Source organism: Patella vulgata, chromosome 1 (genome assembly GCF_932274485.2).
Source record: "Patella vulgata chromosome 1, xgPatVulg1.2, whole genome shotgun sequence".
NCBI lineage: Eukaryota > Metazoa > Mollusca > Gastropoda > Patellidae > Patella > Patella vulgata.
The window spans coordinates 41,417,535-41,478,482 of record NC_065879.2 but is presented as its reverse complement, the minus strand read 5'-3'; the positions used below and the strand labels follow the sequence as shown (position 1 = coordinate 41,478,482).

The 60,948-nt window shown below is 37.1% G+C and overlaps 2 protein-coding genes across 7 annotated transcripts; both read right to left on the bottom strand.

Moving 5' to 3' along the window:
• Positions 1–298: 298 nt before the first annotated feature.
• LOC126821625 (myo-inositol 2-dehydrogenase) lies at positions 299–14,055 on the bottom strand. 4 transcript variants are annotated; one of them, XR_008789108.1, is made up of 9 exons: positions 13,848–14,048; positions 12,878–13,113; positions 11,473–11,543; positions 9,551–9,659; positions 7,915–8,042; positions 6,605–6,843; positions 3,068–3,233; positions 1,423–1,598; positions 299–647 (listed from the first exon to the last, which is right to left on the bottom strand). XR_008789108.1 is itself a non-coding variant. In XM_050550089.2 (8 exons), exons 1-8 carry the CDS (start codon positions 13,944–13,946, stop codon positions 1,495–1,497), a joined length of 1,152 nt encoding a protein of 383 aa, XP_050406046.1. In that variant the 5' UTR covers positions 13,947–14,048; the 3' UTR covers positions 768–1,494. The 4 variants fall into 4 exon arrangements, 3 of the variants coding, with proteins under 3 accessions (XP_050406046.1, XP_050406063.1, XP_050406056.1); XM_050550089.2 differs by lacking the exon at positions 299–647 and having other exon boundaries at positions 768–1,598; XM_050550099.2 differs by lacking the exons at positions 299–647; positions 1,423–1,598 and having other exon boundaries at positions 3,095–3,233; positions 6,534–6,843; positions 13,848–14,055.
• A 3,762-nt stretch (positions 14,056–17,817) lies between these two features.
• Positions 17,818–30,605, bottom strand: LOC126821594 (uncharacterized). 3 transcript variants are annotated; one of them, XM_050550059.2, is made up of 7 exons: positions 30,507–30,605; positions 25,421–26,100; positions 24,320–24,476; positions 22,654–22,739; positions 22,153–22,206; positions 21,552–21,773; positions 17,818–20,018 (listed from the first exon to the last, which is right to left on the bottom strand). In XM_050550059.2, the coding sequence occupies exons 2-7, from the start codon at positions 26,072–26,074 to the stop codon at positions 19,977–19,979; spliced, it is 1,215 nt and encodes a 404-aa protein (XP_050406016.1). In that variant the 5' UTR covers positions 26,075–26,100; positions 30,507–30,605; the 3' UTR covers positions 17,818–19,976. The 3 variants fall into 3 exon arrangements, with proteins under 3 accessions (XP_050406016.1, XP_050406025.1, XP_050406007.1); XM_050550068.2 differs by having other exon boundaries at positions 25,421–26,076; XM_050550050.2 differs by lacking the exon at positions 30,507–30,605 and adding an exon at positions 30,126–30,222.
• Positions 30,606–60,948: the final 30,343 nt, after the last annotated feature.

Genomic DNA, 60,948 nt, shown 5'->3' with positions numbered 1-60,948 from the left:
ATTAGGTTGGGTTTATTATTTGCTGAATTTGGGTGATAGAGACAGATAACTAGAATATCAGAACATACATTGTTGTAGAAATAATTACTTTCTCATAAATATGGACCTATTTTAATAATCTGCCATTTTATAAACAGGGCTATTTGCAGATTGTTATAATCAATTTTATTTTTTAATACGTCGGTCAGTCAATATATCAACTGCTTTAATGGCTTTCTGTGTTTTTTTCTTTTCATTGTTTTTGAGAAATTCAAGCTGTCTGTATGTCTGGTATTTATTTGTGACATAAGGAAAGCTGTTTTGTTAAAACATGGTTATTTATTACCAAAATGACATAAAATAATAGGATAAACATAAGACCACGGCCACATTGTCATCAAAAGCGAATGGTTATGACAAAACCTTCCAATGGAATTCTTGTTTACAAACGCCATCTGGGAGACGATCGCCGTCAAGATTGGTCGCATTATTTCTATTGTGCTTTGTTTTTCATTTTTTGAGTAAAGCCTGAATCATGATTTGATAGTTATTGGTTATTGCTTGCAATGTCTGTAGTTATTTGTCTTGTCTTGGCAGTTGGAATTCGAAATAAGGGAAGTGCCGCTGTTGTGGTAAAATTTCCTCATAGCACACTGTATGACGTATGTCTGCCTTTATTAGTCATTAGTCCAGTCAGAGCAGAACAGTAAGACGTTAAAGTCCATTGTATTTTATGTGTTTCCAATTAAGAATGCCTTACCTATATCTGTGAAACAAACAGCATACACTAAAAGTTTTAAGAATTTTTTAATTTCATATCCAGATGAACTTAGATTTAAATATCTGTTATAAAGAATGTAGATATACCTGGAAATTTCTATTTCAAACTTGTATACATATATATATTTTTCAAATATATGCTTTGGGTTTATTCCCATCAAACATGAATAACCCAAGGTCGACAACTCTGAACAAAAAACACACCTGTGCATTTTTGACACTTATTTCAACCTTCTTTACAAACATTTTAACTTGAAGGTTAAATTATTAATTGACCCTGTCTAGACCAGCGGAAAGCACCTTTTTAAAATTTAAGGCATAATTTTATGCAGTTGGCTACACATTTCAATCTGAACCGTGAAAATAAATAAGAAAATGCAATTCTCTAGAACTGACAAAGCGGATAATAAATCCAATGATTGAAAATTTGATACATGCTTCCATTTGTAGCATCTCCTACCTTTACAAAAGAAGTAAATTTCTATAATCACTTTAATTTTAAGTTGGGTAATATCAGCTGGGAAAAATTGACAATGCAATTCTCTAGAAATGACAAAGCGGATAATAAATCCAATGATTGAAAATTTGATACATGCTTCCATTTGTAGCATCTTCTACCTTTACAAAAGAAATAAAATTTCTATAATCATTTCAATTTTAAGTTGGGTAATATCAGCTGGGAACAATTGACAATTGATATTATTATAATGTGTATTCATAATTCGGGAAGACACGCTAAAAATATGCAACTGTTTTATTTCTCCATGACTCCAGTCCCTTTTCAATAATCCTTGCTGTCAGCACGCTCTCCTTTGCTGTTATCAATGGTTTTTCCGTCCCTGAAAAGAAATAATGACATTAATGGTTGAATTAATAAATAAATGTACCCACGAGAGTTACAAAAAATGCCATTGTTAAAGGTTGAAGTAAAATTATTGGTAAATGAAAATAGTTCCTGTGAAAACGTAAGTATTTTAAATAGATTGTTTGGAAATGTATTTTATATCGACGGCGCAGTTGAATCAAAAATGAATGTCTCGAATAAGATCTGGTATAGAACATAGTGGGTCAATGTTGTAATGTCTAATAGAACTTCGAGAGAGAGTATTTCGCCCGAATAGCAACATATGTGCCTGTTTTGCTTTCAATCCTAATAGTCAGTGTTTGTTTTGGTTTCGTCCTAATCATTATATATACATTTTTAAAACCCCGTACACACCCCTCAATCAATCAAAGCACCGAAGGATTTCCCCAAACTAACTGAAAAATTATACCAATATTTCATTTCGTTTTATTTTCCCGTTGTTTATCCCACATTATCTTGTGCCATAGACACATTCGCGAAATCGTTTGAAAGATTTTGATCTTTACAGACAACTAAGACCAAGAGTACTAGTATAGTTTCGCAATTATCCCAGAACACGCTTAACTTTTACATTTATCGAGCAAACAGATATCACGGTTTCACTATAGGCTAGGCCCAGAACACGCCGAACTTCGACATTTATTGGGCTATTAGTTTAAACAATATTTTATTCAATAAGCTGAATTGGATTGAACAACAGGCAAAGGCCTATATAAGTTCTCTCCAAACATATAAAATAGTTAAATCTTATGTTTACTATACAATGGTGTACATATGTACAGTTAGTGAGTTACAAACATATATACATTTCTTGGAGTGTAATTTTAAGTTATAAATGTAAAGATACATTCCCGGGTACAAACTGTGTGATGATATATTTGTACTAAAAACATATTCAAACTAATTAATTTATCATAATTTTGCTTCAAATCCTTCTCAAAACATTGCAACTGTCGGGGAATATCCTGGTTATAAAAAATCGATCAAAAGAGGTCTTGTTTGTGTCACGTGACTTACCTCTCGCTCAGTACCTAGCACCGCAACCGAAGTCGGAGGAGAATTCATTGCATTCACAAGACGATGTCTTTAATTGCTGACTATTTATTACAAATATCGAAGCCTAATTAAATTTTCGGAATATCCACTGCCCGCGTCTTTTTCCGTGTTTTTTTTATCTCAGAAAGTGTTTTACTTCTAATTCTTCATAAAGTTTATCAATAAAATGGTAGAATAAATGATTATTTAAGTTACTAGCTTTATTTATTAATTGGCAATGGATAATATTCTCTTTCCTATTTCCAATGAATGTGTATTACTTATTTGGGCTATTAATAGAGTGACCAAAGAAATAATCGAAGTGAAAACAACATTTCATTAGATTCTTACCCCCACCTCCATCACAAAACACACTCACAATCACACACTTCATAAAAGACATCATACCTTCTATACAGCGTATGAAATGCTCGATTTCATTACGATAGGCCTGGCTGAATCGTTGATTAAAACTGTACAATAATGATGACGTATTGCATTTTCCTGCTTGGTCCGTCCTTAGCGATACTTCTCTTTGTGGATCTCCTGACAACATCCCGCCACTGCCAAAGATCTAAAACAATAATATTTACAATTATAAAGTTGACTTAGATGATGAGGAATATCGTATTCATATCAATCAGGTAATGCTAAACAAGTATTACTACTAAAAAGACACAAAAACCGGTCTCTTCTCGACAGGTATTAGCATTCAAAAGACAAAGTTATAAAGCGGCATAACTCTGAAATAATCAGCTAAATTAGATAGTAATTCACTGCTTGTTTTTAAAGAACGCATATGATGAAAGATAATTAATATTTTAAGAGTGAGCTGATCAAAAATAAACTGAAATTTGATAGGACAGTATCTTTATTTCACTAATCTAAGCAATGCATGTGTTTACAAAAACATTAAATGGTGAATGACAACAAGGCCGTGTTCCCAAGGATTGGTTAACGACGAATGGAGAACGGGTGGTAAAGAGTGGCCATAATTCAATGTAGATATATGAAATACTAGATCTAACAACACCGATAGTAATCGTTGAGGAAAGGTCAGTCTGTAACTGGTCGAAAAATGTATAAATCAACAGTATGACGCGTATTCAAGTTGATTTTAGTAATATTACATGCCGAGGCAGTGGAGTACACTGGCATGGGAGGATATAACCATGTATGTGGCGGTTGTGTACAGGCCTGTAGCTAGCGGGGCGCCACAATGTCATTCGCCTATCATATCGTTATATATGAGGTGCCCGGCAAATGGTGAGGCACCTCATAATGAATCACACGATTAATTAACACCACAACGTGATTGATGGGGCGCCAAACACAGCGTGATCTGTGGGGCGCCTTATCCTGGAGGGGCGCCCATAATGACATGATTGGTGGGGCGCCTTATAATAATGACATAATGGCCGCACATAATGTAACATTGCGAGTTCAATGTATTTTATTTTTATTTTGGGTCAAGAAATTGTATAACTATTGGTACACTATATTCAAAGATCAGTTTAAGTAACTAAATTATACCAATCACGAGTTTTCAATTCCACATTATTGTTGAAATTATAAATACAGATCTGAAATCTATCAGTTCAGGTTCGGATTTGGAGAGACGTAGGAAACGTGATTTAAGGTAAGGGGTTTCTTGGTCTTTTAATTAACTTTATTCTAAAGTGTTGATCTGTGATCAATCGGTATACAGTTTCTACCCTAATTATTATTGACTCTATTTGAATATGAAATGAATTTTGTAGTTCATAAATAAACTTGGATTTAATATCTTTTAACACTTGTCGTTAATTCCTAGACGTAGATAACATCACTAGTGTTACAATAATGCATAGTGCCGAGTGAGATTGGCTGGGTGTCCACGACTTGATCAATGGGGCGTCAAAGACGGCATGATTGGTGAGGTGCCTCATCCTGGTGCCTCATGCCGAGATTGGTGGGCCGCCTACGACGAGATCATGGGCGCCCAATCAAGGAACCGACCGCATACCGAAGCCCGAAGAAATCTACCATAAGAAAGCCAATTGGAGATTGTAGCAAATTTTCAAGGTCAAATTCACGAAGGGGATGAGATTGATTCAAGCCCGCACCAGGCGTGATAATCTTCAAAATTCAAACAAGTCGCACTTTAACGCGATTTCGAACTTTTCGTTTTTACTCATAAATTATTATGAGTAAAGTCGTATTCCTTCCTTCAAATTTTCATAATGTTCATATCAAAATATAATGTTAAATGTTTATATCATATACGCCAATATCGCAAATTCAGCCCCAAAATTGAAATTTTCCGTCATTTACATAGTTCCTTTTCACAGGTGCAAACCCTATTTTCCAGGGAGGCGCTTCCACGGTACCGTTCGCCGTGGACCTTCAAATGTATGTACATCGGCGTCCCCAGAAGCCATTGCCCCCCTCCCCCTAACATTTTTGGGCTAGCTACGAGCCTGGTGTAAAGTCAAACTATCCTTTATCTCCGGTTACCACCTTCCGGCCTGCTGACCAACGTAATTTCGGCGTTAAGAGATGGTTCGATTATTCAATAGTGAGTGGATGTCTGATATTCGACTTATTTTTACTCAAACCAGATTTCTACCTAGATACATATGATCTGGATAAAAACAATAATATGATCTGGATAAAAACAATAATATGATCTGGATAAAAACAATAATATGATCTGGATAAAAACAATAATATGAAGATAGCGAATAATGATAAATCTATAGATTTTAAAATGTAGCAAGTGAACAAAAGATCAATAAAAAATAATAGACTATAATAGACTAAAATGTGTTATCAAGCCAATTAGCAGATTATTATGAAAAGAATGGTTAGATAATCTAATGACCTTGAAGTTCATTTATGACTTGGTAGGCTTGTATCGGATTAGTAAGCTCACGGTCAAAACAATATTTACAAGCATATAATGCAGTAAAAGGCGAATGCCTAATTTTCCGGTATAAAAATTTGTTAAAATCCCCCGCAACGGAGTAGGATAATCGGTTTCTAATAACTTACTTTGCCTGTTTAATTGAGAACGACGTACGAAACATGTTGGTTAGATAATCTACTGACCTCGATGATGGTTTAAAATTCTGTTAGGTCAAAATGATATTTACAAGCATTTGGAGTAGGAAAAAGCCAATGCCTGATTTTTCCCTATCTAAAGCTATTAATATTCACCTTTGCAATGTGCCCCTTACCAGGTCTACAAACATAGGGCTGACATACTATTTCACTTTTATAAATTTTTAAGAGTATTTGAAATGATACATTTGGAGTTCCGATTCGGTTTTCTTCTCTTTTCAATAAATATATAGTTTAAATCTAACAATAGTTTGCACAGGGTGTTGTTATGCCAAAAACGGGCCAGCACAAATGACATGCAAATCAAGTATTTTGAATCTTTAAAGCATGAGTTACAAATAAACTACCAGGGGATTAAGCTTGTTTTAATCCGGCCTGTAGTTTCATAGATACAATATCCACAAGTCAAATAAATAAATGTAGGATGAGTGAAAGGTGGCATTGTATTTACATACTACAAGTTTAACAAAAAGCATGCAGGAGGCATAAAAATGTTATGGATTTCTCATTTTTGTATGGTAAAAAGTACATTCATCCACCCCACTGTCAAGTATTATTAACAATATATGGAGACAAAATGATGCAGTCGCGCCATGCATTAATATCCTTACACCATATTTGGACAAATAGGCATTCGGGAATGTCATTTAGAATGTTGGCAAATTCTACACATTATTTCCATTTAGGATACTATAATAATAGGTTTTAAAACCAGACTTATTTTTCCCCACCCACCATGGATGTCCTTAGAAATGTAGACATTATGCCTTACCACTAAAGTGCTGGTAAATCTGTTAAAAGGAAAGTCTGTAATTATTTATTATAGTATTTTCTGAACCACACCTCTACTCTGATATCATATCCATAAACAGAATCTCTGACAACATCTATAGATGCAATCAGCCCGGACTTGTACTTCACCATCATCATTAGTGCGTCATCCACACCCATCTTATTCATTACTTCATCATGGGCATGTGTCTGAACAAATATACTTTCAGGTTGTTCAGCCTTCGTCAACCAAACCAACGTATCAATATCATGGATGCCTAGATCAGACAATATGTTGCAACCAGTTGTATCTGAAATAATACTAAAATTAAATCCTGCAAATCTGCAGGACCCCAAAAAAGAGAGAAAATGTCCAACAATAAAACAAATCCGTGTACGAAAAGGTAGGGACAGGGAGGCGCGGGGGTGGGGGGTGGGGCGAGTCCAGTGGAAGGAGTTCTCGAGTCCGCGAATAGCCCCCCCCCCCCAAGCGATAGAGGTACCTGTTTGACCTGGAAATGGCTCGATGCACGTAAGTCCATAGGCACTCGCCAAACCATCATTCATCGGTGTCATTATGCACAGGCCAACTAAATTAGACATTTGTTTTCTTTTCATTTTTGAACAGATTCTTGTGCAGCGCGTTAAATTTGCTGGCTGGGTATTCATCAGTATTGGCCATAATGCTAATGTCAAAATTAACCTATGTATATTGCTGTCAGAATTTACTTAGCTGCGGCAATGACTTTCTGTAGTGGGGAGTGTTCTTCTCCGCTCTTGCACGAATGAAGAATCGTCTGCGTTCACTTTGGGTCATAGAGTTATTGCTCTTGGTCGACACTGATCCCGAGGCAGTTATGAACATTTTTGTAAGCCAGAAAGCTTGAATGAAACTTATGTAAAATACTTATTATACGTTCATCGTTCCACGGTTTGTGATATGTTGTATTATCATAAGGAATAACAGTGTTAAGACACTGTTTTCTTGTGAGCCCTATGCTTACCGTTAGGTAAAATATCAGAGAAAGTGTCATATGTTGGACTAAATTAGTTTGAAATCAATTTACTTCCATTTGTAATATGTCAGAATATGATATTCATAAAATTACGCTTGGATTTTCTGAAACTCAATTCCACAAATATGAGCAAAGACAAAAAGAAAAGGGGAAACTGTTGGATAAAATAATTATTTTTTTGAGAAAAAAATGCAAAGCTATAGTTTTTCTGGAAAAGACATCCGGGGCATAGTTTACAATTATATAGCTAACGGTGTATAGATGTACTGTAAGTAAAAACCCATTGATAGATATCTTCAATAAAGACAAAAAAACAACAACCCCCCCCCCCCCCCAAAAAAAAAACAAAACAAAAACAAAACATACCACAATTCTTAAGGAAGTCTAAAGATGGTCTTGGGCAATCTCTTGACGTAAGTTTAATAAATACTGGATCACCAATATCACCAGCATGAAAGGATTTCTGAAGACTAGAGAAAGTTGGATCAAAGCGTCTACAAATATAAAAGGAAAGAATAGCAAAAAGATGGGTTGCCAGGCAACGAAACATACGCCCACGGCAGCTTAATAATCGCCCGACGGGTGACAAGGGTTGTTGCACATTTATTCTTTTGTAGATAATTGGAGGCATTTATTTACAAGCCAATTTCATACAGATCAGATTATAATTTTCTACAAGGTTCTATAAACTGAAACAAAGTCCTTAACTCTGGAAGTAATTTACAGAAATTGTTGAAATTCGACAGGCGTTTTGGTTTTACTATTTCAAATAGTGCATGTAAATTACATACAGATCGGATGATAACTTTTGTCATTTGAACGTTCACAAGTTCAACAAAGTAAAACAAGGGCCATACATTTAGAAGTAATTGACAGGAATTGCTGAAATTAAATAGGATTCTTCATTTCACTAATTTAAATAATACATATAAATTTCACAAAGATCGGATGATAAATTTTGGCGTTAGAGCGTTCACAAGGTTCAATAAAGTGAAATAAGGGCCATAACTCTTGACATATAAATTTCATACAGATCGGATGATAAGTTTCATTATTCGAGCGTTCACAAGGTTCAACAAAGTGAAACAAGGGCTATAACTCTACAAGTAATTACTTGAAATTGCTGAAATGCAATAGGATTCCCCGTTCCACTAATTTAAATGATGCATATAAATTTCGTACAGATCAGATGATAACTTTCGTTATTCGAATGTTCACAAGGTTAAACAAGGCCAGTAACTCTAGACGTAATTATTGGAAATTGCTGAAATTCAATAGGACCTTCGTGTCACTAATCTAAATGATCTGTATAAACTTCATACAGATGGGATAATAACTTTAGTGCATTCACAAGGTGCAACAAAGTGATATAAGGGATATAATAACTCCAGAAGAAATTAACGGAAATTCATGAAATTCCATAGGTTTCTTCGTTTCAGTAATTTAAATAATGCATATAAATTCCATACAGATCGGATAATAACTTTTGTTGTTAGAGCCGTTCACAAGGTTCAACAAAGTGAAATAAGCGCAATAACTCTAGACGTAAGGAAATTGCTGAAATTTCATAGGTTTCTTCGTTTCACTAATTTAAATGATGCATATACATTCCATACAGATCGGGTGATGATGTTTGTCGTTAGAGCGTTCACAAGGTTTAACAAGTAAAACAAGGGCCATTAACGGAAATTCAAAAGGCTTTTTCATCTCACTAATGTAAACAACATATATCAATTTCAAAACAATCAGATGATAAATGTAGTCTGTAGAGTGTTCACAAGAAAGTGTGGACGACGGACGGGCGTGTTTACGGACGTACAGATGGAGGCAACGGCAATATACGACCATATTTCTATGTTGGCGTATAAAAATGTGTGTATTTGTCCCTCTCGCAATTTTAAACTTTGACGACTTTGTAACAATTCTTTTATCATTCCATGACCTGAAAAAGGTGATACTACCTGTATACTACCAAGATAACACTGAGAATATATATTTATACCTATTATATCCAGTTAATAAAGGAGTGTTGTATTGTTGGGCTGTATTGTAACATAACTCTATATCTTCTACTGATTCACCAGCAGGTTTCTCGACAAATACAGCTTTACCTATAAAATAAAGTATCAGTATTAGATAAATGTTTTCAGTGTTAACATTCAGCAATACATGTTCTTTCTTACACTAGAAACATTTTTTTTACCAACACATTGGTAATATCGCAGTGCACGATATTTAATTTAAAAATTAGTTTATGTCTTTGCTCCAGTTACAGCAACATGATCTTTACATACAGAAAAATTAGTTTTAAATCGATATAACAAAACTTATGTCATAATTCACCGTTTTAAATCCTTTTTAGTGACACAAATACCAAATCAAACAATACACAAAAAATCAGATTCATTCCTATTTCTTCCATATTAGAAACCTACTAGACCTGTCAGCATTTCGTCATATTACCAGAACATGCCCCTAACGAAAGTTTCAAAACCCTAGGCAAACAAGATCTACGAATAATAGATGCCATTTTCGTCATAGCTAGAGCCGTTCAAAACATTACCTTATGAAACAGAGCTAAATTTAATATTCATGCATTTAGAAAAACTGTTCTCGTCCAAATACTGGCGCAATGTTATTTTTATGCATACAGAGCTTCTATGAGATGGCAAAATAGGTTGCCAGGCAACGAAACATACGCCCACAGCAGCTAAATCGTTCGGGCGGTCGACAAGGGTTGTCGCATATTTATTCTTTTACAAGACAATTTCATACAGATCAGATTATTATATTATTTAAAAACTGAAACAAGAGCCTTTATTCGTTTTACTACTTTAAATAATGCATAACAATTTCATACAGATTGGATGAATACTTTTGTCATTCTAACGTTCACAAGGTACACAAAGTAAAACAGGGGCTATAACTCTAGAAATAATTGACGGAAATTGCTGAAATTCAATAGACCTCTGTTTCACAAATTTAAATGATGCATATAAATTCCATACATATTTGATAACTTTCATCAATCGAGCAATAACAAGGTTGAATAAAGTGCAACCAGGGCCATAACGCTTGAAGTAATTATTGTGCATTGCTGAAATTCAATAGGCTTCGTGGTTTCACTAATCTAAATGATGCATATAAATTTCATACAGATCGGATATTAACTTTTGGCGTTAGTGCGTTCACAAGGTTCAACAAATTGAAACAAGGACCACAACTCTAGATGTAGTAAACGGAAATTGCTGAAATTCAATAGGCTTCTAATTTAAATTATGCATATAAATTTCACAACGATCGGATGATAACGTTTGGAGTTACAGCGTTCACGGGGTTCAACAAAGTGAAACAAGGGCCATAACTGTAGGGCCGACAGTTGCATGTAATATTTGGCAATAGCTGACATTCAATAGGCTTCCTCGTTTCACTAATGTAAATAATGCATATAAATTTCACAAAGATCGGATTATAACTTTTGGTGTTAGAGCTTTCACAAGGTTCAATAAAGTGAAACAAGGGCCATAACTCTAGAGGTAATAAACGGAAATGGCTGAAATTCAGTAGGCTTCTTCGTTTCACTAATTTAAATGATTCATATAAATTTCACAAAGATCGGATTTGGCGTTAGAGCGTTCACAAGATTCAACAAAGTTGAAGGGAGCATATAAATATAAAGATTGGATAATAACTTTAGGCGTGAAAGTGTTTACAAGAAATTGTGGAGGACGGACGGACGGACAGACCGACAGACGGAAGGAAGGGGCGACGGCAATATACGTTCACATTTCCATGCGGGCGTATAAAAATACAAATCCAGGTGTTCGGTTAAAAAATCAAATGGTTGTCCCCGGTACGGACTAATTCACTTTATATGCTATTTAAATTCTAATCCACTCAGTGTGAAGAGACGATAACTCTTACCCTTCTTCAAAGCTCGACATGTATAATCTGTATGCGTATTCGTTGAAGATAAAATAACAACTCCATTTAAGCTACAATCAAAAGAGGTGATACTATAACAGAAGACAAGGGATGCCCATTAACGCTTCTTTTCAATTTTTATGCACGAACCCTACTGAATTGTATTCTTTTGTACTGTTTAATCAATTTTAACAGTATAAATTTTTGCGAGTGTGCGATGGAAAGGTAAGGACTAGTAAAAATGTTGTGGTGACACTCTGCAACTTGGTTATAAAATACTGTTTGCATATGTCCGAGATCATCCATTAGACTTGCTTATTCTGAGTAGACTTCATAACCTGGGGGACTCTGGTGACAGCTAACCCACACAGACTATAGGTTATTTATACAATATACTTATTTAAAAAGTGTTACGGTCGTCACCGGATCACCATTAGTGGGTATGGTACGCACGTGTCAGCCATCTCCCCCAGATTTCCCTTTCCGAAATACTGATTTCCTTTTGCTAAGTCACGAAGCTTTTTGATTGTGTGTACTGTCGACCGATTAAGGTAGAGTGTCACAGTGTAAACTATGGGCATCATGCACAAAGCAGAATAAACATACTTTTCTCAGAACATCCGATATGATTTTGCCAAAAAGAGTGACCATGTTTCTAGTCAATTTCAAGGATGGGAAAATCCAAATTACATTTCCTGACTAAACAAGTATAAGAGAATGGAACCCGTAAGTAGTCTGCCAGTGGGGAAGATTGACACATTTTCTCACATGAGAGGGAATCTCGCCACAACAAAGTAACAGTGGTCATGGGAAGTGTCACATAGGTTTGACCAGGCAGCAGTTTAGTCTTTGCGTTAGTGTGACTGTGATCTCTGACGCTCACCAATATGATGGCAGCGGGTGTTGCAGAAGTACCTTAAACCTATGTTCCCATTCTCACTGTTTTAGTCGATTTGTTCTTTCCTATCCGTACCAGTCATGTGTCGTGCGCAAGCGTGCGCTAGATAATACATTTTTAAAACTATGAGTTATTGCAGATTAGTGCAGTTAACTGCAATACTAACATTATGCTCAAGGTAAACTGGATTGGACTGGTTTTATGTTGCAGGTATCTGAACTATATTATGACATTGTGATTGTTTATTTACATATAATGTGGGAGAATAACCCCTCTGATATTATTTATAGATAAATAAGGTATGTAGGTTGATGTCCTTTTAACATGAATCATATGCACCAAAACCTGTGATATATATCAATACTGACTGTAATATATAGCACCCGTGTCGAGATAATGAAGGCCTTGCTCCATGTATTTGGCATCCTGAAAAATATTACATAGATCTCGAAGTATATCCAGAACAGCTCAACGAAATTTGAATTGGTATTAGGTCTAATAACTTACGTGTTATCATCCAGAAGACTATCGAAATCAGAAGTGCCGTAAGATTGAACATCTTCTAGATAGAAATTCTCTTTTAGAGCGCTTATCTGGTCGGCGTTGTTATCTAGTATCCAGCTTATTTCCAAGCCAGGAATACTTAGAATGTTTGGTACATGTAAGAAGGCAATTCGTCCACAACCCAATACGCCCAATTTCATTTTCTCCCGTCTACCATTTTGGGAAACATCAGTTGATCTCTATGTAAAAAAGAATGAAGTAGATAGACCTTAGACGAAGTTATGAAAGTAAAAAGTAAACACTATGTTTTGGTTACAAAATATAATTAGATAGAGTTAAACGCCATATGTTCGGTTATAAACTATAATGAAATATAGTTTAACGTCATATGTTCGGTTATAAACTATAATGAAATAGAGTTTAACGTCCTATGTTCGGTTATAAACTATAACGAAATTGATTCTAACGTCCTATTTTCGGTTATAAACTATAACGAAATAGAGTTTAACGTCTTATTTTTCTGAACCAATTGTACTTATGAATGTAATGTGCTGGGTGAATTTTTACCCCGAGCGCAGCATTTCTGCCCACTCTTCACCAAATTTAAACTGTCAAGGATCATATTTATGGCACACCGTTGTATACCCGGGACATTGTTTTTTTTTTTTTTTGTCCCTTCCGAGCCATATACTTATGCTTATTATTATCATCACTATTATCATTATTATAATTTGGAACTATTATTGATATAGTGTACTTATGCATTCCACTGTCTGTGTATACTATTTATATTTGTGCTACAAATACGTGGAAGCTCTACACAGTTACCCTTTTCCTACTAATGTCATGGTCAGTTGTGGTGTTGTGAAAAGATAGCTAGATTAACGCCTGATTTAGAAAATCGGTCAAAATAGGTCGTTCACAGCTATCACAGTGTATGTGTATACACTAGAAAGCTAAATGGAATACGTACTTGAAATCGCTGTATATATACTGCAAGGCTTCTCCTTTTTGATCCCGTCTTTAACTTTTGTAGAAACGATGGCGACAGTCTCCTTAGAATAGAAGTCATTTTACTATATAACCGTTGTTGTTATACTCAGTTGCACTATTATTAGCCCGGTAGGTGAACTCAATTGCGGACCTGAACTAGAAACACAGTTTATGCACACAGCTTACCAATTATTCCTACGCCGAAGTATAGGCCAACGTTATTTTTAGTCTTTCTCTCCCTTTCCCCTTTTACACAGCGATATCAGTTGACATTTTAGTGTAGAATTGAAGAAGGAGGTCTGAATATACATTTTTATCTCCTGCTAGGTTTTGGTGAATATTCATGATTTTGAGGCGGAAGGATACAAGAGTTAAGCGGTTGGTTAGGTTGACCTGTAAAGCTGACAGTTGCATGTTTAGTTATATGCTACTTCCAGTTTGTGTACCCACGTTTTCTATAGTGATCCCTGTACCTGCTTTTGAGCAAGAGTTTGGCACATTATGTTGCGCTATCTGTGGTAGAAAGCGTTCAACCCTACGAAAATTTTGGGGAAATTTATAGCCGATCTTAGAGACGAGAATTAACATTAAAGTCAATGGGGAACTAATTGGTGTTCTGTCTCCTGTCTAACTAGACTCTAGTCTCGATCATTATAGTCCAGGAGCTAAAAAATAATATGGTCGTCAGTTAGAAAAGGTTTGACCCCCTAGATTTGTAGTGGGTGTCCATACGAGAAAAATCAACTGGTCAGATCGGGCACTGCTGAGGCATATAGCCACAGCAGAACCTTAAAGTACCCCTCAAGGAGCTAAACATTAGGTCATAAGTTACATGGCTGAAACTTTCTACAAGCAAAGGTAGCCTATCCATAGCTGGAGTAAATATTTCACAAGTCTAACCAAAATTTCCGGGGCTTTCCCTAAGTTAGACAACACCCAATAAAAAAAACCCTTAATTGTTTCTTGACGAACCAGCATAGGAATAATTGGTGACCTGTGCCCTGTATAGGGGTAAAACTTCAGGTATCAGCTAAAGGCCTTTTTAATTGCTTTACATGTATGTATTCTGGCAACATGCCGGTGAAAGTAAATCAAAATCAATGAATAACTGCAAAAATCATGGCCTGTATATCATACATTCTGCTTTATGTTCATCTCAGATCAATGGGCTTTTTGTGCTATAATTTAAAAATCTTTCTTATCAAAGGCAATATTTGAGTCCTGTGAAAAAATTGGACAAGTTACAACCAAACTGCATAGAAAAAAACCATAAAATACAATATTTGTCCACCTTTTAGATACCAGACTGGCAAGGAATGCATTTGTAGAAACTTTAGACAATATGCAATCAGAAAAATCACAAACCAGTTGCATTGATTGTAATATTAGAGATCTATACTGAAACATGTATCACTACCCCCTAAACATGTTACTGACTGAATCAATCTAATTTTTGGATGCAGAACTAACATTACCAAAGGAATTTGTTTTGCAATCCCTGGCTAAACATAGAAAGCAAATTACTTGCAATAAATATGAATATGGTTTAAAACAAGCCTTGATAAAAAAAAAAAATACCATATTTGGCCGTTTGCATACTGTTCAATGTTTCTAAAAATATATTCCTTGCCTGCCTGGCTCTCTTAAAAGTGAAAATTATTGTCATTATGAAAAATACTATACTTTGTACATTTTTCATGACAAAAATAATTATTCCTGCAAAAAGAAAATGCGGTTTTTTGCAATTTGTCAATTTTTTTCCCAAGAACTATAATATGGCCATTAAAAATCGAGATTTTTAAATTTTAGAACAAATTCCCGTGGAACTTAGATGCACCGCTGTACATTAGAGTCAATGGAGAAATTAATTGTGTACTGTGGCCAAATGAGTTCAGCATACATACTGCGCCATCTGTATTAGTCATAACAATCGATAAACGCCGCAAGTAAATCTACAGGTACTTATGTCACAAAGTGCACGGTGTTTAACTCGCAGTAATGCTTAACCAAATATCGCATGTCAAAATGGGGGATCACGTGGCTAAGTGGGTAAGACCCTGGCTCGCTAGCCTGGAGGTCGGGTATTCGATCCCTGCATTGGCCGAGAAAGTTCATCCAGATTTTCCGGCGTGGTTTCCCCATGTCAGTGATGCAGGACGGAGGGCCTGACAAGGACAGCTGTCTAGTCATTCGGATGAGACGAAAAACCGAGGTCCGGTGTATACATTGGAATGCACGTAAAAGATCCCTTGGCAGTTGGAATTCGATATAAGAGTAGGCGATAGTGCCGCTGCCCGGGCAAAATTTCCCTCATTGAAACACTGTATGGCGTATGCCCGTCTTCATTAGCCCAGGTTAGGAGCAGAACAGTAGGACGTTAAACCCCATTTCATTTCATTTCATTTTGCATGTCAAAATACCCCCCCCCCACCCTGGTCTAGTCTATGTATGTTGATTATTGAGTTAGTTTATGCTAGGTTCCCACTGTCGTGCGATGCGTTACAATAGGAATGTCCCTATTGAGTTCACGATCTTGTACGCGCAGATAGGTTTCGATACGACCAACACGATTGCTAAGACTGTCGACTGACCTCAGTATTATTATAAATATATGATAAGACCCGATAGGACCACCACGATTACTCCATGATTAACACCACGATTTCAATCGTAGCACGAATCGTGACAGTGGGAACCTAGCATTAGAATGAATAAAGGAAATGGGGTTTACTTATTCTCACCAACGGGGCTAATGAAGACGGGGGTGTATCTGCGTTGAGGGGAATATTGCCCGAACAGCAATTGAATACAAACTGTCATGCGTTATTTTAAGTGCACATCACCGTGTACTTGGGGCCTCAGTTTTCGTCCCAACCGAATGTCTAGACACTGTTCCTAGCCATCCCGCATCCCCTATCCTAGTGAGTTTACGGTCAATGTGAATGTTCATGCACTGAAATAACAACCAGGATTCGTTTTTATTGTCCTGAAGTTATCCCCTTTAATGTGTTTTCCAAGAACAATGCCTTTTAACATATTTTCGTATGCCTCTAATGGCAGTAAACACCGAAAAAGCAGGAATTGGCGTAGTTCTTAGAACGGACGATGTTCTCTGACCGCTCATGTCCGTTCCTTTTAACAAGTAATATTAAATTACCCTGTACCCCGCCGCCAGTCCCCTTTTCCACGGCTATTCTGGCGCCCTAGTATTAAAGGCATATACACATGATCATGTTTTTTTGTCCTATCCGATAAATTAGACGATGTTCCCCTCCATGTCTTCCACCCTGCGCTACTGTCAATGGGAAATGAGACTGTGCATGGAAACACTATCGGCCAATATCGGGATTCAACCCGGGACCCGCGGTTGAGCGCCTGTCTTCATTAGTCTGATTGGTGCACTTAAACCCCATTTCATTCCTGGTTAGTGGACCAGCGCACTTTCCACTGAGCCAGCGTGGCGCTATTAAGGGATAACTGTGCCGCTACGCGCACTGTAAGAACTGTTCACTTTATAAATCGGACATTTTACTCCAAAACTAATCTGAGTTATTTGTCATAGTCGGGATCTATATTATTTTCGTTGATAAACGAACAGACCAGACCTGGGCACCCCAATCATTCCCGATAAATAAATATTGTGTAGAAGCCGTATGAAATATTTCCTAAATCAGATTCGAAAATGGTTTGGTAAATATATGACGGTAATGGATTGCATCGACATGCCATTGATTGATAACGAAAGCGTATTACCCCAGGAATCGAAGTACGGGTATTTGGGGATCTGATTAGTTTCTGTAACAATTTTATCTTGGTGGCTAATTATTACTATGTGACCTTCCCAAACGAGACTATGAAAACATGACACCCACTTCCTAACACGCGAAAATTTATTTATTTTTGTCGCTTCACTTTTTTTACTCTTACGAAACATCCTGCTAGAACAACTGTTCCTTATTAGTAAAATCTTTAATTCGATGTTGCATTTCTTATTTATTTACATATATTTATGTTTACTTATTATTATAATCAGATCAGTTTACCAAATAAACCCATCAAAGCTACCTGTATATAAGGTCACTTTTTTTAAAGTAGCTAAGTCTCTAACTCATTTTCATCCAAAGTCTTCGACATTGAAAACACAAATTATTTGTCAATTTAAATCAACATTAATGTTGTGATCTTACCGGGAAAAGATGGGCTTCTGATATCCAATATTTAAGACAAATAAACATTTTACCATCGGTACACGAATCGTGTACCATAATGCGTTTCAGCGTCATGTGTAACAATGGACTCGAAGAACGAGGCTAGACATATTCCATGCCAAACGGTGACGGCGTGTTCTTATCTGGAAAGCATGCGCAATAAATACTATCGGTGTAGACTGGAATAACAAGACGCTAGAGATTGCCATTCGATTGAGACTTCTGGCGTATTTCGCTGAAAATAATTGATTAGAAATTAGAGTAAATGCAGAAACGAATAAGAATCTAAATGAGTTTATATATATTCATATTACATTATTATATATGTTGCGACCCATTTTTGTCAATTTGTAGATCCCAAATATTAGCGACTTGTGTGAGTTAGTTGTATTTTACGCCCGCTTCCACCGAGGTGATATCGCAGACAATCACGTGTTATATATATATATATATATATATTTTTTTTTTTTCCTTAGTCGAACGTACTATGGTTACTGACGATACTGTGAATATTCCAATCGAAGCTGGCGTCGTAAGGTGTTGAAGTTGAGGGATGGTAGCTGCACTCTTTTTCGATACTGTTTTCGTTTATCTTTATTGGAGGGGGTCTCGGTTTGGTGAACTTGAAGTCTGATGTTTCCGATGTTGATGATCTAGCTCCATCCTCTCTTCGTCTTTTTGGTGCTTTGGGTTCAACTGGCGGAGACTGGGTTACTGCTGTACTGTTCTCGACGGATTTCTTTACTGCTGGAACTGAAGGCTGTACTGTCTGTTTTATTTTCTTCTCTGGGCCTCGGAGAGGGCACTCCTTACGTGAGTGGCCAAACTTCTCACATCGGAAGCATGGAGAAGGTTGGCTTGGGGTTAGAATTCTTACGCTGGCGTCCCCGTAATGGGCTTTTAGTATAATTATTTGGGGTATGGCTTTTATTTTCTCAGTCTTGATTTCTAATTCTACTTCTCTATCTCTCTTATATACGTTCGTGCCTGGCAGTCGATGATCTTTAAATGTTCTGACATACCCGATATCATTCATGATAGTTTGAAAGTATTCGTCCGAGTAGGATACTGGAAAGTCATACACAGTGAGGGTCAGTACTTTCGAAAAGCGTTTATGGAATCTGTAGTTTATCCCCATGTGGGCGTGGCTTTCTTTCTCAAGTAATTTGGTTTTGACTTCTTTTGTTCTCACATGTATATGCCATTCTTCTTCTTTTTGATAGATGGTCAGGATGTCTTCCCACTTGCCGAGCAGGTCGACCAGGCACTTCAAGATTCCCCTGTCGGTCAATCTATCCGTGCTGCTGACCGCCACGTGGTAGGACACCCTGCTGGTCTCTTCTTCGGGAACTTCGTATGTTTTTACTAGAGGGTTCATGATGAATAGAATACTGGAATACTGGAGACTGGATAACTGGAAGACTGGATAACTGGAACACTGGATAACTGGAACACTGGATCACTGGAGCTGCAGGTGTTAACAGGGCGAACGCTGATTAGCGGCTTAGCTCCTTTAAACTTAAAACATAAATAAGGTACCAGGCAAACCCAGGTAGGTATTCACCCGCGATACGGATGTGAATCAGTTGTAAAATCCCGTAGTAGATAGCGTGTATAGTTAAGCACCACTTCCAACAACATTCATAAAGGCATAATCAAAAATCACAGACAAAGGATAGAAATCATAACCGCATTAATGATAAAATAACATTTATTCACAGTTTCAATAAGTTTGTTTCCTGTCAAATAGTATGGTTTTGGTTATTCGTTCGTTGAATTACAGACTCGATTCCTAACAATAGTTAATGCCATTCAGTTTAATTGATATAAAAACAAAATAAATTGTAGATAGGACAGCCACATAGTCCAAGTGCACATAAATTAAATTCATCTATGGGTTTTCATTTCAGACTTTCCCTACATACAGGACACTCAGCCTTTTTCTACAACAAAGTAAAAAATAAAAGATATAATGCACAATACAACATATTGCATAAATAGTCCAGCCAATTTATGATTTTAACCCCCCAAAATTGTAAGAAAACGTTCTTATGCATTTTTGTGTTTATTTAGGTATACTTTATAAAAGCAAAAAAAAATTAAAACAAAATGTGCACCTCAAAGCGGTAAAATCCAAGATGTCCGACATTTGCCTTATCAGTGTACAAGAGCATCCTAAACTGTTGGTCTAGGACCCTATAAATGTATTATGAACATATAAATTAATGCTTTTGGGACCATTCGTACATTTGAAGATATAGCCAGTACTGTTTACTGGTTCCTTAAAGCGATAAAATTAAGTAAAATCCAAAATGGACGACATTCGCCAAATCAACGTGCAAGAAAATCTTAAATCTTTGGTTTAAGACCCAAAAAGAGTAATATTAATATGTAAATTAATGTTTTTGTGGCCATTCTTTCATTTGAATATATATGTTGTTAGGCATAGTCCTTTAAAGCGGTAAAATCCAAGATGGTTGACATTTGCATAACCAATGTACACGAAAAATCTAAACGGTTGGGTTTTAAGACCCTATGAAAGATACTTTCCCAGAAAAGTATTTATCAAGTTATTGGGGGTAGGGACCCCAAAACATGTACATTATACCAAATATGCCAAAAAGTGACGAAGAAGTGCAGAGCTACGAATATACGTAAATTTGGGTTCGCGTCAATATGTCTTGGGGTATGGGGTTCCCCTAAAATGGTATAAGGAAACACTTAACACTACTGGGCATATATCTTTAAATGAAAGAATGGCGCCAAAAGCATTAATTTAGAGACCAAAATTGCCATTTTATGATAAATCATTGCAGTTATGCCCCTTTATAAATTTGGATTATGTGTAGCATGTTTCTGGGGTAATGATATCCCCGAAAATAGTTCAAGAGAGCACTGGACATCTAGGAAAACCACGCCATATAAAAGCTTTACCCTGACAACTTAATTGGGAGCTTTAGGGTACTCAAATTTTGGTAAACTTTTAGGACGTCATTCAGTACACCCAACCCTACTAAAAATCATCAATAAACCTTTTCTTGCAATTTTGGGGTTGACCCCCTTTTTTTTAGAAATTGATTGGACTAAAATGCTGTGAAACCTAACAACATCACAAGATGGGAAATAGACACAGAAAGGTCCACGTGATCGTTCTAGTAGGCTGTACGTAGAATTTGTTTTGTATGTGGTGCGGTCCTTCTGTACTTACTATTATGTTGACTCGAATTCATAGCCATGAAGCGAGATCATTTTTGTCCAGCCACATAATCTCAGTTACAATGAAATATTGTACGAAGGGTACGGAAACAAAAGGAAAACCCTCTGTCCTATGCATGACAATCTTTGTAAGTCGAAATTATAAGTGAATAATGTTCAGATGTGGAATCTGTACCATCATTATTTCAGTTATGTCATTTCAAGAGATGATTAAATATTATGACCAAGGAAACTTTATATCGGTATGACAAAGAACATACCTGTAACCATGGATCTATGCACTTCACATGATAAATGTGTTTACATTTCAATACTCGAACTGTTTCGTCTTTTAGGAGTAAGTCCATACATATAGTGCATGTTGAGTTATCTCCCTTCATTAATAAGGACGGGCTGAATTTATACTGCGATAGGTTTTGTATTTTACTTTTAGTCATTCCTATTTGAACCTCACCCATCTGTTCCTCCAACTCCAGCAATTCCTTCAATGATAGACATAATTATGAACCACATGCACAATAGGATTAAACATTTAATTGTATTCGTTTCGTTATACAATTTTATGTAAGTTATTATGCCCATGAAAGAATTAAATCTTTATATAACGTATATTTTTAAGTTTGCATTGAGAAATCGAATTCTTTTAATTATCTAATCACCATGTATCACATTGGGCGATCAAGAATGTTCATCAGGGCCTAATACGCGGTTTTATTATAAAAAAATAATTGAATATGGCCCATAACAGATATTGCTACTTTTGTTGAAAGGTTAATCCTACACTTTGTATAGTTTCTCAAAATACATCGTTATACCTTTGCTTAATGTAGACAAACCGTTATAGATAAACCTACGACATACCTCATGTGTCATGTGATCTGGATTCGCCGGTTGATTCAGTCTTCTAAATATATCCTAATATAATATATATCATACCAAAGATGAATAATTTAAAAATTATTGTAAATATTTATCACATTAAATGTAGTATAATTCAACGTTACCAGAAACAACTTTAAAATAAATTAAGGAATAGAACTGGGGTGTAATGTTTTGGGTTCATAAATACTTCGAAACTACTATGTTGAACCGTTATTTCCTAATTCGGGGGATGGGGGAGACGAAAATACCAGCATATCGAACCCACGACAAAGTCCTTATATGATATTTAGCACAGCGCACTGCTGAAATAATAACCCTAAATTATAGATGAATTTACATTAGAATACAAGTTCAACAGATTTTATGGTTATACAAGTCCTTGAAATATATCAGATGTCTTTTAAAAGCTTCCATGATTATATAAGCTCACTATGTCATTGTATTGATACTGTTAAAATAGTTACACTAGCTTTCACTTACGGGAATATTATTAAAAGCACCAAGATGAGTTATATCCCTTTGTTCTGGTACATATATTCGACTTACATTCGGTCGACGGGGCGAATCTACAATCAAAGTACATGGTAATGTCAGAAATCATCAGTGTTCGGCGAGATGTTACCACCATCGGCCATTGGGTGCTTAATAAAATGCAATAAATTAGGTGATAAATTATAATGATTATACAATTAAAAATTTCAGATGTCTGGAACATATTTCGAAGAGTTTCTCAACAAGATAAGTATGTTTTTGAAAATGAAATGAAATGAAATGGAGTTTAACGTCCTACTGTTCTGCTCCTATGCTGGGCTAATGAAGACGGGCATACGCCATACAGTGTGCTATGAGGGAACTTTTACCCAGGCAGCGGCACTATCGCCTACTCTTATATCGAATTCCAACTGCCAAGGGATCTTTTACGCGCATTCTAATGTATACACGGGACCTCGGTTTTTCGTCTCATCTGAAGGACTAGACAGCTGTCCTTGTTAGGCCCTCCGTCCTGCATCACCGACAAGGGCGAATCACGCCGGAAAAAGTATGTTTTTGACTGGGGTAATACTCTGTTTGATCACGTTAGAATGACATAATTTCGTGGCTAACATTTGTTTGAATATTTTCACCTCTTAGAAGTCCATAAATAACCGATTCATCCTAACATATGAGATCCATGATCGGCTACTGACATATTAAATCCATGTTGACCTTTATTACCAGTACCTAAGCTATAAATATGGCGCCATCGCAACAAACTGCGAGAGAGCTTAGTGTTGTATATAATTGAAGACTACAAAAATGCACAACACAGACATATACGTTTTAATAATGATAGGATTCAGAAACGACTTTCCACTTCCTCAAAAAAGGTATAACGCCTCCACGAAACCACTACCCACGTCGTTAAATACATTATATGCCAACATAAGCAGTGCTTTATATAAATCATGTGATTCAGACGACTGATTCGTGCCTTCTCTTTCTGTAACACTTTGCAGGTTGTCATGACAGGGCCAATAACTTGCAGTGTTATACCGTTCGCCATGCAACTTTCTTGGAATAATTTTGACTGACGCAAGGCAATAATTAATTATTTAAAAGAACAAACCAACAGCGAGGCTGATGTCCCCGCCGCAAGCCCAAAATAAAGAGATGACGCATATTAATTAATTGCACATTTGTCATTGCTTACAATACATAGTCCTAACTATACACTAAGTTTCATCACTCTCCTTCAAATAGAATCAAATTTATCTTGTTTCAAAGTCTCAACCAATCAAATTGCTTATCGTGTCTGAAAGCATCGACCAATCAAATTGCTTAGCCCTGCTTAGCCTTAGCGGAAAATGTTAATCATTGAATTCCGTCAAGGCATTTACCTAATGAACATCAACATCAAGTTTGAACATTCTACCGCCATTAAAAGCAGAGTTGTTATGTTCCGAAGTCTTGACCAATCAAATCGCTACTAACCCTAAACAGAAAATTCTTATCATCGCACTTAGTTATGCCATTGATGTGGTGAAACTACATGCACAAAGTTTTACCTCTCTCACTCATTTGTCTTTTTTTATAAAGCATCGAGCAATCAAAATGCTTTCTTCGAAAGGCGGGGGACAATAAAATATCCGTATTGTCAACAACATACCGTTTCTATATGGAGTCTGTATCTGTCTAAAATTGAGTCCTTGCGGGCGATGCGCAAACACTGGATGGGGTCTTGGTGGGGTATTTGAAATGCCATAAAAGAGACCATTGAACACACCAATTCTTGATCCAATTCCATTATACTCGGGATTTCTTACCTAAAACAAGTATGATCCATGTAGTGTGAAATTATTTTAACGACAACCATAAACATGACCTAAAATATCAAGAATTAATACCTCCACTTCCTTTTCTTTTGAGTTAAAAAAAAAAAAATTGTTGATTTAATCAGGTTTCATGTTAGCATCTGTCTATATAATGAGCACATGTTGAGATATACTGATTGTGTTTCAGCTCTCGACGGTGTGCAAACGAAAGGGTCATCATTCCATAACAAATCTAGTGATGAAAGAAAATGCCACCGTCTCCAATGTGCATTGAACATTATGGCATTACAACCGCTTTTACATTTGCCGTCATTTTCGACGCTCTATTAATTTTAAAACGTGCATCCAGTGGAAGTAACAGTTTAAATTTCACAGTGGGCAACACCTATTTCGGTGTATAAGATTTAATTTGTCATTTTGGTGCACTAGATTTGACATGGAATAGCAAATTAAATCGGATAGCAAATTAAATCGGATAGCAATTGATCGAATCGGACCAACCCAATTCAATACTTTATTTTTACCTAAACCAAACAGGATGAGCCTCTTATGTGGGGCGCTCGGGCAGTTAAATCGTTATTCGAAGTTGCAAAGGTAGCTTGTAGAGTATATCGACATGAAATTGATAAACTGCCACAAATCAAGATTTGCACAACCTACACGTCATTATCCGTAGATTATATGATGAAATAATATTGTGTTTAATATAGGGTGAGGGGATGTAAACATTTAGTGTACGACAGACTATGCATGCTTGTCACATAATATATTACTTTTTAAAAAAAATAACAAAAACAACCATACCAATTGAGCGCAACCAGAATACTCATTGATTTAACTACTAAAATATGGTAATGATTTCATTACCATAATCCCTTTCTAGAATCCAGTGACATTTATTAGTGAGTTGGTTGATATTCAGATGATTTACTTACGTCTTTATTCATATGATTCCTTGGAAATCTCAATAGCTCATCTCTGTCTTGTAGACTTTTAGCACTCTCCTCGTCCAATTTTATTTGTAATTGTTCCGCTAGTTTCTGATCTCCAAGCTCCAATTCGTGTTTTATATTGAATGTATTTAACATTGGTCCTTCGGCGCCCCCATAATCTTCTTCTGGTTTTTCGTTACTCAATTCTCTTTGAAGTTCTTCGGCCACCATATGATCGTGAATGGCAGTCTCCTCAATCTCAACCTCCTTAGCTATCACGAAATCGGTAAAAGATATGTCTTGACTTTCAGGTTCTGTATAAATTGAGTGGCCATAAGGCAGTAATAAATGTTCACTGTCAAGTTCATTCAATTGCTTTTGAAGGTCATATGCCATTTGTGCGTCCAACTCCTCCACGAGAATAGGGGATTTTTCACAAGGCATCGACATTTTTGATTTTAATCTTGTGTTTAGTTTTCTGGGTCGACTTTTTCCCTTTCGCGCCTTTTGTAATCTTAGCGGGTTCACAGAGGTGCTAGCGGTTATCCCACTACCTTCAAAAGTAAATATTGCACCCGCATCCTCATTTTCACTATCACTCGAACTACTGCTTGTTTTATTTCTTCCTTCGTAGTGATTGTTTCCTCCTTCCGCCATTGCTAGTAAATATAAACACAGTTTGTCTGAAAATAACGACAGGGCTTGTTAGTCCAATATATAGTAGCTATTTGATGAAAACCGGACAATAATTTAGAACTTGAGTAAGGTATCTTAACAACAATCGTATCAGTGATGGAAAGACTATGCGAAAATACTGAAAAGCGCAGAACAATACCGTCAGAAGCTACGTGTAAGATCGTTCCTGGTTTAACCAAAACTTTGAAACATGATGGAATCTTCTATTAGACAGATGGACACAGAGGCTAGCAACTACCTCTTTCTAAATAACACATAGTTTGCAATGCAACGTAACATACGTCTACAGAACCAAAGTCGTCCGTGCAGTCAACTTGGGTTGTAGCATATTTTTTTGTCAATAATGAAAACATTTACAAAACACTAAAATCTGATTAAAAGTAACAACTCATTAAAGATACGTTATGGGGGATTAGATAAAGAGCTAACAGTTCTCACTATAATAGTTAAAGATAGGTTGCCAGGCAACGAAACACACGCCCACAACAGCTAAATCGCCCGGGCAGTCAACAAGAGTTGTTGCATATTTTTACTTTTTTCGGTAATGAAACATTTATAATACACTAAAATCTGATTAAGACCAACAACTCATGAAGTAATTATCAGAAAACCATTAGAATTTGTTTGTTTGTATAAAGTTCTGCCCCATGCTAACGTTTTGTATACAAAACATTTAGCTGTTCAAGAAATAAAAATCCATTGAAAATCAATATACTTGTTCGTCTCAACATCTTAAACTCTGTGTATCAATCTGAAGTCAATCGGATGATAACTTTAGCCTTTATAGAGCGTCACAAAGTGATTAAGGGCCATAACTTTGGCAGTAATTATCGGAAATCATTGAAAATCAATAGGATTCTTTGTCTCATGACTTTAAACACTGTGTATAAATTTAAAGTCAATCGGATATTAACTTTGGCAGTAATTATCGGAAATCGCTGAAAATTAATATGCTTCTTCGTCTCATGACCTTAAACACTGTGTATCAATTTTAGGTCAATCGGATATTAACTTTGGCCACTAGAGTGTCCACAAGATTTTTCAAAGTGATCAAGGGCCATAACTCTGGCAGTAATAATCGGAAATCGCTGAAAATCAATAGGCTTCTTCGTCTCAAGACCTTAAACACTGTGTATAAATTTAAAGTCAATCAGATATTAACTTTGGCCTCTAGAGCGTCCACAAGCTATTGTGGACGCTGGACCGACGGACCGACGGACGGACGGGGCGACGACAATATACGACCACATTTCAATGTGGGCGTATAAAAACTAGATAATGTAAAGGGAATTTGCTGAAAATTTCAGTCAAATTGATCTACTCTGAACCGAGATTTTAGCGATTGAATTTTAGGCCTAGCCTCGATCATCATTACTAAAGTCAGTACGATAAAATACATAGTCTCGATTATCCATTTCATGATTAAATTATGAATGGAAGACGAACAGCAAATCGGAATCTAATCCAATAAACATCACAGGCTAGCGATGATATCGAGGGTTGATTATGGGTTTAGACAAGTTAATTAATGTCTAATTAATAATTTAGAAAACATTTAAGGTCCAAAGAAAGACTTGCAATAGGCAGATTTAGCTCTTGCATAATGTATGTTTAAGTAATTATTAGAAATCATTATAAAATGTTGGCTTCTAGTTCTTCCCCATGCTAACGTCTAGTATACACAACATGTCATATCACGAATTTAACGGTTCTATTTATCGGATATTATTGAAAATGAAGGCCATAACTTTTGCAGTTTTTATCGGCAACCACTGGAAATGAATATACATTTACATGTACTTCGTTTTCTCATGACCTTAAACACAGTGTGATACATTTGGTTATCTTAGAGCGTCCAAATAACCGTTACAATAAACAGCGTAGAGAAAAAAAATAGTGTAATCTAATTAATATAACATAATAATAATAACATAAAGAATATATATACAATGCGTTAAGTTGATGGGGGAGTAACATAATAATAACATGAATATAATATCCAATGTGTTGAAAGGGAGTTTAATGTCTGTTGAATAATAAATATAAATTTACATAAACTATTTAAAGTACTATATTTATAATTATTAAATAGGTTATAAAATGAAATAATATTTCTAAATTTTATTATATTTTAGGAATTAAGTTAATTCTGTGTTCACTTAGGGTTGGACATTCGAATATATAATGAAACTCGTCACCTATAAGTTCAAGTGTGCAGATATTGCAGGTTCTCTGTTGTCTTGGAATACCAAGCCATCTACCGGTCTCTATAGGTAGTTTTAAGTTACCTGTTCTAAATCTGCATAAGAGATTTCTTGATTTGCCATGTAAATTATGTAAATATGGTTCAAATTTCAATTCGCTTTTAAATAATTTGTAATTTATACATTTAGGGAAACTATTTATATCAGAGTGCCAGTTTTGCTTAAATTGATCTTTGAGTATTAATTTTACTGTGTGTTTTAACCAGGATACATTTACAAAGTTTTATGTTGTCCAAATATAGCTTAAACCACATTCATCAAAAATATAGATTTTACAAATTTTAACCAAGGATTTGAAACGTTACCATTAAGAAATCTCTCATATATTAGTTTGTACATGATAATTGATATTTTAGAAGGTTTACCAGTCAGTAGTTTAGCCCAAAAGCTTATAGCTCTAGTTTTAATATCTATTGCTATGGGGTAGCGACCCGGTTCTCCGTATACCATGCAATTCGGTGTCGATTTATTTAAAGAGATCAAGGGTCCAACACCAACTATCGCAAATCGTTGAAATAGACAGCTAGGCTTCTTCGCCTCATGACTTTAAATACTGTATACATTTAAAGTCAATGGGGTGATAACTTTGGTCTCTAGAGCGACCACAAGATGTTTTCAAGTGATCAAAGGCCATAACTCTGGCTCGGAAATAGGCTTCATCGTCTCATAACATTAACATCGAAAATCGCTTAATATCATTAGGCTCATTCTTCTCACGATTATAAACAATGTGTACAAATTTACAATCAGATAAACAGTTTAGCCTCTAGAGCATCCATGAGATTTATGAAAGTGATCAATGGTCATAATTCTGGCACCAATTATTCGTTTTCAGACAGGGGGTGGATGGCCGAATGGTTAGCACGTGCGCGCTGTATCATAAGGTCTGTCATTGAGTCAACTGGCGTGCTTTCGATTTCCCGGTTGTATGTGACAAGGAGTAGGGTCGCCTGTCCAACCGCGTGGGTTTTCTCCGGGTCCTCCGGTTTCCCCCCACTGTCAAAGACCACTACTAGCAAGCGAATTATTGAAATAAAATTAAACCATATGTTAGTCCCGAAATTACCTAATTTGTGTCGAGTTGACGTTAAACCTCATTTCTCTCTCTCTCCCACTCTCTCTCTCTCGTTTCCAGATACGACGTACGGACGCGACGGGCAGACTGTGACGACGATAATAAAAAAATCAATGCAACACTGTCTCCTATTATACCATATTCTTGAAAGGTACCAACAGACCAGCACCATATAATAAGAGGAAATAAATGACCAACCAACATCCAGTCTTTCAAATATCAATATAAACAAACATGGCACACTTCAACAAAGGCCCCAGATTCTCTATTACGCCATGGGTGTAGTTCATTGCAAAATAGTTTAATTCATATAAATCTTGTAAATAATCCTAATTAGGCTATTGGTGTGGTAAATTTATAGACAAGGCAGAACGTATGTTAACTATTGATCGATCGTGTTTTAATATAGATATAGTTTATCATGGGGTAATACAACACTATCAAATAAAATGAATACATAGCTTATCTTACAAGTTTAAGATTGTATCCTGTATCTAACTGAACTTGGAACATTACCCCTGTACACATGTACATAAAACTATTATCACATAATATATACCTTCCGTGTTCGACCTGTTTATTATTCAATGAAATGGATTAGGGTTTATTGTGTTTCGTTAACAAACTACTTCGGTCGTTGTATATAATATAGACTATTATTTCGTTTACTTACGGTCATATGTTAAATGCGAGGGAGACTTTTGCCCCAACAGCAAACTTTTCATACCACCCGAACGACGAGGCAAGCGAACTGAAAAATCCTAGAACATTCTAGCCCAGTACAAAGTATACCGGTCCCTTATGATACGATCGATACCCATCAGGCATTACCGCAAAGTTTGGTGGTCTTAGTTCGCATTTTAATACATATTCACTGGATTATTTGAAATAAAGATCTGTACTTGTCCCGAAACTTACGAATAATTTAAGACAATAAATATCACCGAAGTAAGATTTTCCTGTATAGTGAGACTTAGGACCGCAAATCTATAGTAACATCATTATAACACGCTGTGTATATAAGTTCAATAAGAAATCATTTATATGTACTTACTTATTTTAGGTAATTGAGTCGTTCTTCATCAAATTTAATCCAACTGAAATGTTTCCTTCACATGTTTCATAAGTTATTGTGACGTGAGTTTCACTTTCATTATGTTATTGTGACGTGAAGTGCTATTTATAGAAATGGGTTTTAAAGTATATGATTAACGGGGAAAATATGTCAATGAAGTTTTCTTACTTAGAAATGAATGTATGGAAGCCTATTGCGGCCATTTCAAAATCTCGACTTCTCGCCGCGAGAAAATCCTCGTGTTCTTGCACTCTCGCCCTCGACTTCTCGCTCCCTCGTATTCTCGCCTTTGAAATTCCTCGACTTTGAATTAAGCTCGTCCTCTCGTGTTCTCGCTCCCTCGCTTCGTCACAATCTCGACTTCTCGTGTTCTCGCCTCGGAAATGCAGTTTATGCGCATGTCCACTGACTACCGTATCGGAATTTATATTTGGACATGGATTCAAATAGACGGAATTATTATTTAATAGTCATAAACAATTTTAATTTCTTCTTGCACAGATAGTATTGTATTCTGTAGGACGGAAGACGGGGAGCCTGGCAACGGATAACGTGTAGTCGTTCGGATGGGACAAAAAACGGGGTCCCGTGTCTACCCTTGTCTGTGGCGTAGGACGGAGAGCCTGGCAAGAGACAACGTATAATCGTTCGGATGGAATAAAAATAACCGAGGTCCCGTGTCCGGAATCTAAATGAAGTAGGAGCTACGGTGGGTCAGTGAGTTGGACGTTTGCTCTCTTTCTTCAGTGGTGTAGGAGGAAAGACCTGGCAAGTGACCACTTATGGTCGTTCGGATGGCATTAACAAACGAGGTCCCGTGTCCGGAATCGAAATGAAGTGGGAGCTAGGGTGACTCAGTGAGTAGGACGTTTGCTCTCTAACATCATTAAAGTTCGGAGCAACGGTGGCTAAGTGGGTAAGACGCTGGCTCACTAAACTGGAGGTCACGTGTTCGATCCCTGCATTGGCCGAGAAAGTTCACCGGGGTTTTCCGACGTGGTTTCCGCTTGTCAGTCGTGCAGGACGGAGGGCTTGGCAAGGACAGTTGTCTAGTTGTTCGGATGGGGCAAAAAACTGAGGTTATAAATTGGCGTGTACGTAAAAGATCCCTTGGCCGTTGGAATTCGATATAAGAAGAGGCCTTGGTGCTGCTGCCCGGGCACAATTTCCCTCATAGCACACTGTATGGCGTATGTCCGTCTTCATTAGTCCAGTCGGAGCAGACCAGTCGGACCTTAGACCCTATTTCATTTCATTTCATCATCGGAATTTTTCTGGAGGGGTTTACCCTTGTCACTGGTGAAGGAAGGATGGGATAAAAATGACCGAGGTCCTGTGTCCAGATTCGAAATGAAATGGGAGCTGCGGTGGTTCAGTGCGTAGTCGGAACTTTTCTGTCGAGGTATCCCCTTGTCAGTGGTGTGGGACGGAAGGCCTAGGGACAGCATGTCGTTCGGATGGCATGAAAAACCGAGGTCAGGTGTACACATTGACGTGGTGGTAATGTGTGTGGGGGCCTGTGTGTGTGGGGGGGTGGGGGGCTCTGTTTCGATCCCCCGATTACATGTGACAAGGTGTAGGGTTTTCTCCATGTCCCCCCCCCCCCCCAAAAAAAAACTGTTAAAAGACCGCTACGCGCAAACAAATTATTAATCCTGAAATTGCTTGATTTGTCGAGTGGACGTTCAACACCATTCATCCCCACCCCCCTCTCATTTCATTTCGAACGTCAATAAAAACCGATAATAATTGTTACCTTTGTATTAGAAAATAACGTTTTAAGACATAATTATGTATTAAAATACATAATATAAGTACTAGTCAAAAATAACCACATTAAGTCATGACTTTACACACACTAAAATGTCGCACACTAGACAAAGTGAGCACACAGAAAAGGGAACGTGCATCAAAAAGTATTTAAACCAGCTTTGGTGGCAGCATGCTCAATATTACACGGGTCCAAATTCGCCCGGCGAAGAAGCGTGATTGGAGAAAATGCACCCATACACACTTTGATTTTATTTATATAGATATCACCGCAAAGTTCTCATGGCCACGAAGCGTACATACATACATACATGCATACATGCATGCATGCACGCATATAAAAAAATCAACTACTAGACTGCACACTTTCAGGAGCCTTCTTTGTTGATTTTTCGAAATCCGGATTCGAGGTGAAGTTCGTGGTTTCAGTAAACAAAGGTACGTCCACGCTAAATCAAAAAACACCTAAAGGGTCTTTAACAGTAGGAGGAAACCGGAGGATCCGGAGAAAACCCACAGGGTTGGGCAGGGACCCACCCCTTGTCACGTACAAGCGAGGAATCAATACCTCGATACCGTCAGTTGATTCAATGTCAGTCCTTATGATCAAATGCGAACGCGTTAACCATTTGGCTACCAAAAACCATACTGTTCTTCTCCAACTGAGCTAATGAAAGCGAATATACGCCATGCAGTGTGCTACGAGGGCCTACTCTTATTTCGAATTCCCACGGTAAAGGGTTCTTGTACGTGGACGCCAATGTGTGTGAAAAAGAGATAGGGAGAGAAATAAACTCGACACAAACCAGGTCATTCCGAGACTAACAATTTTATTTCAATGATTTGCTTGCGTTTAGGGGTCTTTAGCAGTGGCGGAAACCTGGAGAATCGGGAGAAAACACACACGGTTGGACAGACGACCTTAATAATTGTCACATTCAAGCGGCAAATCGAAACCGAGCCACTTGAATCAATGACGGACCCAACCCTTCCCACACGCCAATGTGTACACGGGACCCCGTTTTTTGTCCGTTGCCCTCCGTCCTACACAACTGACAAGGGTGGATATCTTTAGAAAAATCCCGATGCACTTTGATGAAGTTAGGGGAGCAATCGTCCTACTCACTAAGCCACAGTAGAACCAACTTCATTCCCGACACGGGACCTCGGGTTTTTTTTTTAAAATCCCAATCGAACGACTATACGTTGTCCCTTGTCAGGATCTCCGTCCTACAGCACTGACAAGACCACGCATCAAAAAACCCGATGAACGTTGATGAAGTTAGAGACCAAAGAAAGATTCGACTGAAGACTTAAAATCGATTACAGAATACAATCCTATCTGTGCAAGAAGAAATTAAAATTGCTTAGGACTATTAACTTTTCTAGAACTACAAACAATTCCGTCTATTTGAATCCATGTCGAAATATAAATGCCGATACGGTAGTCAGTGGACATGCACATAAACTGCACTTCCGAGGCGAGAAGACGAGAAGTCGAGATTGCAGTGACGAAGCGAGGGAGCGAGAACACGAGAGGACGAGATTAACTCAAAGGCGAGAACGCGAGGGAGCGAGAAGTCGACGATTTTTAAAGGCGAGAACATGAGGGAACGAGAAGTCGAGGGCGAGAGTGCAAGAACACGAGGATGTTCAAAGGCGAGAACACGAGGGAACGAGAAGTCGAGGGGCGAGGGAGCGAGAACTCGGAGAAGTCGAGGTGAAAATAATTTCGCGTTCTCGGGGCGAGATCCTCGCATTCTCGCCCTGTTTCCTCGTGTTCTCGCTCTCTCGCCCTCGACTTCTCGCTCCCTCGTGTTCTCGCTCTCGACTTCTCGCGATTCTGAAATGGCCGCAATAGGCTTTCATATGCATGCGATGAAAGGAAATGAAATGAAATGAAATGAAATGGGGTTTAACGTCCTACTGTTCTGCTCCTATACTGGGCTAATGAAGACGGACATACGCCATACAGTGTGCTATGAGGGAAATTTTGCCCGGGCAGCGGCACTATCGCCTACTCTTATATCGAATTCCAACTGCCAAGGGATCTTTAACGTGCATTCCAATGTTTACACGGGACCTCGGTTTTTCGTCTCATCCGAAGGACTAGACAGCTGTCCTTGTCAGGCCCTCTGTCCTGCATCACTGACAAGGGGAACCCACGTCGGAAAATCGGGATGAACTCTCTCGGCCAATGCAGGGATCGAACACCCGACCTCAAGGCTAGCGAGCCAGCGCCTTAACTACCTAGCCACCGTGGCTCCACGATGAAAGGAGTCCGCTCATTCGTCCCTGACCTAGAGAATGATACATTTTGTTTATTAAAAATAAAAACGCATGCTACTGAACGCCATGGAAAACGCATCACTTTTTTTTCCCAAATATTTTATTACTAGGTGGTTTTGTATGTATAATATTATGCAATACTATGAACTATTGTTTCACACAATGCTCCCAAACGCAAAAAAATATCGGCCCGTGTGCAAAAAAAAAATTGCATAAGATGCACATAAAAAAATCCAATATTCACGTGCAGCATTGTGTGTGAGCCCTTTAAAAGCATGTTTTCAACTTAATGTGCAGTACATGAACTGTGAAACGTCAATCTGTCGTATTTTGTTGTTGGACGTGTGAAGGAGTCGAGCTAGAGATGCCGAGACTTACTGAAAATCAACGGAATGAAGCCATGGGAATGTCCAGGGCTGAGATGTCTACACGTGTTATTTCCAGACCACTATTGTAAGGTTGGTGGAACGTGTTCGAGTTACTGGATCAACACGTGACCGTCAACGTCCTGGTCCACAACGCGTTACAACCCAGGCTCAAGACCGCTACATCCGGGTCACTCATCTGCGTGACAGATTCCACCCAGCGACTCGAACAGGTGCAGCAGTCGTCGGAAGACAAGGACCAGTAAGTGCCAACACCGTAAGACGTCGTCCAAGAGAAGTAGGACTCCGTGCACGACGACCTTATGTTGGAGCTATCCTCACCGTCAGCGGCGATTGATATGGGCTCAAGGACACCAGACATGGAGAAGAGAAGACTGGCAAAATGTGCTCTTCAGTGATGAGAGTCGCTTTCATCTTTATCACGCTGATGGCCGTCAACGTGTGTGGAGACGTCTTGGGGAACGTCTTGCAGACTGCTGCGTCTTCGAAACGAATCGATGGGGTGGGGGAAGTGTAATGGTGTGGGGAGGCTTCACATTTCATCACCGGACCGCCCTACACATTTGCAGGGGCCGCGTTAATGCTGTAGCCTACCGTGATGATGTCTTGCAACCAATTGTTGTTCCGATGTTTCGAGCGCACCCACAACTTCAGCACTTCCAACAGGATAATGCACGTCCGCATACCGCCCGTTTTAGTATGGACTACCTGGCTGCTAACAACGTCAGTGTCTTGGACTGGCCAGCCATGTCTCCGGATATGGCACCGATAGAACATGTCTGGGATGAGACCACAGATGCACACCATTGCTGCTTTAGAAGCTGCTCTTGTCCAAGAATGGAACAATTTGCCCCAGGCCTTCTTTCAAACATTGGTAAATTCCATACGACGTCGCTGCACAGCGTGCGTAAAAGCCCGTGGAGGACACACGCGCTACTAACATCTGTGTCGTACTTTTGGTTTTGACCCCTCTGACTTTGTGCCGTTGATTACAGATTAAACATCCATAAGTGTACAAATGTGTTGTTATTGATGTGTTCCCATTTGAATATTGTTCACTATAAGAAGCAAAATAAATAAGATATGTTTACAGGATCATTTTGTTATACGAAAAACTAAGTGATGCGTTTTCCATGGCGCTCAGTATATTTAAAATATTATAATAGTGTTTACACTTATTTTAGTTACATGTATTTCTGTTTAAATGGAAATAAACGTTTCATGTGGGTTAACATTATCCGCTATTAAAAGTTTATGTTCGTACAGAAACCTAATAGCTAATGTACTTTTAATTTTACTCCCAATTCACTAATGCACCTGTGAACTCCATCGTAATTACTTACATAATAAAAAGATATTTATTTTATTTGACTAAAGTACAATGTATAGTGAGCCTTTCTAAAAAGTAAAATTGAGAGTTATGTCCATTGTGTTCGAAATTATTTAAAATAAAGTAGAATTTTATATTAAAGTTACAATTTCATATTTTTAAGTTATATTTTTAAAATGTATTAAAATAAATCCCTAAAATAGATGGTATCTATAAACAGTCCTAGCTTGTTAAAGAATAATCCTATCAATCCTATAATTCACTATTGCCAGTTGAGAAATTGGCAAAAATATCATTTTCAACTTCAAATTCAAACGTTTGAAGATAGCTATTCCATGGTGGGGTATAGGAAAACAAGGGAGGTAATTGTGTTATTATTTCCGGTGTGAAGATTTTTAAGTGTGAGAAAGATAACCTATGATCGTATAATAGTGAGTTGACAACCTATTGAGCAAAAGACATAGAAGTAATTATGTTTTGACTTTCTTAGAAAATATGAAATTGTAACTTTTTTTTTTTATCAGATTAAGCTTTAATAGTTGTATTGTTTACTCGGTTTACCCATAATTAAAATTGGTTTCTTACAGCGCACATATCCATAATACGATAGCCTAGAATATTTATGTAGAATTTATAGATGACTAGAAGAATGCCCGGCTTCGCTCGGGGGTCATAATTCCGAAACCGGAAGTGGTAGACTAATGCAACTTGGCCTATGTTACTCCCCGGTCCGAGCTACCCCTATACCCCAAATTTCAGACTCGGGGCAGACCTAGTGTAGCCGCCAACCCCGAACAGACAGACAGACAGACAGACAAACAAACAGACAGACAAACGACAGTCACAAATATTAGTATAGATAGATATATAACTGCAATAGTTAAAATAAAGCAGTCTTTCTTTAAACGACAGAATACATAGACATCGCAAGAAATAAATAAATATCAAATCAAGTAAATGGATACCGGTCCTGTAAATAATGATAAATTTAATGTCCGAAATGTCGATAAAACGGGTTTAACAGTGCACGTCGGTCGGCGTTGGCGGCTAGCTGTGGCGACCCTTTTCCCGAAGCGGCTAACACAAACCAATAACATGGTCGAGAGAGGGTCCGAATCGGGGTTTCGGAGGATATCGTTACCGCCTTGGTGGAGCAAGAGATCTCGCGTTGGGATCTGAAAGATGATGAACTAAACCGGAGTGTGATCAATCCAACAGAAATGCTGGCGGGGGTTGTTCTGACGCGCAAATGGATCACGATAATTGGATCTTGGTCTTGGTTGTAGTAGCAAATATTCGAGCGACAACCTCAAATGTGGAAGTGGAGAGCGATTCCGCGTTGCACCTTCTATCGGCCGCTGGTTAGACGGTCCAAAGGCCAGGGAGAAATTCTACGGGAATCTAGACATTTGGTTCAAGTGGTCTGCACGAGGCCGAAAGGGTATGCCCATACCCAGAGCACAAGCAGCGACGCACGGAAGGTTGAATACGCCGTCGGGACGGACCCGGAGCACAAGCAACGACGCAAGGAAGGCCGTCGGGAGAACAGAGATGAGTTAAAGGAGAAAACTACCACAAAAAAGTTGTTTTAATATGAAAAATAACGTTAATATTAGAATATTTTAAAAAGTCATTCTGAATATTTTTACAAAGGAAAAATATATCAAAAAAACCCGAATTGACATTTATGCCATGCATATCGGCAGCCACGTTTGGATTTTTTTCAAACAATATTATTACTTGGCACGAATCTTCTCTATGTTCCGACTAGCAATCCCTGGTCCCATCCATCTTATCAAATCATACCCTCCAAAAGTGATTCAGGCATATACCTTATCATATTCATAATTTGCATCGTCGATAGGATATCTGGTGTTGTAATTAAAACAATAAATTTCAAAAGCTACCTATTTCAAAGTTAAAACTAATATAGGCCATTTGTAGCTAAAACATATCTATCAAAATATACCAATATTTATATCAATATACTTGAAATTGTGATCTATTTCCACCCGGTCACACGTTTCAGTGCCGGGTACAGCTATGTTTAACTATTACTTGTATTTCAGCTTTTGTTACTATACAAATTCTAATAGTAAGGCTATCATCAATACGACAGGTAGTAATGATTGGTGGTATACTACATGAATTCTAATCTCTGATTTTGCAGCTAATGTCACTTTCCTTATCTGTACACAATGCTTCTTCGTTGGTAAGTTTAACATGTCCAGTATCGTGCTATAGATTTACATTGCAGATCGTCGACTACACTTGACACAAAAATACCAATATTTAGTCAAAATGCTTGACAACATCAACTAATTTCTAAGATTTACAGACAAAACAATCAGCAGTATAAATATGATCTAGTTTTATTCCCTACCTGTTCGTTCTGTGTTTATAAGTCAACAATGTTACTTGGGATATTTCAGTGTGCTTATCAGTGAAGACCGGACACGGCACACCGGCTAGTTAAGGTTACGCGTGCGTAGGGGAACTTATACAGATGGAAATGGATGAAGGCTATGTGGCAACGCTGCTATGCGGGCAATATTTCCCGCCTGATTAACTGCATGACGTTTGTCCATCTTCATTAGCTTGGTTGGTGCAGAAAAGCAGAACTTTAAACCCCATTTCATTTCATTAAAAATAATTTATTAAAGATACATTAGTTAAGAGTTTAATAAAGAGTTGGCCATTCTTGCTATATTTCAAACATAGATGATAAAAAAAGAAAAAAATTGAAAATATCATTAAAACTGCTTTATTCTGAACGGAGTTTAGACTAGAAATAGGCATCAACTGTGTCCGCACCGTCTACGAGAATTGCCGATCGTTTGATGGTGTGACAGACGATAACTCCACACATATATTCTGGATTATCAAGTAACATTCTGAATGGCTATGGTATTCTCACTTAGTGACGTTACTGACTAACGGTAAACGTTAACTTGGCCATTTATTGATTTGATTTTAAATGGACGAAATCAAGCTGTATCCAAGCCATCCGAGGGTCTACAGAGTTGATTTTGAGCTTTTCATGTAAAATGGTCTAATTAATAATTTCTATAACATCTGAAGCCATTATAATAGGCAGATTTAGCTGTTGCATAATGTATGTTTAAATATTCCATTTTCATTTTAGGCATATGACTGTCGATGATAGTAGGACCGGGATTACTTTCTGTAAGCGGATATTTTCATAACGGCGAGCCTTGGCTATATCCATCTCTAACAGTGGAGTTAGTCTTGCTTCAGTTACATTTCCTATGTTATGTCGCATTTTATTGCACACCTACAGACTACGAGGAACATTATTAATATTTATGAGTATATAACTGAACATGTTGGTATTTGCTATGTTAATTAGACCTTTGAAGTCACAAAAGTACCAATCAAAATCATCTCAGAAAGATGGCGATATATAATAAGTGTTGATTGCGGCGAATCTGAAAATAAAGCAGTTGCTGACAGTCTTAAATATTGTAGCAGAATTTAAAATGATAACGCTGGCCAATCTGAAAAAAGTGGAATAAAGAAAAAACCAAACAATTAATTAACAATAAAGAGAACAAAGGGAGGGTTAACTCCACGATACTTTGTCACCCACGGCACCGATGGTCAATTGCCAATGTTGTAGATGGAATGGGCCAAATGCCCATTCTCCCCCCATACTCTCATTCAATGTCAAGGATGTTGGGAAGTATTATTTCTAAACCTGTCATGGAGAGTAGGCCAGTCAAACAACAGTCTAGTGGCATTCGCGACGACATTAAAGGCGTTTTGAAATCGATTGCTGAAGAGTCCGTGGCTTCATTTCATTGTTTCAACAAGTGTGTTTGGTGCTCCAATCTATAACTACATGACATTGCATTGTATATGCAATATCTACCTGCCATTTTAGAAGAATTTGAAGCAGATCAAAACCGTGTTCCAGAACTTCTGGCTATCATTGGAGCTTTGAGCTTTATATCTAGGTCAGGACTTGGTTTCATGGCGGATTTGGGGTACATTAAGTTACAGACAATCATGTTAACTGTCATTTAATGTGATTTTACCAAACCTATATAAGTCAGTATATTTGTGCAGTTATATTTGGACTGACTATTCGCCAGTATATACATAACTTTTATTTCTGTTTTGATAACATCGCTATTGGGTTTAGAAAATTAAATTAAATAAGAAGTTAGAAGATGTTGAAGAAGCTGCTCAAATTATGGTGTGAAGTCTCGGAAGTCATCTGCAAAAACTAAATCTGCTTGTTGTCTTGGGGGAAACTCCTCATCATAATAAAAAGAACACTGGATCAAAACATGTTTTTTCTTTAATATCTTTACTCAAACATATTTCTAGAAACAATATACAAAAAAAAAGCGGGTTGGGGGGTAAAGAAAATATGTTTATTGTTAGTCTGTTTTCTGGGGGTACTAGCTACAATAGGGACCATCGTTAGGGTATAAGGAATTCGTATGAAAATTTTTCAAGACGATCGATTAAGAATTGTAACCTGTAGGAGACACACAGACACGCAAAAAGAAAATGGGCGTTGCTCTGTACATGGGGGTTGGGCATGCACGCCAAACGATAGGGATGTTACTTAGGATAGAAAAATAAGTATGCCTAAGTATGCATAGTTTCAAGATGATACGTTAAGAAATGTGGCCTGTAGACAAAAAACAAACAAATACAAGAAATGGGCGTGGCTTTGCCCCTGGGGGTCGGGCATCCACCAACAACAATAGGGATCATCCTTAGGGTATAAGGAATAAGTATGTAAAGTTTCATGATGATCACATTAGCTATGTGAAATCCTAAAATGAGCAATGGTATCAAGTGTTGTAGGAAGAGTAAGCATGCCACACCCCATTCACGAAACATGTCATGAATAGATAGTTGGGACTGATGTTAAATTTATGTCTTCAAACGTTCTGTATTCCATCACAGCAACCCATTCAACAATGATTCAGAATTTTATTCAATATCTTATAACAAAGATTTGAATTCGATAGTTTTTGCTTTTCCCGAATTTCGATAATGAATAATAACCTAATGGATTTTTAAAAAAAATGTTAGTCAATGATGAATTACTGAAATTATGAAATCTATTTATAGTTTTCATACATATAACTTTAGTTATCCTTCTGCTTCACTGGTAAATATTTGTTCCTTATAACATTTTAATGATTTAAAATAAGTGTGGCTGGGCGATGCCAATAATTAATCTGTCACACTTTCATCATCACTACAAGAATTGTTTGATTCGTCATCGGAGTCCTTGCTTTCTTGGTCACTATCTTCATCTATGCAAATAGTCTCAACTGACACGGGAGAAATATCACCATCAAACCACTTTAATTCATACACCCCATCATCATTTAAAACCGATCCCTCTATTCTCTGGATGGAAATTGGGGAGATTATTCTTTGACACATTTATCCAGACCAGTGGTTCTCAACCATTTTCTGCCAACGGCACACCTTGGAACACATGAAAAAATAACGGCACATCCAGAGATCCCTCTATTCTCTGGATGGAAATTGGGGAGATTATTCTTTGACACATTTATCCAGACCAGTGGTTCTCAACCTTTTTCTGCCAACGGCACACCTTGGAACACATGAAAAAATAGCGGCACACCTGGCTAAATGTGTATGAAAAATATTTGAATTTTTAAAAAAAACAAAACATGCTCAGACGGCATACAACTGTAGACAGAGACTAGTCATAGACACATAGAACGATTCAAACTAAATATGAACTTATCAGTAGATACCTGTGTATACTCAATTGAGATCAAGTGTTTTTTCGCATTTTCTTAGTGTGCCGTTCAAAATTTCGCGCCACACTTAGGAAGATCTCACGGCACACCTGTGTGCCGCGGAACACTGGTTGAGAATCACTGCTCTAGAAGGAATGGATTCACTTTTACTGAGACAAAACAAGGCTTTCTGGACATAACAGCTTTTTCTAATAATTTTAAAGGTCGGACTTTCCCTTTCCTATTAAACGATGCAGTATGATCAAAGCCAGTGAGTGCATTGATGCTTCAAATCTTCTTTTCCTTTTACGGCTTATTGGTTTTTATGCAATATTCGTGATCATTTGTCAGTCTCAACGAAATCCTGAATGCCTACTGTATCATGAAGAGTGTCTTTACCAGAAAGGATTTCAACAAATCTATCGTAGTTATCAAAAGCAACACCAGTTGATAGGTGTGGTGACACCATTATGCCACTGAGTGTTTCTTGGTTGCGCCCAGTGGATGTAAATGTCAATTCTGTTTCGAGTTCCTCAATGCTATTGTAACTTAATGTGTGTCCCAAACGATTAAGAATCTCAGTAACCTTTTTACTGCCTGTAAGGCTTTTCATTGCAAGATCCAGTTGTAGGTGTTTGATGGCTTAGTCCTACCCCTGGTTAAAGAATAATTTACATGCTGACTAATGGAATTAATTCTCCTGACTTTGTTTTATTCACAATTAGAGTATGGACCAACTAGTAGATGTGTAAAGAAAGCGGAGACCATGTCTGGTACTGCTATTTCACCATTTATAATATGTTGTATGATTAAATTTTCGGGCAGTTTAATTTTCTTTGTATTGAAAATTTTTCATCGGAGTAAGAACGCGACATCCCAAACTGTATGTTTAGTTTCTCTGGCGTTGTCAAATGCCTTGCGAACAGCGTCATCTACATTTAAACCTTTACTGAAGACAATATTACCACGTCTTTTATTTCCACTGTCAATTGAAATATTCCCACCAAAGAATTTTAACGAGCTTGCTCTGCAAATTGCTGGTATAACTTGGTATAGTTTCCGCCACCAAATTCTAATAAACATGACTGATAGTATTGCAGTAAGCTATTTAACAGGCAGACAAATTCAGATGTCTGGTCTTTCGAATAGGACGAAAAACCGAGGTTCCGCGTATACATTGGCGTGCACGTAAAAGATCCCTTGTGAGTTGGAATTCGATATAAGATTAGGTCATAATGCCGCTGTCCGGGCAAAATTTTCCCCACAGCACACTGTATGGGATATACCCGTCTTCATTAGCGCGATCGGAGTAGGACGTTAAACCCCATTTCATTTTCAATCCTGAAGCTATGCAATAATCTAGACCAATAAGGACACCAATTTTAAAACTAAGCCTTTGTCAGCATTTATATGACATACTAAATCTTGAAATAGTTTTTAACTGATTTTCGTGTTTCAAATTCGATGTGAAGCATTGGACAATATTATGATGCGCCCTATTTATTTTGCTTGTTTTTTTTTAACTAAAACATATTTTACTGCAAAAATATTCTTTACAAAGTGATTAGAACAATTTATAACAAATTATGAATCTTCTTCCAAAATATCAGTCAAACTTTTATACAAAATAGTATGGCAAATTGATTTTGAATTTAACTAACATAAACATATGTACATATATTTACAAAACTGCCCTGTAAATTATATTAATTAATGCATACTAATACGTTTACTTATTGGTACATTATTATAGTATTTGTTTTCAATTATATGTAAAACGTTTCGAGTCTTTGATATACCTTTGAATAAGTAAAACTAACATTTTATTTAATCTTTTTGATAGTAGTGATGAACCATGGAGAAATATTTCGTGTAATTCAGTGAAAGGAATATTTCCAAGCCATGTCAGTTTACTGAAAAGGGCACAGCGTTGAGTACTATACTTCGGGCAATCAACAAAATATTATGATACGAATTTTCGACAGATATAGCGTTACAACTACGGTATCGATTTTCAATTATATGTGAACGAAATAGATCGAAATTTAAACTGCTACATCCATGTCGAATACGATTGTGGTATATAGAGAATGGCCTAGAACCAGTACTTCTGAATTTTGGTGGCTTTATTTTAGGTTTTAGAGATTTTTTAAATTCTTTAACGTTTGCAATGTCTTTTAAATCTTTTGATAAATTATTGTATTCACGAATAGTTTTCGGAAAGAATGATTTTCGTCTGATACTAACACGACAACGGGATTCCCGAATGTTGGAGTTACGTAAATTCTAAAGTGCTTGGGATTCGTTTACAAAATGTATAGTATTAGTAAAATACACAGGACCATGCAGTTTCAAAATATAAAGATTGTCTGGAGGCGTAAATTGTATTTCCTGTAACAACCCGAGCTGCTTTCATCTGAAAAATTTCTAATTTATCTGAATTATAACTTATAGTTATCCCAAACTTCACAAAAGTATTCAATTATAGGCAAAATAAAACATTTATAAAGTTTATTAAGTGAATCCTGGAGGTGTTTATGGCCCGATGAATAGTAGGGGATATTTGATTTTGGGGGCATAATACTAAAATATGCAAATGACTACGAAAAAAGTCACTATAGAACCTAACAGAAGAAACATTTCCAGTTACATGTGACGCCCAAACGCACCAATAGCTACCGCATGGAATACAGGTGATGCTTGGGATCATCATGGGGGTCCAACCCAAGATTTGCACGACTCTGACTTTGAATGTTACAGTCATTGTGGCATTGAATTCCAGGGTGGAAACATCAGTTTAATTGTTTTAGTGACCAGAAAACAAATTTTGATATGCGTCGGCTTACCCAAAATGAAAGGTTACGTGCCCTTGGCATGCTACAGGTCGGCACAACACAGGCGGTTGTGGCGCGGACGATGAATGTTTCTCAGTCTGTCATAAGCAGGCTATGGTCCAGATACCGTGATACACAATCTGTACAGGACAGACCACGCTCAGGTCGACCAAGGGCGACAACTCAAGCCCAGGATCGATTTATCCATACCTTGGCCTTGAGAAATCGTGTCATCACAGCAAATCAGATCAGCGCTCGTCTTCAAACAGACACTGGTGTGAGAGTGAGTGGCCAGACGATTCGGAATCGACTGCATAGGGGTCACCTTCGCACCCGACGTCCTCGCGTGATCCCTTGTTTGAGAGATCATCACATTCAGGCAAGACGTCGTTGGTGTAGGGATCGTCAACACTGGGATAATCGACGCTGGAGCAATGTGATGTTTTCAGATGAGTCAAGGTTCACTGTTGATTCTTTGGACAGACGTAGGAGGGTGTGGCGTCGTCGAAACGAGCGCTTCCAAGACGTTAACGTCATCAGACATGATCGATTTGGGGGTGGTTCTGTTATGGTGTGGGGAGGCATCACTGTTGCTGGAAGAACGGCTTTACATGTTGTTGCAGGGCGTGTTACAGGCCAGTACTACCGGGACAACATCTTGGCAGTCCATGTTGTGCCGTTCGCACGACGTCATGGCCGCCGTTTCATCTTCCAGGATGACAACGCAAGATGTCACAGGGCCAGGATCGTTACAGGTTACCTCCAACAACAGAACATCACCACATTACCTTGGCCAGCACTGAGTCCCGACCTCTCCCCCATCGAGCATGTCTGGGACATGCTTGGACAGAGGTTACGTCAACGTCAACAACGTCCTGCCAATGTCCAAGAACTTGCTGCTGCGTTGCAACAGGAATGGGACAATCTGGACCAAAATGACCTTAGACGTCTCATTAGGAGTATGCCAAACAGAGGAGGATTTACCCGTTACTGACTTGGTTGTGATGTTGTGGTAACTTTGCTGTTTGACCCCGGGTATCATTTTACCCTTATAATGGTCAGTCTTTGCCTTACTTAGTCTAACGATCATTTGGAATAAATCGATGAATGTGAACTTCATTTCATTTTGTCATTTGTTTCTTCGTCAGTTTCATTAGGTGACTTTAATAACACTTAAAAATCAAATATCCCCTACTTTTTTTGAATAGTATATTTAATATTAAGCGGATAACTAATTTTTAAATAACTGAAAATCATTAGTTTTGTCTTTTCTGGATTAAAGTCAGTAACCATTTTTAGACCATTGTAATAATTTGGATAAATTATTCCAAATAAACCATCAGAAATATCGTTAATGTAAATAGGAAATAATAAAGGTCCGAGGACTGAACAATGTGGAACCCCAGAATTTGTATGCCCAATATCAGATGATGTGCTGTCTGCCAGCACCATCTGATCACGATTTGAGAGATAAGATGAAATGAGATCATGTAATTTACCAGTGATACCGTAATTAGATAATTTATGTAACAGGCCCCTGTGAGACACTTTGTCAAAAGCTTTCGATATATCACAAAATATGAAAGCTATAGATTCTTTCTTATCAAGTGAATTGCATATTGTGATCGTACATTTCAAGCAGTTGGTGCACGGTTGAAACTCCTGGAAGAAATCCAGATTGATATTTATTAATCAAATTGTTATTTAAAAAAATAGGCCAATAAGTGTTGATAAACTATACGTTCCAATAATTTAGAAACACTATTTAGTAAGGATATTGGTCGATAGTTTTGAGAATAACATCGTTCATCTTTTTTATGTAGTGGGATAACATTAGCTAACTTCCATTTGCTTGGAAATATTCCATGGCTTACAATACTATTGAATATTAAATATATGGGATAACATACAGAAACTAGTATTTTATTATTTAAATTACCTGGTCCACTAGATTTTGAGGTATAAATATCTTTTAATTTTTGCTTTATAATATTCAAAGATATATCAATAGGTTTACAGTCAGTTACATATTTTTGTGAAAATTCGTGTAAAGTATTCATGTCTGTTATAGTGGATATAGATGCAAAATATTCATTTAATAAATTGGCTTTAGATTTCTGGTCGTAAGTTAAAGACTTGTGTTCTTTAGAGTAAAGTGGAGGAATATTTCGGGAAGTTCTCGAAGACACGAAACTTTTCATAATGGTCCAGTAGTCTTTTTGAGAATTTGATTTTAACAGATCGGCATTCAGATCACCTAGTAAAATAATCTTATTTGAAATATCAAGTGCTTTTTCAATTGACTGATCTAATAAAGACCAGTAATTAGTCGGTGATTTTTCAGATCTATATGTACAACAGAGTAAAATTTGTAAATTTATTTCAATCCAAATAACATCAGCATCAAATTCGAGTTCCGTTAGTCGGGTACATGTCATATCGCTTCGAACGTATATCAAAACACCCCCACCGTGACAGTTTCTATCTTTTCTGTAAGGAGAGTCATACTCAGATAGTTCTAATTGAGTACTATCAACACGTGAATCAAGGTGGGTTTCAGTGAAGCACAAAATTCGGAAGTCGGTTAAATGTCTGAAATGTATTCAAGTTTTTGTCTAATTGAACGCGAGTTTAGGTGAAGTATTGACAAATTACTTAAATCGCATTTTGGACCTGGATTTGGGTGAATATTAAGGATTGCTTTACACGTAAACCACACTTATAAACACATTGATTAATAAACAGTTTAGTTAAACAGCACTTATACAGATAACAACTTTTACGACTTAAAAATAAGATAACTTGCATTAAAAATATACAAATTATAAATGCATTTCAAATTAGATACTAATTGCTTGTTAAAATGTAATGTGAATTAAAAGTATGTTTTATAGCTATACTCTTATCAAGAATAAGTTCATTATTTGATAAATTAAACGATGTCCTTAATACATAACAAATTAATGTGAAAATGTTTAGATATTATATACAAATTATATACATTTGCAGAGTAGAAATATGCAAACACCACGCTATTAGTATGTATGAAACCAAGAATAACAGTCGTGGGATATCACCAATTAAATCTTAGTATACATTTATCGTATATAGTACCTAATAGTAATTAAAATAGAGATCTTGACTGTCTACCAGGTGATACAAATTTTCATTTTGAAAGTAGAAATACAAGATACTGTAAATAATTGTCATTACTGTAAAGGGATAATTAAAATCGGATTCGAGATTATAGTAAATATCTGATAATCGAAGATAAGATCGTTGTAAGAACTATTCTGGTGGCATCATCGACGTGCTAGATTTTGAGCTTGATGGAGTAAGGTAAATAGTTATATCTTGGGATCTAGGAGTCCTGATAGTAGTGGTTGACCGGTATTCCATAGTTTCACTTGTTTCAGTTCTTGGATTGGTTTGAATTTCTGGTTGAGAAACCTCTGCGGTTTTGACATTAGATATATCACTGCGAAGTAGGTATCCGATGCAAGTGTGGTGGTCATCCGATGCAAGTGTGGTGGTCAACTTTTACTAGTTTTTCATTAAGGAGTTTAGCATAAATTTTACCCTCTGTGGACTAAGCCTTCAGAACTGATGGATGTTTAGATGTTATAGAGAGTAGCTGTGAATTCAGTGGTAGTAGATCTTCACTAATGGAAATACCACTTTCTTTTAATTTTTGACGATTTTTAATTACCAAAATTTTATATTTTCTAGAGAGAAATTTGACTATGATAGATCTGTTCAGATTAGGTTTAACCGTGCCTATTCGATGAGCTATATCAATTTGTTCTTCCGTCATGCTAACAACTATTGACAAAAATAATTTTAAAGCTTCCTGAATTGACTCAGAATAATCTTCATTCATTTTGTCTGCAATTCCAAAAATTCGAACGCCTGAGCGCCTTGTCCACTGTTCTAAATTATTTACCTTACTACAAGCTGCTGAGGCAATTCTTTCTGCAGCTAGATTTTGAGTTTTCACTTGAGTTTCGATTACCGCCTTCAGTTTCTTGTTTTCTTCCCTCATTTCATACATATCCTTTTCAAGTTGATTAACCTTATCACTGATTATTTACATTTTCTATCTTCAATTCGATAGTAGACTCTGTCGTTTTCAGCTGGGCCATAAGTTCTTCATTTGAAACCGAATTTGCCATTTTAGATAGTATCTCATCGGAATGTGTTTCTAAAGATTTTTGTTTCTTCCCGACTGGTTTATTTGGGTTGACACATTCAAGTAATGAGTTTTCGTCACTTGACCAATTGCTTGATGTAGAACTCTTTTTACGCTTGGTGTGTTTTCCCATAAGGACCAGTCAACCATGAAAAAATTATCGTACAATAAAACCAATATGATTTTTAATAAAATCAATGTGATAGTTCATGTAAAATATGATATCTTCAATTAACAAACATAATCACCACATATTATTGGAATTTTCGGAGTTAGTTGAGTCTTGGTTTCATAACATTAGTTTGTTATTTAGGAGCTCACAGTCACACGTCTTACTGCTGTCGCCTATCTCCACCAAAATGTGTATCTTGCATGTCAAGCACTTGTGGATGGATTCAGTTCAACTGGGTTTGTGCTTCCTTTTCCGAAAACCTTGTGAACCGATAGATACTATAGTTTTTTCTTAACAGATTGTTTTCAAATTTTCGTACCATGAGAACAGATTCTTTTCAAATTTGGTGAAAAATGTTATTGTCATATGAGTACCAAACCGATTTTCAACTTTCTCGACCTTCCACCAAACCCTCTTATGCTGCAAAGCTTGTGAAAACGATAGAAGCTACGGCATTTTGGTCATTAGAGGACGAGTACCACGCAAATTCCTCGATTTTCCATATCAAAGTTATCCCCCCTTATAAGAAGCCTAGGGGACGAGACAGATGTTACAGTTTTTAATGTTTTTATTTCGGATTTTGTGTAATCCTTCGTGAACATCTGCGTTAAACCAATTTCATTTCATTTCTGGACACTAGAGGGCAAATCCCTACCGATATCCATTTCCGTACATGAGTTACTCCACGTATATTTGCAACGATGTCTTTTTCACATTTGGTGACACGTAAATAAATATAAATTTTACATCAAATTCTATACAAAAATATAATGGATATTCTTGCTTTATTTGGTGCACGTTTGACAGAAGAGGGAGAACTTAGCCCCATATTTTATATCTAATTTATAATAAAAAGGTAATTCATTTGAAAACGGAAATGTCAGCCCATGTACGATATGGTTTCACTTGATTTGTTAGTATAACTAAAGTTACAGAAATATATTGTTATCAATTGCCCATTCTCTTGACCTTTGTAGTGTGTTTTAATCATACAGATCGCAACTAGGTTATTCACAGCGCACTACTATATAGTTGTCCCTACGGATACAATACCATGGACTGAGGCGTAAGTTAGTATTTATTTGATTTAAGTATGTACATTCAATAAGATTTCTGGAAAACATAATCATCAACTGAAGAGTTTTGTTGTAAGGTTTACCCCATTCACTTGTATTAGTGATGATACAGATCAGCGGGGTTCGGTTTCGGCTTGTTGTAAGCAATGGCTTTATAAAGCAATGAATGGTGGATATATTGCAGGCTGTGCTTACTTTTTCAAGAATACCCGATATCACTTCTCATTTCTTTGAAAACCTCACAGTGAAACCCGTATAAATATGTGGTGTTTGTCTTAGTAAGATATGTTACGAGCAAATTGACTGCACGTAATCGGGCTTGTGTTGACTTATTACTCAGCAGTTTATATACTATTGATCAGGTAAGTAATTTATAATCGCCATTATGTTATCAGATTATTCTCAACAAATTGCTATTAATATTATGTGAATACGCGGAAGGTTCATTCAGATGTGTGTAGTGATACATGTAACAACTATTTACTAATATATCTTTACTCCATCGTGGGTGGATGGGTGTGTGTGTGTGTGTGTGGGCGGGGTGGGGGGGGGGGTGTTAGCGGGTGTACTTTGGATCAGACGGTCTGTCATTGAGTCAAATAGCTTGGTTTCGATTGCCCCATTGTACGTGCGTGACAAAGAGTAGGATCACCTGTCCAACTTCGTGGGTTTTCTCCGGATTTTCCCACTGCCAAAGACCCCTACACGCAAGCGAAGTATTGAATTCAAATTGAACCATATGTTAGTCTCGAAATGGCCTAGTTTGTGTTGAGTGAACGTTACCCCCCCCCCTCTCTCTCTCTATTTCGTCGTGGCATAAAATATAACTACTACCAACGCTACAGGGCGATGAAAATATAAATAAACAACAAATGCACAATTAAACATAACTATTATGCAGTGGAATTGAGTCATCAGGATTAAAAATTGATTTATATACATTAACATATGAACTACATAGTAAAAAAATATATTGTACATTTACAGTCACAACTTGAAGAAATTGACTAGCCATGGGTAAATTCTAATCTCGAGTTGTTATTTTAAATAAATCCCAAATGCAAAATGTATTGTTGTTAAAAAATACTTGTATAATATAATAAATGAAACAATCCAATTGTCATTTTACACAAATGCATCAAATAATAGGATATAAGAATGCAAAATTAATTTACCACGTATGTCGGGGATTCTAAAATACGATACGCTATTATGCAATATGAAAGTTATACATGTATTTCGATTTAAACTGGACTTGCGATAATTTGGAATTTATGTCTGGATATTTTCCTGGAGATGCAAGATATCAGGCTGACAGCAGACTTACTATTTCAAGACATATTACCAATTAAGCAGATAATATTTTGTTATCTCCGCGAATACAATGAATAGAGGTGTGTAAGGGATTAAATCTCCATTTTTAAAAAGGTTCAGTGAACATATATATGATTATGAAATCCAATTAGGCATAGAAAAAAAGTGTGAAGTGAAGTGCTTCACATTGAAAAATTAACAGAAAATGAAAACATCAATGTCTTTGTGTGCGCTGTAAATCTGATGACTGTAATATGAAATCAGGGCTGGGCGGAGTTAACTGGCAAGGGGCGCATAAATAGATAAAAGAGACTGGTTTTCCTTCACCCACATACAGAGCCGAGTCTCCATAGCAAACGGCGGCGCTCAAAGACAAGACAATTGAATACGTGTCGTCTGTGGCGAGCAATTTTTGTGTTTCTCTTCTTAAATTGTGGGTTGTTAATCATCTACTTTGTGACACCTGTGAAAAGAATACACTCATACAAGAACAATGGCTGGATAAAAAAAACTCGTGGGCTAAAAGACCCGAACCCGACAGTAAAATTAACGCCGAGTGGGGTTTCAACGTCCTGCTCCGACTGTGCTAATAAAGATGGGCATATGCCAAACAGTTTTGTCTGGACAGTGTCGCTACGGCCTACTCTTATGTAGAATTCTAACTGCCAAGGGATCTTTTACGTGCAGACCAATGGACACGGGGCCTTGGTGTTTCGTACCACCCGAACGACTAGACAGCTGTACTTGTCCTAGTCCCTTCCCTACTCCACTGACAAGAAGAAACCACGACGGAAAATCCCGATGAACTGTCTCGGCCAACACCGGGTGTGAACCCATTACGCCCAAGCTGGCGTCTGCAGTAGAACTTGATGTCGATATTGACGTATCTTGCAGAGATTCAAACGGGCGACTTGTAAAGGATAGTAGTGTGAAACGTAAAGGTTCCACGGGTATCACAGCACAAGGTCAGAGTACGACTACACAGTGGGCATCTACAACACCAATGAGCCCGTGTTTTTCTGCTAGGGCCACTGAACTCACTAAAGAATTTACAACCCCTGTCGTTTTGCGACGATTCCAGGATGCGAACTATGATGCTATTTATAGAGCCAAACTTCCAGCCACCATCACATAATGCTATGAGAATAGAACATGATATAAAACGCCAAGAACTATTTTTCACGCCAAGAAATCCGCAATACTGTCGATGGATGGACCAATTTACAATAATGACCAGTTCCGATATAGACGGTCGCCATACTAAAGTAAAACTAGCACAGGTTCTAGATGAACCTTTGACTCATGGATGTAAAGTTAAGTGTTTAGCATATACCTATGACACGGCGGCAAACATGAATGCTGCGTTGAATTTGACTCAGAGCGTTCATTACGATTATGGATGTCTGCAACTAATCTTTGACTTTAATTTTTTGTAATCAACCATTCAAGTTCATGTTTTAACATGCATTCGGTCACTGTGACGTCACTGGCGTCTGATACAACTGTTGAACTGAGTGCCAAAAATATAAAATGTCATTTAGAAACGTTGTATAAAAACGTGAAACGTTGATTTACATTTATCAAGCTTCAAAGAACTCGACTACCTTTCATTTCTTAAATCTCTACCAACAGAAACATTGCTTGAACAGATAAAACTATGAATGTAACAAATTCTTTTTTATTGACAAAAAGAAAGCCATTGTGGACACATTGGAAAACAAATAATCATAAAGATTATGCTAAATCAAAAGAAACGTTTGACTTTCCTATTTTGCATACTACATGTATGCTTCAATATTTCTATTGGTTCTTTCATGTATTCAGTAATAAGCTTGAAATTTATACACCGTGTTTAAGGTCATGAGACACAAAAGCCTTTTGATTTTCAACGATTTCCAATAATTACCTCCAGAGTTATGGCCCTTGATTACTTTGAAAAATCTTGTGGACGCTCCATAGACTAAGATTATATCCGATTGACTTTAAATTTATACACATTATTTAAGCCCTAAAGACGAAGAGGCCTATTGTTTTAGATACTTACTACCAGAGTTGTTGCCTTTGATCACTTTGAAAAATCTTGTGGACGGTCTAGAGGTGAAAGTTAATATCTGATTGACTTACGATTTATATACAGTGTTTAGGGTCATGAGATGGAGAAGCCTATTCATTTTCAATGATTTCTGTTAATTACTGCCAGTGTTATTGCCCTTGATCACTTTGAAAAATCTTGTGGACGATCTATAGGCTAATATTAATATCTGATTGACTTTAGATTTATATACAGTATTTAGGGCCATGCGATGGAGAAGCCTATTCATTTTCAATGATTTCTGATAATTACTACCAGCGTTATGGCCCTTGATCACTTTGAAAAATCTTGTGGACGCTCTAGAGGCTAAAGTTGGTATCCGATTGACTTTAGATTTATACACAATGTTTAAGGTCATGAGATGAGGAATCCTATAGATTTTCAATGATTTCCGATAATTAATACCAGAGTTATGGCCCTTGATCAATTTGAAAAACCTTTTGGATGCTCTAAAGTTAATATCCGATTGACTTGAAATTTACACACAGTGTTTAACTTCATGAGAGGAGGAAGATTGTCGATGCTTTCTGATAATTACTTCTAGAATTATGACCCTTGATACTAAATGTTTGTATAGTAAACGTTCGCATAGGGCACAACTAGAAGCCAAACAAATTCTATTGATTTTTGATAAGTACTTATGGGTTGTTACTCGTACTCAGATTTTAGAGTCGTAGATGTTTTCATTCGGGACCAAAGAAAAACATATGTGACAACCCTTGTTGACTGCCTGGACGACTTAGCTGCTGCGGGTTCCCTTTTGTATTACATGTAAGAGGTTGATTTGTTCTTCCTTTCTTTGCAATCCCTTTTGCTAAAGGTTCTTGTAGTTTCATTTTGACAAAGTATGTATAATTATTTATGTTTCATATTATAGAGAATGTTTAATATTTCAAAAATCATTTTAACAGAATTTACGGTCAATATAAATGCAATGTGTCTGAATTGAATGACAAATAATCATTTCTATAACATGCAATACATTGTAATTGCATATCCATGCACTTAATCTTTCCTTAAACTCCCCCTCCCCCATCCCTCCCTGAGATGGCTAAATATTGGGGTGATTTAGTCAATGATTAAGTACAAGTCAACGTTCCAGAATACCGCATTTTGTGATATTCTCAAACAATGATTAACTCAATGATTAGGCTAATCAAAGTTTATAAAAGGCTTAGCTTAAAATTTAGTCAGCTTTCCAGAATATGACTGGTCAGAATATCGGAGATTTAAACTAATGTTTAGCACTAATACACTTTCGAAAATACTGGCCTATAATCCTTAATTAAATTAGATTCCCTTTAGGTACATGTAGTTAAGGGGTATCACTGGTTGGTCAGCATTAACTAAGTATTGTTGTGTGCATGTGTATATATTGTCTTGTTATATTTTCATATTTTATAATTGCTTGATAATGACTAGAGAAGCCTAGTTGAAAAGCCGCTCAGTAACAAGCAGTAATTGTATTCCATAGAATTGTGACCTGTATAATTAATGTCTAAATAATAATTTAGATAACATTTTAGGCCTAAAGAAAGACTGCAATAGGCAGATTTAGCTCTTTGATAATGTATGTTTAAGTTTTACACCATTTTGGGGAAATTGTAAAGGCTTTGATTCATGCTAGGTTTTCTTGTTGATGGCGTCACTGTTTTCTCTTATTGGTACTTTATAAACCATGTCTCCTATAAACATTATTTTCGCAGTCCAATTTAATTTCCAGAACCAATCAAAACTATTATTTTTGTCCATCACCTTCAGGGAAACTTTAGCAGCATCTTCCAGATTTACATCTAACCGTTCTCTCGACTTTTTGGAAAGTTGAATACCCATCCTCTATGAACTTTGATTTTTTTCCATACATTCTATTCATCTGCAATGGGTCAGCCGTTTCCTTTCTAGCCCTCTTTCTTACAGACTCAGTTCTATGTATGATTTATTTCCTTTCTACCCTGATAGCCTCCTGTAAATAATTGACCTCTTCCGTTTTTACTCCTTTATCCACACCCTTTTCTGTGGTATTTTCATTAATGTGTTTCCCGGTTTTTTCCTGCATGGGTGCGCGAACTTTCTTTTCTGTAAACATCTGTCTCTTCTCCCGTGCTTGAATCTCGATCTTCAAGTATTCAATCCGTGTCTCGTACTTCATCATCCATGTCTTCTTCCATACTTTCAGTGCTTGATGATATCGCGTTTACTTCAGATTAAACAGAAAATACAGCCGATATCTGATGTGTGTTCTTTCTTCATCCAAGATCTCCAAAAATACCAATAGTTTACTATTTTCATGAATATAATGCAGATCACAATGGGAAAGGAAAAAAGGATAAAATTTACATTAGAGTAATTATGGCAGTTAGTTTGCCACTTAATATTCCTTCTAAGATACAAACTCATGAGAAATGATCCAGTGTGTTTGTGAGAGATGATCTTATCGTCCTTTATTTAATACATTAACCTAGTATGGTGAAATAATTGTTAAGATATGCTAGAGAAAACTATACAAATTGTTTAAATCCGAAGTAGACGAGGCATGTGGGGAATAAAATCTGACAGACGATTTTTTGGGAGTAAAAAACTTTTATGTAATGAAATACGACCTTTCATCTTTAGGCTGTAAAATAAAATCTAATTAGCCTAGCGTTAAAGTGTATAATTATACGAGTCTGACCAAGAACACGCACCGCATCCCACATTCTTGCATACGCCAGGGTTCCAGACGTGTTATTTGAACCTTGCCTGTCACCGAAACAACGCTCTATTTAGTCCATGGGATTTACATTTAGCCTCTGCTGCCACTAGTCTAAAAGATGAACAATATCCAATTACTAATTGTAACAAAGCAAGAGTCAGATAAATGGCATTACATTACAGTCCCTAATATCATTCAGACAGAAGTTCGATATTTACGGTTAATTAAGAGATGATATGTTCAAGATACATTACAGAGCTATACTGTCTATACGCAGATGAAACACCATAACTTTCACTAAACAGGGCAGATGGATTTGTTCATACGATAAAAGTACATAAGACTCCTAAAGTCAATATAGATACGAGTCCTGGCTGAAAAATGCTAAGCCTATCTGCGAAAGATCTGTACAAAGTCGATGGTTTCCATTTATTCTGCACAAGTCTCACTTGAGGTATACACGCGTTTGCCAGCTAGGTTGCAAGTATTGGATGCCGGCCAGGAATGAATTTTCTTCAGCCACCATAAAAAAGTGGTTTACACCTTACATGACGTCATAATTACGAGGACAATGACGAACAGCTAGTCTCATCCATGCTTACAATTCTGACCAATAAATTATCAGGACCTGGTTTAAAACGGCGCCGATTGCCACAGGACCAATCTTGCAGACACTTTTGCCATTTCTAACTCTTTGGCGATAATGTGCTCAACCCCCTCATGTGAGATGCACACAAAACTGCCAATATGTCAAATGGTTAATCCTCGATCAGCCATCACCATGTCATGCACCCGGGTAATGTTTTCTTGTATGGTTGCTGGTGATTTCCTTCCAGGAAGCGGGTCATCCTCAAGGCCCTCTCTCTGGCACGGATAAAATCAACAGCCCACTACTTTACTGTGGAAAACAAAAGGGCACCATCCCCTAAAGTGGAGACCGTGTCGACATGTATCTGTGTTGGGGTTAGTCCTTTCAGTTGCAGGTACTTGATGACTGCCCTATTGCACCTTTTGTCCATTTCTGGTGATTTCAAGGGGTAGGTTCACAAAATAGTCTGGTAAGAAGACAATAATTACGCTGCAGTTGCTGTTCTTATGTCTATGATTGTAATTGTTGACGGCAATAGTTTGTTTCAACTCATTTGATCTATCCTTTTAGGCCTAGACCTTTTCAGCTAGAAGAACAGGTGGAAGCAGAGAAACGATAAATTATGTTCCTGGAAATAAACATATTATTACCCGATGTGTGACATGTGCATATAAGATCCGACTTTATTCCTATCCGAGTAGTATAATGTTACATAATCATGCATTCATTTCTACAACAGCTGCACTTGATGTGATTCTTTTGCGTTGCTCTCGCATTGGTCATACTTTTTACCACATATTTTGATCTTGAAGCGAGAGCCTCAACCGGAACGTTAACACTGTTAAACGTCTCTTTGATATGGCCTGAATGCCAGCATCTTTGGAATATTAGATCAAAATATTACTGTTGTCAGACTTTATACCATTTATTTGAGCACTTTTTTATAATAAGTTTAAAATGTAAATATGTTACCTACTTTCTTTCATTATAATTATTTATATGCATTAAATGTTTTATATTTAATTTTATATACTATCTGTGACAATATTTGTTTTTATTTATGATATAAATATATTTTTTGGATACGTTTTAGTTTGCCTCGCTGCGATCACCATTTGTGTGGCGAAATATATCTCAGTTTGAGCTGCACTTGTCAAAGAGCCCTACATGTCGGAAAGCATCGAGACTATAATGTAGCTCTTATTTTTTCAGGTATGTGAATAAGATCGGCATGTTTTATACGATCACAGTTCCGGGACTTTCCCTTATGCCCCCGTTTCCGAAAACCTTGTGAATGCGACAGCGGCTATTTTAACTTTTTTTTTAAAAAATTTGGTGTGAAACATTTTGGTCATGAGGTGACAAGCCTTATGAATACGTAGCTTTCCGTTTTGGAGTTATCCCCTCTGTAGAGTTAGATGGCCAAGGGACAGTTTCTACACTTTCGGATTTAACCATAGAAAATGATCTAACAGACGAATTTAATCAGACCGCGTTTTATTCAACTGCAACTTGACTATAACTTATCAATAGGAGACAACTCTTGTCTATCGTAATCATGTAGTCTCAAACATACATCTACAATAGTATTATTTATATCTATCAGGTTCACAATGTTTTCGGCAACGTGAAGAGGTTCATTTTAAATTTGGTGGGAAGCACTGGGCTCATGCGATGTTGTACCTTGTCGATATTCATCTATCACAATAAAGACTACATTCGTGAATGGATTTGTTTCAAATCTGGTCTGAAGCATTGAGGTCACGAGAGTGCGAACTTGTCGTTACCCCACCCCCTTTTCCGTGAACGCGACAGAGGCAACCGTTTTTATTTTAACGGAATGTGTAAACACGACAAAGATCGAATTTCTTGAAGGCATCTTTTCTTATCAAATTTAGTCAACACCCAAGTCTTCAATTCGGATATGCTGTTGTCGCGGGGTGTATTTCCACGCTTAACATGGTTATCTTACTGCATTATATGATAATGACATTATTCATTTTCAGCAAAGTAGTATAACATGTAATAAAGTATCAACTAATCATGCCAGTCGAAGAGAACACAAATACTATTTCGACGTCAGTTGCTGGCCAAGCTGTGAAAGTTGCGGTTATGGAGTTCAGTACTAACAGTGAAAATCCTGATAATGACATTGACGAAGAACACGACAGCCAGAGCGTTGGTGGAGATGTAGACAATGATCTTCCCGTAGACAAAGGATGGGCGTGGGTAGTAGCTTTTGGTAGGTATTTAACTTTTATACTAAATTCCACGTAAATTAACTGGGTTTGTGTCGTTCTTAGTGTTAATAATGTGAACGAGACAGCCTACAATTTTAATCAATCGTTAATCAGCATTCAGCGACCTTCCCGTTCCGGGGTTACGCCCCTTTCATGCAATTTCTAAAGCACTTTGCATAAGTTTGTTGCGAAGCAATGGGGTCTTGAGAAGACGAATCCTATCGATTGCAGCACTTTGCGAACTCCCGCACGGAGTTAGCCCCATTTCTGAAAACCTTGTGGAGCACTGGGTCATGAGAGGACATGCGATTTCCCGAAAACTGCGATATTGACTACAATTTTGTATGGATATATTATTTTTTTAAAATTTTGTGCGAAACAGTGTGGTCAATGGACGAATGCTATCGATTTTTAAGAAGGAAAGAGCCTTATTGATTTTCAACGTTCTGTGACCTTGTCTTTGGAGTTGACTCTTGGAGAGGGTTAGTCAGTTGCACTCGGTGAAAGGAACAAAGTTAAAACAACACAAGACAATTATAAAGGGGCAATATAATCAAACAACAAAAATAATTCGAAGATTACTTTTAACCTTTGCAGCAGAATGTATTTACTAAGTCAAATCTCTCGATTACCAAATTGCACCCCCCCCCCCCCCGCCCAACTCTACCATTTCTACAAGCTTGCATCCATTAAGAAAGATGTCACCAAGGCTTGATCTAGTGGTCTCGTTTTAACACAAGTCTCAGGTAATGTAATTCAGTTTTGCGAGACAAAATGAAGACAAAATGTGTCACAAAAGAAAAAGGGTGTAAATTAACTTCTTTCTTCACTTCGATAATGCCTCGCTTCGAACATAACAATATCCGGTGTCGATAAAACACAGTAACACAGGGTACAGCCTGAACGCACTAGTCGACCAATATGCCGAAATCCAGTAATATGTTATACAATATAACAGTTAGAACAATCACAATTAGATGCTTTACGCACAATATGTGGCGCCGTGAAGGGAACTAGCCATGATTTACTATATAATGAAGTCGGTATTTTGCCTCTAAAACAACGTCGAAAAACTCTCAAAACATGATCGCTTGGCACCTTCTTATTACAATTTTGGTCCATTCAAGACTTCGTTTGTCAAACAGTGATCTAAATGGACATGCATTTTTAAGACACATAACCGACTCTCCAACCTGCCGATGTAGACAAAATTTTGAAGATCTTATCACTTTCTGCTCATATGTCCCTTAAATTCAGATACACGAAATACAACCATTAAAACACTACCAACAGAATACATCAACACAAAATTTCTATTGTATGGCTCTACGGATATTTCACTTGAACAAAATAAATTATTATTTTCTGAGGTGCAAAACATTTTAGAATTAAGTAATAGATTTTAAGTACTGAAATCGTCATTCTGTTTACACATTAATTTACACTTTCAGGCCTTAAACCAAAATTAGTAATTATGTATATCAAATAACCTTTTTATTTGAAACAAAAATAGTATTGCATACTTTCAGAATTGTATTAATTAATAACATAATATGAATAGTTTCGACTATATACATGTATTTAAGTAAATATATTGTTTTGTTGAAGGGAGAGGTGATATAGGCCTAGCCTGTTCCCCAATCATATTCTTATTGAATAAAAAAAAAGCTTTCTATGATTGGATAGTGA

Bases quoted from the DNA above. Each gene is read 5' to 3' on its own strand.
- LOC126821594 (XM_050550050.2), bottom strand. From the start codon at position 30,177: ATGAAAAGTTTGCTGTTGGGGCAAAAGTCTCCCTCGCATTTAACATAT. The intron at 26,101-30,125 runs GTAAGTAAACGA...CGTTATTTTCAG, and splicing joins CTCGCATTTAACATATGACC to ACAAACTGTGTTTATATTTA. The intron at 20,019-21,551 runs GTATGTTCTTTG...ACTTTGTTGTAG, and splicing joins GCATAGATCCATGGTTACAG to AAAAAGGCTGAGTGTCCTGT.
- LOC126821625 (XM_050550089.2), bottom strand. From the start codon at position 13,946: ATGACTTCTATTCTAAGGAGACTGTCGCCATCGTTTCTACAAAAGTTA. The intron at 13,114-13,847 runs GTACGTATTCCA...TTTTTTACATAG, and splicing joins TATATATACAGCGATTTCAA to AGATCAACTGATGTTTCCCA. The intron at 3,234-6,604 runs GTGTGGTTCAGA...TTATTGTTTTAG, and splicing joins GATATGATATCAGAGTAGAG to ATCTTTGGCAGTGGCGGGAT.